Source organism: Coptis chinensis, chromosome 4 (assembly GCF_015680905.1).
Source record: "Coptis chinensis isolate HL-2020 chromosome 4, ASM1568090v1, whole genome shotgun sequence".
In the NCBI taxonomy this organism is placed as follows: domain Eukaryota; kingdom Viridiplantae; phylum Streptophyta; class Magnoliopsida; order Ranunculales; family Ranunculaceae; genus Coptis; species Coptis chinensis.
In genome coordinates this window covers 39,656,128-39,728,216 of record NC_141459.1, presented here as the reverse complement: position 1 = coordinate 39,728,216, position 72,089 = coordinate 39,656,128, and the positions used below count along the sequence as shown (strand labels likewise).

Here is a 72,089-nt window from a genome sequence, read left to right as displayed (position 1 = left end):
ATGTTGAAAGTTGAAACACATCTATATGGTCGCGAATACAAGTGTGGGGTTTAATGGAAATTCAATGGAAAGAAGACCGAAAGAAGAATGTTTTGTGCCATGCAATCTGATCTAAAAACATCTCCTTATGTCAGATCATAAACTTACTCATAGTCGTATCTCATAAAAGTGCTAAACCAAATTTTAGGAATAGCTCATAACTACTCAAAATGCCTAATAAAAATAGAAAACTGTTGTTTAGTTTGATACGTGGTTAAAAACACAAACTTGCTGTGGGTAGTTTTTCTCTTACCTTGTATTTGTAGTTGAAAGTTGAAGATCTCCTCATTTGTTGTGGGAGATCTCCTAGGTATCTCCTGCATTTCCCGGCCGAGAGAAGTGCCTAGTGACCAGTGAAGTTTTAAAGGTGAGAACATGTCCTTTAACGTTTAGCTGACTTGACGTGTCTTATATATGGGTTTTAAAACCACACAATCTCTGTGTATAGCCGTACACACGTCACGTTCTTTGTCTTGAAATGTCAAACCCACAAAGGCTTTTTGACCCAATTGGCAACCGAGAATCTCCCCTCCTGTAGTGGCTGTCAAATAGAGAAGGTTTTTTTTTTTTTTTTTTTTTTTTTGAAACAACTAGGGGTTAAGGGGACCCCAACCTTTATTAATTCAAACGCGCAAGTACAACTTACTTTCTTTATCCCCTTTGATCAGTTCACTAAGTTTTTGATCCATAGGGGAAATGAAGTACATACATTGATTACAACAAGTATTTCTATGAGTACTACAGTTGCTACTAACTCTAGACAAGTAATCTGCCACCTGATTCACTTACCTGAGGACATGTTGAAAAATGACCTCTTCACATTTTGCTTGCTCAGCCTCAATTTGAGCAACAAGATTTCTAACATACCATGGAGGTGCTTCTTTCTTGTTCAATACCTGAATCGCTCTATATGAGTTAGACTGCACTTGTACTCTTTCAAACTTCTTTGTCCGCCCTTTTAAGCCTTTAAGAATCCTGAGTAACTCTTGATGAATGATTGAGCCTCGTGAAGAGTTCCCACTAAACGCCATGATGATATCACCATTCCGATCCCTTAGTGCTCCTCCATAGCCTGCACTTCCATTTTTTAATGAACCATCTGTGTTAAGAGTCAACATGTCCGCATCACCTGCCTTCCACTTGACCCACTGTTCATCTCGCTGCTGGAAATTCACACTGATTCCTAGCTGTAACAGGACAGTGCGAGTAGCTCTGTCATCCTTTACCTCTTTAAGTGATTTCCCCAAGTAGACTTTCATCCTGTTCAGCGCCTTACAACTGACTGCATCAGTAGTGAAGAATCGCTTCCTCTTCAGCCTCTAATTCCTCTCGGTCCAGATGGCTTGAACAACCTCACAAGTTAGAGCCCTCAACACTTCAGACGCCATAGAATTAGGCCTACATATGCGCATAATGTAGTACCATTCATCATGTGAGTTGCGCACTCTCCCAGGTTGTCCCATTGCTTCTTTGAAACTTCACCACACCAGTTTTGAGAATGAACAGTCAAAGAAAAGGTGTGCCAAACTCTCTTCCTACATATCACATAAATAACATCTCGAGGTTCTGATCACTTTCTTCACTCGTAGTCTGTTCTGGGTCGGTAATGAATTTGAGAACAACTGCCATACAGTGAACGAGTGCTTCGGCACAAACAACGTTCCCCACACAATCTTATACCACTTCACTTTACTTCTTACCTATTTGAGGACATCATATATAGGCTGATAAAACAGAATACTTTCCTGAACTCGATGAGGTCCAAATGACTTGATCTTCTGGTAAATATGAGTTAATCTCCGTGTTCATAATCCACTCCTTCACTTCACATTCAGGAAGATCCATGATACACCTTTCCCAGCACCCATTCTCAATCACTAAACTAACTAGCACCTCAAATGGCACTACCTCCGCAAGGACTGATTTAGCAAGAGAATTCAAAAAAAGGGGACCCGAGCACCAAGGGTCTTGCCAGAAACTAGTACCCCTACCATTGGCTATGATATGTCTGAGATACTTCCATGTGGTTTCTCGGTTCCTCATGATCCCTCTCCACACCCATGAACAGTCATTTGGAGCTTTCATGGTCCATAAGTGCTTTTGTTTGATGTGATTGTCCCAAACCCACTTTACCCACAAACAACCAGCCTTTTGGGCCAATTTCACCACCAATCCACAGTAGGCAGCTTTGTTCCAAACATGTGGATCCACCAATCCAAAGCCTCCCTGTTCTTTATCGAGTCGAAGTGTAAAGTGGCTTGCATGGTGCATTTTCTGTTCCATGCTCGGTCCTGCCCAGATGAACCTGTTGCATATCTTCGCCACTTTGTCAAGAACTGTTCTCGGAAGAACAAATGTAGCTGCCCAATAAGTTTGGAATGAAGAGAGTACCGACTTTACAAGTTGCATTCTACCCGCTCTGTTCAAATCCTTATTCTTCCAGTTTCAGATTCTGCCGGTAATCTTCTCTATGAGTGGCAGACATTCTCTTATCCCAAGTCTAGTAGCTATGAGAGGTAATCCAAGATAAGTTACTGGTGGGGTTACCATAGAGATGTTCATAGCCGCTGCTAGTTCCAGCCCTTCCGCTTCAGTCATACTCCCAGTCAGGAGAGTCGTCTTCGCATTACTGAGATGGAGCCCTGTAGCTTTAGAGAACGATAGCAGGATGTCCTTGATAGCCATAATGGATTCCATGTTACTTTTACAAAATAGGAGTACATCATCTGCAAAGCAGAGGTGAGATATGGCCATCTTCTTACACTTTGAGTGGGCTGAAATTCTTTTCGACTGTAGTCCCTGAAGCAAAAGAGCACTCAGGATTTCCATAACTAGCACAAAGAGGTATGGTGACACAGGGTCCCCCTGTCTAAGCCCTTTCTTCCCTTTAAAGTATCCTTCTGGCGACCCATTCACCATCACCGAGTAGAAAGGAGAAGCATAGCACATCTGGAGCCATTCAATGAATAATTTAGGGAACTTGAACTTGTAAAGGATAGCTTCAAGTGCTTGCCAAGAAACTGAATCATAGGCTTTCTGGATGTCTAGCTTTATCGTGCATCTTTTCTACCCATTCTTTCTTGAGTACCCTCTCAGAAGCTCATGCGCCAAGAGAAGGTTATCCTGAATAGATCTTCTAGGAACAAATGCAGATTGGGAGCATGAAACCAACGATGAAATACAGCTCTTCATCCTGTTTGTTAGTACTTTGGAGATGTATTTATACACAATGTTACAACATGCAATAGGCCTAAAGGAAGAAACATGAGAGGAATTTTTCATTTTAGGAATAATACTAAAAAATGTAGAGTTTATACCTCCTGTAATCTGCTTATGGCTAAAGATGTACTTTATAGCTTTGATGAAATCCTCTCCAACGGTATCCCAACTTTTCTTGAAAAAACAAGCACTAAAACTATCCGGACCTGGGGCCTTATTATCCTCCATATCAAAGAGTGCTTCCTTGATCTCCGTATCACTAATCGGGGCAACTAAGAACTGGCTAGTACCAAGATTTACCTCAGCCACTTGTACACCATTCAGAAATTCAGTATCACAGTATGCCGATGAAGTCACCCCAAGCAAATCTTTATAATATTCTATGAAAGCTTCTGCCATTGGATTCTTTCCTTCTCTACTAGTACCTTGCACATTAGTGATACTCCATACATCGTTTCTGGTCTGTTTCTCCTTTAGAGTATTGAAGAAAAATGCACTACACTTATCCCCAAAGCTTAGCCAGTTAATATCAGTTTTATGGTACAACTCTGCTTCCTCTAGTTTAATTAAGAGGCACAACTTCTCCCTTAAACTGTACTCCTGTGCACTAAGAGAAATATTTAGAGGGCTTTGGTTAAGCCTTTCTTGAATCTCTCTCAATTCTGTACTTATTTCCACCACTAGCCTCTGAGTGTCATTTCGAAAAGATTGTGCCCAACCCTTCAATAAACCTTTTAAACTTTTGAGTTTTCGTGATAACATGAAAGGAGGGCTCCCATGATCAGCTATATCCCAGCTTATTTTAACAGTAGGCACAAAATCCTGGTGCAAAGTCCAAACATTATAGAATCGAAAAGGAGGATGCCTTCTATCTACCGCCAAAAAGGTCATAACCACAGGACAATGATCAGAAAGACCTTGAGTGAGAAACTCAACCTTTGTTTCTAATATAAAGGAATAGAAGTCCAAGTAGAATTAATCAGACATCTATCAATCTTTGACCACTTCCTGTTGCTATCGCCACCACTATTCCATGTATAAAAGCTACCAGAAGTTGCATGATCAAACAGACCTGCTACATTTAGGCAGTTTGCAAAAGGCAGAGTTTCCCTCGGGTGAATAGCTCTGTCGCCTGCCCTCTCAAAGGAAAAGAGAACATTATTAAAGTCTCCCATGACACACCAAGGTCCTTGGATACCCACACTTATCGCCTTCAACTCTTCCCACAAAAGAAGCCTATCTTGACTCTTGTTACTAGCATAGATAACAGTTAAGGAGAAACAAAACCCATGCTGTAAACTAGTGACCTTGCAGTGGATGAACTGTGCTCCTTCCACTTCTCACTGTACATTCAAAATACTAGTATCCCATGTAAGCCATACTATTCCATGTTCATCACTCGAGTAATTATGTACAACTGCCTAAGATGGGCAAACCAGACCGACAATATTTATATACTTCTCCATCTTTACCTTCGTTTCCAAAAGACCCATGCAACTGATCCTATTATCTGTAAGGAACCTATTCAAATTCCTCGCTTTAGTGGTATCATTTAACCCCCTTACATTCCAACTACACACTCTTATCATTGGAAACAAAAAACTGTTTAGTGACCTCGTCGTTTACCACAACCTTTTGCCCTGCCCCTACCACTCTTCCCAGAGGCTGTTTGCTATTCAATGTTCTTTTTCTTTAGTGCTCTAGTTTGGACTGATAAATTTTCGATAATCTTACTCAGCGGATTCGACGTGGGCTGGCTGTCACTGAACAACTTAGGTTCTGCATCTGATAAGTCATCATCTTCAATGCCAGCTAACTCCTCAAAGATATTTCTCGCAGCTATAAACTCACTAGCTGCCGGATGTTCATTTCTGCAAAAAGGGAGAGGGGGAGTTTGCACTACAACAAGTGCTTGTTCCTCTGGGTTTGTAATATTCTTTTGGAAGGAGCATTCGACTCTTCCAGGTGATACAAGTTGTATGCTAGTACTTCCATGGTTACCCACCCCTTCATGATCCTGTTCCTCTGATGCTCGCTGTGATTGCTCACTCCTACTTGACCTTGATACCTCGAGTTCACTACATGTCCCAACACTAATTGCTTGATGCTCGTGTGAATCAACTACACTGACACTTGGTAATACTCTTTCTACAGCCCCCTGTTCACTGGTGTTCCCATTTTGTGGGCCAGTAACTGTGCCGGTTGTGACCCTCTGTGTAGGCTCTTCTCTACTAGCTCTTGTAGCATTAGTTTTCCCAGTTTGCCTTCGTGTCCACACCCTCGTGGTCCTTACTCCACACTGATTTGTGACATGCCCAAAACAGTTACATTTTTCACAGGATAACGGCTTCCATGGGTACTCTAGAGGGATGACAATTTCTCGAGCTCCAACTTTTATCTTGATAGGTTCTTTGTAACTGTGATTGATAGGGAATTCAATGCAAAATATAGGAAAGGATAATCTTTTGCATTTAGTAGTCGTATCATCCATGAACTTTGGAGTCCCTCCAATCAAACTCGCAAGATATGATAGACCTTCAAAGGTCCACATCTCCTTTGGTACGTCCAACAACTTTGCCCACACCGGGATAGTGGGGATAGTGGCCACCTCGTTTCTAAAGTTATCTGCCTCCACTGACCATGGCTTTATAACAAACACCCTACCTGCAATGAACACTGGTCCACTTTCCAATACCATTTGCCGATCTTCAGAACTCGTAAAACTCATGTAAAACATATCTTTATCAATAGTAGTATCAATCGACCCTTTCAGTTTCCACCGTTTCTCTAGCACATCCTTTACCGTGAGGAAAGACAACCTTTTATCCAGAAAATACCCCACCAGGTGCTCATCCCAGTACTTAATTCCTTGTTCAACTAGTTCAACAGGAACTTGGGCTACTCCATCAATGATTATGGGGGAGAAAGCCTTAAAAACTACATTAGACTCCTAGGCGCCCATTCTACCAAACAGAGAACTCCACGAGTTCACACGAGCACTCTCCTGGTTTGGATTGCTAGAGCTTAGTCTAGTATTGACATTTGAAGCCACAGCTCGATTTCTACTTTCTCCTTGCCTAGATGATTCCACACCACTACGTACAGGAAAACTCGCTTGGTGTCTTCCAAAATCAAAGCCAAAAGGAACCGAAGCCATACGGTTTGTGTTTCCAGGGTTGCTGGAAGAAGCCATAAAAAACCGAAAACTACTTCCTTATGAGAACTCTCACTGTAAGCAATGGAGGATTTTACCATATAAGGAAGCAAGCTTGAGTTTAGAGAAAGGAGGAGAGATTAAATTGGATTGTTTACTCAGTTGAGAATGAAGAGGATGAGTTCTTTACCTTTTTCTGAAAAAACTGGAGGGAAACTAAAGATAAGAAAACTCACCTACTTAAGTTTACTATTTACGGGAAGCTTTGGTGCACTGGATCAAGGAAATAGAAAACTCACCTACTTAAGTGCCCCCAATCGCCCACTTAAGGTCCCCATTAACACCAAAAAAAAAATTAGACTTCATTGAGGTTAGTTCTGAAAATAGAAAAGGGTAATCTTAAATACACTCTCCATTTCTAAGAGGCACTCTCCGACCAGAAATTTATTATTACATTTGTGTCCCAACTTAATAGACGGACGGCAGAAACTCTGTCGTCTGTACCTGGCAGACGCAAAAACTGAGAAATCTTGTTTTTTTTTTCATATACAAATTCCCTGAAAATTCATATCTATTCCACTCCATTCATTCCATTCCACTCACTCCACAATCCATTACCATTTATTCCACAACTTAACAATCCACACATCCATTCAACTAACCAAAATGCATTCATTAAACAAACATAATTCAATCCATACAAATATAATCCATACAAACATCAATCAATAAATAAACTAACTTCGACTCGAACCCTCGCCAGGTTGCCTCTTCTTTGATTTACTCCCTCATCGTGATTCTCGCAATGTCATTTCTTGAATCTGCACTTCTAACTCTACGACTCTATCATGTGACTTTTGCTTCTCTTCTCACGCGGCCACCAAATAATGATAGTATTCATCGCTTGTAGTCATAAACGAATCGCGCATCCCATGCATCATTAGTTGCGACTCAACATATTGCGCTCTAAGTGTAGCCTACAAAAAAAATCAATAACTTTTAAAAAAATCATCACTATAAACCAAATATAATGTAAGTTTCAAAACTAATTTAAATATAATGTAAATATAATGCCGAGGACTCGGGTCACTCGAGTGGAAACCCCACTCCCCGACGAGGCATCCCACCACCTACAGCCCCACTTCCTGCTGAGGACATGGTAGGGGAAACGCGACCCCTCACTGAGGCTGAACCCCCTGTCATCGAGGCACTTCCACCCCCTTCTCGGTGAAGGGGCTCCGCCCATTTTTAAAACGACCTTACTTGAACAGGATATGTTCTATAGGGAAGTATGATAAGAGCCCAAAACAGTAGTTTTAACCCCTTAATAATCATACTTTTAGACCAATTATGTGAGTAATAATTAAGAGTTAACACTGATTACGTGTTTTTATGCATTTCAGGCTTCAAAGTCCATTATGTGCAGAAATGTGTCACTTTAGCGAGATAAAAGAGCAAAGGTCGGTTACTAAGGAGTTCCGTGATTAAAGGCCAAGAAGATAAAGCCTTTCTAAAGCCCGGTCAAAAGCTGAAAAGTCGACGCGGGCAGAAACAGCACACAAGTCAGCAGAACTTCTGAAGGCCGTATCTTTGGACTCAGACTTCGGAATGGGGCCTACCTTATGTCAAAACGACCGGCTCGGAAAGAGCTTTCCAATGGTTCAAGCCTTGACTTAATCAGAGGAGTAAAAGTAGACGAAAAGTCTGTTGAAGCCAACTGCAGCTGAAGAGGCCTTTCTGGACTGAAAGAATTGGGTTTTGGGCCTGATTCTCTGGCCCAAAACATGGCTCCAAGCCCATGCACGATTTTTGGATCTGAAAGTATAAAAACAAAAGCTTAGCTCTTTGTTAATGGTAGATAGTTAGACCTAGATTAGAAATTAGATTAGTAGCCTCCATTAATTAGTTTTAGAGCTCAGTTTTAGAATTTCATTCCCTGTTTTAGATTAAAACTTTAAATCATTGTTCTTTATTGATTAGATAAATAAAATAGTTATTCTTGTCAATTTCGATTTTTGTCATTTACAATTTATTAGATCTAATTTCAATTCTTGTTATCATTCAATTCTTAGTTATTAATTAGATTTCGATTATTGTTTAGTTAAATTTCATAAAGTTAGAATCTTTGTAATATGTTGTATTCAATTTCAATGGGAAATGATGGTTTGATGAATCAAGGCTAAAACCTCCATTAGAAGGGTTGATGAAGCCTTGATGAAAACTTAGTTGTATAGTGTAGAAGCGTTGTAGAGTCTATTCCATTTTAGAAGGTCGTGTTTCGCCATGAGAATGGGTGGACGACCTCACATGCTAGTTATAATTGGTAGAAATGCCATGTTAATTAGGGATTAGAACGAGCAATTCTTATCATAAGAACGTAAGAATTGGATTACAACAGTCTATTCTAGGTGATTAAGTTGGATTCGAGGTGGATTCAATTCCCCTCTAATTTTTTATCTAGATTCAAGAACATTAGTATTTCCATATATTTCGTAGTGACATTCAATATATTGCTTTTCATATTGTATCGTAGTATAATTCCCCTTCATAAAGCTCTCATTACACTTAAGACCGACTAATTAGATTAGAAAACATTCCATGCTAGAGCACTAGGAGTGGAACGAATTTGTTAATCCACTCTATTTCTGTAGATTCGAGAGTAGAAACTTTGATAAACATAGACACGTAAATTAGTTTTAGTTTACTTACGTTTAGAGTTTCATCGCTTTATTTCATAGGTAAACTAATCAATTTTATGTTTTATCAAATGGCGCCGCTGCCATCTTAGTTTCACTTTAGCATTGTTTTCATAGTATAATTAGTCATTTTTAAGTCCCATTAAACCCACCCACCCTTGTTTGATTCATACTGTGGTTATCCGTTTCAGCGTCGAAAAAATCCGCGACAAAATTACACTGAAGCGATCGACGGCTTATAAGGAGCGCACTGCGCTATAGTGCTATACACAACACGACCACCAGCCCTAAGTTCTTGGACCCGCGGCGACCATGCTAAGTTCTTGGACCACCCGCGCAGCGACCATACTAAGTTCATGGACCATCGGCGCGACCCGCTAAAGTCATTGGAACAAGGAGGAGCGACCGGCGCGCTATCTTGGCGCACTCGCCCTAAGCCAAAAATCCCGGATTTCAACGGGTTTGTTTCAAACTTCGATTTTTAAGTTTTTCGTTGTTCTAACTTGTTATTTACACTGAACACGCGATGCATACAAGACGCTATTCATAAGCGAAGCAAGGACGCTATCGGTATTCCTTTCTTCCATACCTCGCATCTCCGCTAGAGGTTCATACTAATATATCAAGATTGTTTGGATTGTTGTCGTGTTTAGACTTAGACTTGCATGAGATTAAGGTCCGCAGTGGGAGAAAAAACACCGAACGTAATTAACCGTCAACAACGTCAACAAACAAATCTATTGAGTATACCAATCACTACACCTCTAACTACTATTCCACCAACCACACCGACCTGATGGCTGAAAAGAGAGACTCCTCTCGACTTTTACAAAGCCTTAAAAATAGCCCTAAATCTTGCATCGTTCTAGCGGACCCGGTGGGGATTTTTCGAATTCCCCAAACATATTTAATTTGTTACCCGTTTTTCATGGTTTAGACCATGAAAAACCTTATCAGCTTTACGCGTAGGATTGAACAAGTCCTTACAACATTCTACCATCCTACGGTTGGTGCGAAACAAATTAAATTGAGGGTATTCCCTTTCACCTTAGGCGATAAAGGCGTCTTGGTTAATCGCCCAAAGCCTAATTACGTGGACTCGTGGGCCAAACTTGTTCAAATTGTTTATGGAACATTTTACCCACCTCTTAAGATGGATGAAATGCTTTCCAAGATTCACTTCTTTCGTGAGAATCCTCATGAATCATTTTCAGAGGCTTGGAATCGTTCACCGATCTCCTTATAGAGTGTCCACACCATCACCTAGCAAAGACACGTTAGTTCGTGCCTTTTTCAAAGGACTTCTACACCACCATAAAGAAGTCCTAGACATAATGAATGGGGGTAGTTTCCTAAGTAAAGGAGCCTCGAGGGCATATAAATTTTTGGAAGATCGGACTAAAGCGTAATAATAATTGGGGGTAGTGGACGATTACTCCCGCTCGCTAGTTCTTCTTCAACGATTAAGGCTACCAAGTATGTTTGAGGTTAAATCAGATCCCGAGCTTAAAACTCTAATTGAATCCCTCACAAAAAAGGTAGAGGCCATTTCTGTACAACAAAAGCCTATCCCCGTAATGAATGTAAATTCAAATCCATGTAGTTTTTGTTGGAGTCCTGAGCATCCCGACTCCCACTGTTCTATAGCCTATGAACATTCTTGTTCCATTAATAGTGAACCTAACGCCCCTTGGAGACAAAATCCCAACTTCGGTTGGAGAAATAACCAACAAGTCACACCTACGGTACAATAATCAATATGTTAGGCCAACGACGCGGTTATAACCAAGCTCCACCATAACAAGGACAGGATCAGGGTAATTATAATAATTATAACAACCAAGTGCAACCTCGACAAAGTCAAGCACAAGGTCAATGTAGTTATAATAATTATAATGCTAATAGAGGTATCGTTCCGGTAAATAATAACTATCACAATCCGCCCATAAATAATCAACGAGATAGTTCGAAATCCACACCACCCGTGACTACTACACCCACACAACCGGATCGTCTTGACACCTTCATACAAGTGAGCCAACAACTTTTCCAAACCATGGCTCAATCTAACCAACACATTCTACAATCCGTTAATAATTTAAACCAACAGTTAGCCCAAGAGAAGCCCAACCAAAAGGCGTGTTTCCGGCCAAGCGATACCCAACCCTAGAACAAACCTGGCAGCCTTTGAGGTAGAGGCGGTAATACTAGTACGCGAAAACTACATCCGTGGAGTCGGCTAAATGCCATCACCACTTTCCGCTTGCGGAAGAGTGGTTGATAACAAAGTAACTATGCCTATAGTTACCCCATCAAGATACTCCTACACCGGATATCGAACTAGATACGAAATAGAAACCAAGAACCTACCACCGTAGAGGTACCGGTTAAACCACAACCTAAGAAATAGAAAGCCAAGGTTACACATCAAGTCAAGCCATACGCTAAATATAGAGCGAAACCACCGTTCCCTCAGAAATTAGCCATGCTAACCAGGGATACTAACTTTGAGGAGATTAGGAACGTTTTCAAAAATCTAACGATAAACCTTCCTTTTCTCGAAGCTATAAAAAAGCTACCTAACCACGCTAAGTTTCTTAAGGAGTTGTGCACTACTAGGCGTAAGACCAACATACCTAAAGACGCCTTTCTAACTGAACAGTTCTCAACTTTATCCGAAAATAATGGAATTGTTAAGTACAAGGACCCTGGTCGTCCTACTGTACAATGCACCTTAAGAGATTCTCACATGACGACCGCCCTACTAGACCTGGGGGCTAGTGTTAACTTACTCCCGTTTTATTTGTATAAACAAATAGGTCTAGAGGAGATGCAACCTACTAAAATGACATTGCAATTAGCGGATCGGTCTATTAAGTATCTTAAGGGTGTGGTTGAAAACGTCTTTGGTTAAAGTCCAAAAATTTTTACTACCCGACCTTTTATCCTCGACCGCGTAAGTCACTAACGACTTTGTACCTATCATTTTAGGGCGTCCCTTCTTGGCTCTGCCAACGCTCATAAAGCGCCAGCGATGGTTCGATGTCCTTGTCCTTTGGCCATCTTTACGTTGAGGTAAATGTTTTCAAAACGAGGACACAAGATATCTCGATTCATCTACAAATGGCGAGGTTAGCAAGATCGAGAGCTTAGCTCAAGATTACTTCAAAAACATGTTTCCGGAGAAACAAATTAACAAATTCCTTTCCTTCGAAATTCGACTTTAACAATGACTCCACGGTAGTAGAGGCGAAATCGAAGAAGAATTCCTCGCAACTCTTTTGCACCCGCTTTTTACCTTCACGAGTCCCCCTTGCCAACAACCATTCATTCCTTGATGCTATGACGGAAGATGAATTTTTCAATCTCTATCCCGATTGATCTTTTTGACCCACCTATTGAGGAATGTCTTGCATATATCAAGATTTCGATGATATGGACTTGAGAGCTCTAGGCGAGAATCATTCACCTTCCATCACCAATATTCCCCACCCTCCACCTTTTCAAAGGAACCTCGAGTTTGCACTCGATCCTTTAGTTTCTTCTGTGCTTCATGATTTTTTAAATCCACCTAGTAAACAAATACTTCCCAAGGATAAACCACTTGACACCTTCATTTTCAGACTTGAGATAGTCCCTAACTACACCATGAATGAGTTTTGTGCTAAACCCACATCCTCATTTTTTCCATGCTTTCCCTCTAAAACTTATCCCAATCCACCATATTTTCCACAACCATTCACTTTTCCACACTTATTCACTAGGACACCCTCTCGTTCAAAGATGAAACATAAGGTGCATGCTTTCGGTTATGTTATAGGTCTATCCGACTTCGCTTTCATTCCACTAGGTCACTGCGTCGGGAAATCTTGGTGCTTGATTGTGTTTAGATATGTTTTCTGTGATATTTATTTATGGAACGATCCACAACTATTTCGGTTGTTGATATATGATAAACTGCATATTCATACATATATTTAGATAAAGTCTCGAGTATCTGACTATAAACGACTCAATTTTTGTGTTTGGTGCATTTCCTTTCATTTCCATATATTGGTGAATGCACCATTCAGGTAACCGGGCCCTCCCTATGGAGTGTGTGGTTGTAAGTACCGGATCCTAAGTCCACGGTTCACATAATTCACGTTTTCCACTCTTGCATGTTTTCTTGGTTTTTGAGTCATGTTTCTCTATGGTGTGAATTATGTCTTTACTGCTTATTGTTTTCCTTTATATTAAACCTAATTCCATAAAAGTAAAAAAGTTTAAAGCTATAAAAATAGTAATCTAGCAAGTCTCGAATCGACCTTAAAAAGACCCAAGTTTTTAAATGACAATACCAACTTTCTGGAGTATAGGCCAAACAAAAATTTCAAACTTAAAAAGAGTTTTCCAATTTTGTTTGGGGGTGGCGTATTTTGGTATTCATTTCAAATCTTGTTGCCACCCTAAGCCTGTCATGTTTACTCCAGTAGAGTTTGTGTTAGTTAGTACGTAACAGTTTAATTGTGCTTCATATTATCATATCATCTTTACAATATTTCTGTTACAGGTACTGCCAATTTTTGCCACGTTTCTATGGTAAATTCTTTCCTTATCTCTTTACACTTTGAGGACAAAGCGTTCGATTGTTTGGGGGTGGGATAGAAACATTTGCAAAAATTAGACACTTTTAGGATGTAAATTACGCACTTTTATTTATAAAATGTTAAAAATTATAAAAATTAGTTAGTTACATAATTTAATTGTGCTATTGAATTATTTCATGAACCCCCTTCTCCCAAATTGTTTGGGGGTGGTATAGAAACACGATGTAAATGTTAAGTACATATTATGTTGTATATTACGTATTATTCGTCTTAAAAATAATAAATAAATAAATAAAAAGTTTATGCTATACAGTTAGGAATATTGGTATTGTTTCTTTCTCTATGCTCTTAATAATCTAGAAGTCTCACGTAGCTTTTGCATTATAATAGTTTTTAGAAACTTAGGTTAATATGTAGGTAATAATCTTTGCATCTATCTATAAATATATTACATGAGTATCTATGATTGTTTGGCAGTAAGTTTTTGAAATCTAGGCTAGAGTACTTATTCTACAAATCCTGTGAGAATATAGCCTAAAGCCTTATATGAGTGAAACATTTGAGAAATGACACAAGGGGAGAAGTATATTCGAATAGAAAATCACACGTCCACTTGCTTGACCACTATACCATGTCCTAAGAGAGAATTTAGGCCCTTTTTGGATTGATATAGCTAGAAATTCCGACCTAAGTATATTTTCCGCTAGTCACCCCAATCGAGCCTTTCATTAGCCCTTTCATAAACCACAAATCCTTTACCCCTGTTAAACAAAACAAAACAAAAAAAAAAAAAATTCAACCTACCCAATTTAGATAAGTCCGAGAATAGAATAAGGAAGAAAGAAGAAGAGAAAAACACATTGTAAACAAAAGTTAGTTAATTGCTTTAAAAAATAAAGAAAAAGAAGTTTCCATCCAAAGAAAAGAAAAATAAAAATAGAAATAAAATAAAAACTCCAAAAAAAAAAAGAATAAAAGGAGTCAAAAGCCAAAGAAAAAAGAAAAAAAAAAAAAATGGCTAAGGATGGAAACCAAGTGTAGAAAAAGTAAATAACAAGGTTTTCTCTAGTTACATAATATGAAGACTCTATTATCTCGGACTTGTCCCTTTTCGAATATCCATTTCCTTCCTTCTTAAACCATCTCCTAATCCCATGACACCTAATAAAGACCTCTAGCTTAATTAGGAATAGGTTAGTGGGATAGTAAGTGGCAGATGTGTTTGATCAACTTCGGCTTCCTTATGTGTCATTGAGATTGTAAGGTAAAGTATGCCCACTGCACACTGGAGTAGCAAAGCTTGAGTGGAAAAATCAGAGTGATTTTTGTCTTGACTTTTATGTGAGAACCTACTTAAGGACGCTATTCCAAAGTTTCAGAAACGGACCTGTTACTACATTTCATAGCATTACTCATTGTATATATGTTTATTTGTAGATGATTGATTATTATGCATATATTAGCTTAAGTTTCGACATGATTATTCTGTATTCATTGCTAGTGAGATGTATAGATAATTGAGACATAAATAAGGAAACAATAGTTTTATTTCTTAGTCGTTGTAGTATAGATGAAGTTTGTGAGTACCTTCACTAGAAAACTCTCACGAGACTATAACTTGTCCACTAGGCAATTCCTAGTGGTTTAAGACCTTGTTGCATATGGTCAATGCAATCGCACTCAGCGAAACGAGAGTAGATAGAACTCCATTTTTGGTCAGTTATTCTAATTTCTCATCTTTGCTTGAGGACAAGCAAAATGCTGTTTGGGGGTGGTTTGATAAGAGCCCAAAACTGTAGTTTTAACCCCTTAATAATCATACTTTTAGACCAATTATGTGAGTAATAATTAAGAGTTAACACTGATTACGTATTTTTATGCATTTCAGGCTTCAAAGTCCATTATGTGCAGAAATGTGCCACTTTAGCGAGATAAAAGAGCAAAGGTCGGTTACTAAGGAGTTCCGTGATTAAAGGCCAAGAAGATAAAGCCTTTCTAAAGCCCGGTCAAAAGCTGAAAAGTCGACGCGGGCAGAAACAGCACACAAGTCAGCAGAACTTCCGAAGGCCGTATCTTTGGACTTAGACCTCGGAATGGGGCCTACCTTATGTCAAAACGACCGGCTCGGAAAGAGCTTTCCAATAGTCCAAGCCTTGACCCAATCAGAGGAGCAAAAGTAGACGAAAAGTCTGTTGAAGCCAATTGCAGCTGAAGAGGCTTTTTTGGACTGAAAGAATTGGGTTTTGGGCCAGAGAATCTGGCCCAAAACATGGCTCCAAGCCCATGCACGATTTTTGGATCTGAAAGTATAAAAACAAAAGCTTAGCTCTTTGTTAATGGTAGATAGTTAGACCTAGATTAGAAATTAGATTAGTAGCCTCCATTAATTAGTTTTAGATCTCAGTTTTAGAATTTCATTCCCTGTTTTAGATTAAAACTTTAAATCATTGTTCTTTATTGATTAGATAAATAAAATAGTTATTCTTGTCAATTTCGATTTTTGTCATTTACAATTTATTAGATCTAATTTCAATTCTTGTTATCATTCAATTCTTAGTTATTAATTAGATTTCGATTATTGTTTAGTTAAATTTCATAAAGTTAGAATCTTTGTAATATGTTGTATTCAATTTCAATGGGAAATGATGGTTTGATGAATCAAGGCTAAAACCTCCATTAGAGGGGTTGATGAAGCTTTGATGAAAACTTAGTTGTATAGTGTAGAAGCGTTGTAGAGTCTATTCCATTCTAGAAGGTCGTGTTTCGCCATGAGAATGGGTGGACGACCTCACATGCTAGTTATAATTGGCAGAAATGCCATGTTAATTAGGGATTAGAACGAACAATTCTTACCGTAAGAACGTAAGAATTGGATTACAACAGTCTATTCTAGGTGATTAAGTTGGATTCGAGGTGGATTCAATTCCCCTCTAATTCTTTATCTAGATTCAAGAACATTAGTATTTCCATATATTTCGTAGTGACATTCAACATATTGCTTTTCATATTGCATCGTAGTATAATTCCCCTTTGTAAAGCTCTCATTAGGCTTAAGACCGACTAATTAGATTAGAAAACAATTCCATGCTAGAGCACTAGGAGTGGAACGAATTTGTTACTCCACTCTATTTCGATAGAATTGAGAGTAGAAACTTTGATAAAATATAGACACGTAAATAGTTTTAGTTTACTTACGTTTTGAGTTCATCGTTCATTTTGTAGGTAAACTATTCGTTTTACGTTTATCAAAGTACCTCTGTTTCCTTGAGAAATCAAGAGATAGTGACCAAAGCTTGGTAGATGAACCAGGACCGGGTGACCAGAGCGTGATTAATGGCTGGTGATCCAGATGGGTTCACTTCGCTGTAGAGGATTGTTCTCAGTAGCCTTCGGGCTTTTGGGGTGGTTGTGCGGTTGTCTGACAAGCTGTCACACCCCGAATTTCGATAGAATTCGGAAAAACAATATTTGTTCCCGACTCTTCGATTTTCGAGGTGATGCACTCTCAACTCCCAAAACCCATAATCAGTTTAAATACGCGGATAATTAAAAACTAATAAAAATTTAAGATAAACAAAAGTCCTCTTCATTTCAAAAATTCACAAATCTGATTAACTTACAAATCTCCTTTCAACAACTCTTTAATTATAATTACAACTGAAAATACAAATTACGTTTGTCTCAACAAAAATCTATTACACCTTAAGGGAAAACAAAACATATCCTGAATGCGACGCTAATGCAAACAACAAGCAACAACCAACTTTCTTCAACACTAAACCAGTCAAGACTTATCAACTATGTTCATTTAATGAACACACCTGATAAGCAAACAAGCAAATCGGGTCAGCATTATAAACAATGCTGGTGTGAGTAGCCCTAAAAATACAACATATACTTATACATATATTTACACAATAAATAAGGCAGTTAGTTCCTCCACCGAGGCGCTTTAACCTCAAACGAATAATACAACATCCTTAAGTACCATAATTAAAGCAGGTAGTTCCTCCACTGAGGCGCCTTAACTTCCAATAATACAAACAATCATATCGATATGTACATATCACATGTAAGGCAGTTAGTTCCTCCACTGAGATGCCTTAACTTCCCACTAACCACACAACAAACCATACGCATAATAAAAAGGCATTTAGTTCCTCTACCGAGGCGCCTTAGGTTCTAACTAAACTAATAACCAGCAAAACATATTCAATACTTACCGTATTTCATGCTCAATTACAGAGTGGGTCATCTCTGCACAAGTCATTAGTTTGATCCACCCTTATGCAAAACCAAATACAATCATATATTTAAAGATATATCATTAACCAACATATTACCATAATTATATTATTTAAGGCTTTCTTTGCGTGTCCCTAAAATCACGTCGTATCTATGTTTTACCTAGTTTCCCTGGCTACCACAATCGCTACCCAACGCCGAACATGTACATCCATATGCCTCCCCTCACATAATGAACCACTTCATGCGTAGCTACCCTGAGTGGGATGCCACACACCAGGTAGCCCTCACACGAAAACCATTATGTAAGTACAGCCACTATTCAGCATAAAATATCGCGCGTCTCGTTCTAAATTTTGAGAACGGAATAATCAAGCCATTATTCGGCTACGCCAGAAGGGCCATTCAGATTTACTAAAACGCCAGAAGGGCCAATCAAATTACTTTCGCCCAAAGGGCCATTCAGATTCACTGAAACGCTAGAAGGGCCAATCATATCACATACGCCAATCACTAGGGCCAAATCACATGAGTTGTGGTAGCTAGGTTTTAGGATTTTCGTTACGTAATTTATTCAGGTGTCATACCTTAGTATCTCATAACCATTTCACTCTATCACGTGCCAAATAAATTATTGCACTAAGCCACCATATTTGGAAAATCTCAATAATAATTCTTGTTCTATCTCATGCCAGTATACTTAATTGTACTGAAGCTCAACGTTTCTCGTTATAATAAAAATCCACGTTATCACGTGCCAATACTATTTATTGCACGATATCCAAGCATCTCTATATCAAATCTCAAAACTTTTTATTTCACGTGCCGAACATATATTGCACTACGCCATATGAAATATATCAAGCCTTCATAAATACTACAATTCATTTAAGTAGCAACTCATAATAGTAATCAATCATGTAATGTATTCTCAATATAATTATGTGAACCCAATATTTATATGCTTTACACACTACTCACGTCAAATCTTAATTAGATAATGACAAACAAATTTATACAAGCTTTCATAGTATTTTAGCATTTGATTTGTCCATACAATTTACAACATAAAACGTAGCACAATTATACAGTCAAAAGTCCAAAATCAAAGCCCGAAACCAAAACCCAAAAGTCTAAATATTTAAAGACTCCATTGGATCTATTTTAATTTATATAGACTGGCCCAACATAATAATAGAACTGGCCCAAACAACTAATGAAACTGGCCCAAAGAAACACAACTTAGTTCCGCCCCACAGGTCCACAAAAATTACTTAAGCCCACAACAAAACTTAGAAACTGGCCCAAGAAAACTAATTAGTTTTTGGCCCAAACAACTTAACCTAAATCGGGCCCAAACTAAACAAAAGAAACTGGCCCATAGACTAAACCAAACTGGTCCGGCCCAAACAAAACAACCCAAGCCCAAGCGAAACCAACAGGTCGTCTTCCTCACCTGTTGAGCAGCTCATCTCCACCACCAGCCCCCGCTCGCCCGGCACTCCAAACCAACCGAAACAGTTCGGTTTTGAACCCCCAAAAAAACCCAACATTTCGATACCCACAAAACTCGATTCCCTCAGACTTCGAAAACTCAACCCCGACCGCCATTGACGAGTCTTCAAGCTCCCAATAGCCCCCATTCGACAGCCCTCACACACACTACACCACCCCATTACAACCAATCCTAAAACAACCAACACAATCAACAGAAATAACAGTTCAACATATTTTACAGGATTATGTTTGGGCGAGCCGCCATTAACACGTCCTTCAAGCTTCGACCTCACTCAAATCAACGTCAATACCACCTACCCAACACTTCACCACAACCACCTAACATCATTCAATCATAACCACCTCAGTAAGGGTTCAAAACCACAACCAGGACAGTTCAAATACTAGACATGACCGATTCTTTCTTTTGGGCTTGGCGAGGCCATTAACGGCCCATCAAGCTTTCGACAGTTCAACGTCGATTTCCGAGTTTTCAACATAGTTAAACAATTCAACAGAGTTTAACAATACAATAGGGGGGCCAAATAAAAACAGGATAATGAGCAGTAACAATCGGCAGAAACCATAGACAGAGAAATATGTCTGTATACCCCGATACATGGAAACTATCACTACAAGAAAAAATGTTTTATATCACTGTTACAAACAGTTACAAAAAGTCTTTTGTCACTGTTTTTTTTTTCCAAAACCGTGACGGAGTGAGAGTTATTTATTTTTTTTCCAAAACCGTCACAAATATTTGTTCCAAACTAGCCTCCCTCTACCATAAAAAACCGTAACAACTGCTCAAAAACCGTCACAACAAATCATATCATTTGTGACGGTTTTAAATAAATGGTTATGCATTCATCCTTTTTAACGGTCATAAAACCATAAAAAAAACGGTAACAACTGCTCAAAAACCGTCACAACAAATCATATATTTTGTGACAGTTTTAAATAAAATGTTATGCATTCATCCTTTTTAACGGTCATAAAAAATACCATTACTCATGACGATTTAGGTAAAACAGTGATATGTATATATTACTATTTTTTATTAAAAAAAGAATAAAAAAATGTGACTATATATAAAAACCCCTAAAATTAGGGACCTACAATAAACTACACACTTGAATAAATTACATATCTGAATATGATCCATTAAATTTCAAATAACACTTATATATATATTGCTAATTTCATTGAAACATTCCAATCCCATTGGATAACCAATATATATTTGTACTTAATCGTAAAACATAATTAAATAAATAACACATTTCCAATCTAATTTATATAAATATAATCAGCCTAATCCAAATCCAAATGAAAAAATAACCTAATCTCATCAAATTCAATCACCCACATATATGTCTTCAGCCTTATGGTTCATCTTCATCTTGAGGATAGTTCATAATACATTCTTGGATGAACATAACAAAATCCATTCGAACTTTCTGTAGAGCATAACTCTTGACTCCGATATCCAAATGCAACAAAACAAGATTCATTAGAAAATAGACACAGAGAACTAACTATTCTGTAGAGGTCATTGAAGCTAAATGTGACTCTAACCTTGTCAAAACACAGCTGGAAAGCAGTCCAAAGGTTTGTAGCCATGGCGGCGACCTTTGCTATAACACAATATTCTCAAATTCTGACTAATTGACAATGGCTATGAATAAATATGGTTGCTACTTACTTCCCCTTGCACATCCACTATACGGGGCTACCAAAATGTATTCACCAAGCTTTTGTCCCTTGCGCCCAAATTGCATGAGTGATAGGTCTTACGTGTAAAGGTCCGTACCCATGACTCAAAATTTCCTTGCCAAGCTACATGAAACAGATTTCGAAAGTCCACAGAAATATATTATGGAAACAAGTGGTAGGAGATTTAAGAATAAGGTTTAACCTGCAACTTATATGTTGTCCAATTGGAAGTCCCAATACTGAAGAACTCGTAGGAAGAGCAAACTTAAACTTAGCGACATTGTGGCTGAGCTGAATATATTCAACAAGTTTGAACTACTTGAACTTTTCAAGATCTAAGCAACCTGAAAACACCAATCACCACTAAATGCACCTTCGTTCTTAGGAACTGTATAATCTAACGTAAGGAACATGTTGAGACATTCTAAAGTATTTTGCGTATATATGAACTGTTCTTATCCAGGAGGAAAAGAAGTATGCACCGTGCTACAAGTTGGGTCATCAAAATATAGTATGAGTGTATGATTGCAGCAGTGTAATAAAGAGAAAATAGATATTTTTTTATCAATCACATCGATGCAACCTTGCTTCTTAAAATCAATAGTTCATTTGAAACAAGTTTATTCAACAGTGTTCCATAGGCATAATAGCAATACACGGTTTCATGGGAAAATGAGTGCAACATCATGACAACTTCTAGAGTTCAAAAGATATGGGAACAGCAAACAACAGAAACATCCAAGGGCATACTGAGTGGAAAAGAAACAGTATAATTAACAACTTAAGCTGAAGCAAAGAGCATTACAAAAAGAGAAATGGATGTCCCACCATAGAAGCAGTTGTCCCAACTGCAAAAAGCTTGGCACCATTTTGCTGCAGAATGAATTCAACCACAATAATGTCAAATGAAACAATATCTCATTTACTACAATATATACGAGGATCAGTGCAATTGATGTTAACTTACAGCTATTGCACCTATTCTCTGTAATAGTGAGTAAGAAGCTCCACCCAAAGCAACCTGCAAACACGCACAAAGAAGAAATAATTGTAAGTAATTCATATATATATATAGTAAGTAAAACATTTTGGAGAAATATACAATCTTATGTTTAGTTGATAGGTTCAAATAGTAAACACTAACCTGAAAAGCATTATCCGGATAGCTGAAGAAGAACTTCGCAATGGGTCCAACACTACCGACAAGTGGTGGTCAAAGAGAAACAGTTGGAGCAGGAAGCCAGACAAGCATAAAATCAGCAACTATGGCCATTACCTAGAAAAAAATGGCTATAAATGTTAATGTTCTAAATAACTGAATAAATTCATAATGAATAAAAAAATGAACAACATTGCCAATATATGGGGAAAAACCATGCATCTTATATCATCTTTCCCATTATTTGGGGAATGGTCAATGAAGATAGATTTTATAAGCTTTTAGTAACAATGTCTATACTGACCTCCAAACCGATGTGGTAATAACTGGTTAAGGAATGGTCCTCAAGAATGCTATATCTTTCATACAAGATTGACCAACACAAACATGAACAAAAACATTTTCATAGACAAAACTACACAAGAACCACATGATTCAAAAGTGCATCATGTTTAGTGTGAAGAGTCATACCACATCGGCTATAACAAAATCCAGTTCCTTCATAAAATTTTCTTTTGCTTTTTCATACTCTGCGCAGATGCGGAAAAAGTACCAATAAGGAATAAGATTTCATGCATTTGATAAATGCTTTATTCTAAAGAAAATACACTATACAAGAAGTTACTCTATCAGCATAAAAGAAAGACACTCAATAAGATCAGGACTTCATCTGTTCATATACAAGTAATAGTCCAAATTTTGCATTAAGGGGCCAAAACAAAACACAGAAAAAATACACTTTCGAGAGAAAATGCGGTCTTCATTCTTGTAAGAAATCAAGTAGAGCCCAAAGTGGATATAATTGAAGGGGCAGAGTGCATTATGCAAGTAGATTATATATATATAATTCATGCTTGCAAACATTAAACACTAAGCAACCTAGCACAGTTAATCACTTGAACAATGAAAGAAGTATATGATCTAACTAACTAAACAAAACATACTAGCAATACAAAAATAAAATAATAACAGAAAAAATGCAAACAAATTCAGCTTTTCGGGTTTTCTTTAATAAAATTCCCAATTTGTTTTGATGAAAGAGAGAATATCCAATTAATTGACGATATCCAAGCTTTGAAGCTTACCTCTAACTAAATTCTCACTTGTCATGGTGGGCATGCCCCAAATGAAAGAAGAGAGAGCGAGAGAGTAAGCGTTGAGCCCAATGGAATGACACGAGATCCAAATCAAAGAGCTTTAATCGATCGTCAACTTCAAAATTAATGAACCAGGTTAAAGAGAAACGAGCGAGAGAGTTTCTGGATCGAACATCACTGAGGTGGAACTAAAGCTTTCGGGGAGAGAGAGAGTGAAGAGTTTTGAGAAAGTGTAGATCGTGGGGTATGGTGTACTATTTAAACTTTAAGAACCAACTTATAATTTCTCAGTTTCTCATGGGCCGTGAGCAACTAGGGCTGTCAATGGATCGGTTTGGGTCGGATTCTGGAAAATCCGAACCCGAACCGATAAGAAAATTGGGAACCTGAAACCGAACCGATAAGATATATTGTGAACCGAAACCTAACCAAACCGAATCGATATATTGCAAACCGAAACCGAACCTACCAGAGCCCAAAACTATAAAAATCAATTAAATCCTAAATTAAATTAATTAATTTCAGTCACACAATTGATAAATATATACAAAACTAATCATAAATATTACTAAAATAACATCGTATCGGTTCGGATTCAAATTGGTTCGGTAGAGGGCAAACCCAAAACCAAACCAATATCTTATCGGTTCGGTTCGGTTTCGGGTCGGTAGAGGGCAAACCAAATTACTAAAACCCAAACCGTTTTTTATCGATTTGGTTCGGATCGGTTATCGGGTTATCGAAACCCATTGACAGCCCTAGCCGTGACAAGAAATTAGAATATTAGAGTTTAAAGAAAGCGGGAAATAGAGGGAGGTGAGAGTGAACGTGGGCAGTAGTATTATGTTTTGAATTACTTATTTATAGTGGAGTTGGGGCGCGCTAGACCAAAACCTAGTCGGGTCAAATAATGGGTCAAACTGTCACTTAAGGGTCGGATAATATGTAACTATTTTAGTGAAAAAGTTACAAATAGTTCTCCACACATATATACTTCCGAAAAAAACTATTTGTGACCATTTCGAAAACACACGTCACCAAAAACTTTTTAAAACAGTCACAAAAACTATTTTCTTCCATTTGTGATTCTTCCGAACTGAACAGATCACAAATAACATTTTAAAACAGTCACAAAAACTCTTTTTTCTACTAGTGTATAGATTCGGTGAAATAGCAAAAATAACTACTCACCTTAATTAAAAGCTCCAGGAATTCATCATTGTCCGAATCATCGCGCTCCAACACTCTAGCAAGCGAGCTTTTATCTCCGCCTCCATTTTTATTTTATTTTTATCTAAAAAAACCCTATTCTCTAGAAAAATATGAATATATACCTGGGTTTGAAACCTAAGCCCAACACAGACTCGGGCCCATAAATCAGGCCCACATATCCCAAATCCAGTCCAACAAATTTTAAATAAATAAATAAATACGTTTTTTAAATATGGGCGTTACAGCTATACACATCTCAAAAGAATCTCATCCCGAGATTCGTAAGTAAATCTATACGAACAAATAACGCTAGTTATTAACTTAGAACCTACACAAGAATGTACAGAGATTAAACTTAAGCAAGATAACGTTGATATTAATTATTTTTAAATAATTTCATAATATATGTCCTCATGCCATTACAAAATCTATTATAGTTTAACTGTCTATATTAAAACAAATTATTACTGTCACCTAAACAGCATATAAATATATCATTTCTCATAGCATGTAGTTTCTTGACACGTAGCAACCTCTACGAAAAAAAAAATATTATACTTAAACAAATCAATAATGTGAGGTAAGCTCATCCCTGCATAAAACATTAGGGAGTTTTTCATTATCATGCACCAAAGAAAAATCAGTGCCCTAATATACTTAAAACAAAAATCACTCATGTCATTGAAACTACAAAAAATCTCAAACATTTTAATTAAGCGTACTCCCGTATAATATGAGTCAATTCGAAAGGGAAACATCTAATTAAAAATACAAATAATAATATGAATCAATAAAGTATTAAAACACTCTTATCCAATTTTTATATCAATTTCTTCTCATGCATATATCAAAATTTATTTTCTTTTACGAGTAAACTATTTTTTTTCTTACTAAATAAACAAATCAAGTTCTCTTATTATCATGGATGACAATTTAAGCAACGGACATACTACGTATTTCATAAGACAATTGAAACAACAAAATGCATATAATTTATAGTTTATTTCATGACTACTCACTATGATAAACCATGGATCAAAAAATGTAAGAAAACTTCAACACACAAATACATTTTAATCACACAAGAATAAAATTAATTAGTCGACAAAAGTTATAGAGAACGGATAAATTGCACTAATTATTATGCATGTAAAATCTATTGAAATGCCACATGCCACAGGATAATAATCACCTCAAACAATAAAACTTTATATTTACTTTATTATGCTATCAGAAACCTTTTTATTCCATTATTTTATTGTATCTACAAACATTATTTCTTTGAATTGTTAAACAAACTATTAAGGAACTCTAACTCAAGCTTATGCAATTATAATTCATCAACATGAGAGGAAGATAAACAATCAAGCATATACTACTCTTATTTAAGCAAGCGAAAATGAATAATTTAGAACTATATAAATCATAAATATGAAAACAACCATCGAATCCTAATTCAGGAATGCAACTGGATAAAATATAACAAGTATTCAAAAATAATTTTTCATATTCATCTATCAAAATCATATAGGCTGAAACAAAACAATTAAGAGAAAATACTCGACGTTCATTGCTATTATTATTATTTCTAATTATTTTAAACGGTGAAAAGATTCAAAAATTAATCTCCATATACAATGACAATTAAAATAAGATTTGCTACCGTATAACACGATTTTTTAAAAAAATTCTTTAGGATAATATAAATCCACTTCTAATACTTCAGCAACAACAATTTATATCGGCATGAACAAAGTTCAATGTATTAATTAAGAACAATTAATCCAATTATGGTTTATGACTACCAATTATCACGACTAGTTTAATTAATCATTAATAACGCAACATTAAGAAAACAACCTAGACATACATGTCTTATTGGTGAAACAATATTATCATCACAAACGCACGGTAATACTCCATCTATATACATTAATATAAGAAAGCGTGTATACGCAAGTATACACATCTCAAAAGGAATACACGTACATTTAATTTATTTTTCTTTCTATTTCTAACTAATAACATCTAACAAATTAATCTCTTATACTTTAAAATATTATTCATCTATTAAAGTGTACGAGTGAGGCGAGATAGTTTCTCCAACACAGAGGCAATTAGTTCCTTACTTAGTACGTAACAAAGTCATCAGTTAATGCAGCACATTCAATATAGATTAAAATATTTCCTTGTTTCTTGAATAATAACATAACACTCAAATACAAAGTTCACAGACATGTTGTCGTACTTAATCCATACTCTATGTGAAAATGAACACCAACAATAAAACAATATTATAGCAGCACACATCATTTGATCAATTCCGTTAATAATTAACATATTACACATATAACCACTCCTCATAAGACAAGGAAAATGAAAAGCATTTTATATGCTCCCCACAAAAGTAACTAATATAAATATACACATTACACATACAAACAAATCAAGAAATATATTGACTCGCTTTATTTCTGTATCACTTTTATTTTTTTTGTAAAAGTAAAACGACTAGCGGAAATAGTTTTGAAAATAATACTTCCTAAACACTACCCATAAACCACGATCCGAGAATCACTTAAACTCACCCAAGTCTAAGCTAACCAAATACTCTGATACCAAACTGTCATACCCCGAATTTCGACAGAATTCGGAAAAATAATATTTGTTTCCGACTCTTCGATTTTCGAGGTGTGATGCATTCTCAACTCCCAAAAACCCATAATCAGTTTAAATACGCGGATAATTAAATACCAATAAATATTTAAGATAAACAAAAGTCCTATTCATTTTAAAAATTCACAAATCTGATTAACTTACAAATCTCCTTTCAACAACTCTTTAATTATAATTACAACTAAAAATACAAATTACGTTTGTCTCAACTAAAATCTATTACTCCTTAAGGGAAAACAAAACATATCCTAAATGCGACACTAATGCAAACCACAAGCAGCAACCAACCTTCTTCAACACTAAACTTGTCAAGACTTATCAACTATGTTCATTTAATGAACACACCCGATAAGCAAACATGAAAATCGGGTCAGCATTATAAACAATGCTGGTGTGAGTAGCCCTAAAAATATAATATATACTTATACATATATTTATACAATAAATAAGGCAGCTACTTCCTCCATCGAGGCGCCTTAACCTCCAACGAAGAATACAACATCTTTAAGTACCATAATTAAGGCAGGTAGTTCCTCCACTGAGGTACCTTAGCTTCCAATAATACAAACAATCATATCGATATGTACATACCACATGTAAAACAGTTTGTTCCTCCACTGAGGCACCTTAACTTCCCACTAACCACACAACAAACCATATGCATAATAAAAAGGCATATAGTTTCTCCACCAAGGCACCTTAGGTTCTAATTAAACTAATAACCAGCAAAACATATTCTATACTTACCGCATTTCATGCTCAATTACAGAGTGGGTCGTCTTTGCACAACTCATTAGTTTGACCCACCCTTCTGCAAAACCATATACAATCATATATTTAAAGATATATCATTAACCAACATATTACCATAATTATATTATTTAAGGCTTTCTTTGCGTGTCCATAAAATCATGTCGTATCTATGTCTTACCTAGTTTCCCTGGCTATCACAATCGCTACCCAACGCCGAACATGTACATCCACATGCCTCCCCTCACATAATGACCCACTCCGTGTGTAGCTACCCTAAGCGGGATGCCGCACACCAGGTAACCCTCACACGAAAGCCATTATGTAAGTACTGCCACTATTCGACATAAAATATCGCTCATCTCGTTCTAAATTTGGAGAACGGAATAATCAAGTCACTATTCTACTACGCCAGAAGGGCCATTCAGATTTACTGAAATGCCAGAAGGGCCAATCAAATTATTTTCGCTCAAAGGGCCATTCAGATTCAGGAAAACGCCAGAAAGGCCAATCATATCACATACGCCCATCACTAGGGCCAAATTACATGAGTTGTGGTAGCTAGGTTTTAGGATTTTCGTTACGTAATTTATTCAGGTGTCATACCTTAGTATCTCATAACCATTTCACTCTATCACGTGCCAAATAAATTATTGCACTAAGCCACCATATTTGGAAAATCTCAATAATAATTCTTGTTCTATCTCATGCCAGTATACTTAATTGTACTGAAGCTCAACGTTTCTCGTTATAATAAAAATCTACGTTATCACGTGCCAATACTATTCATTGCACGATATCCAAGCATCTTTATATCAAATCTCAAAACTTATTATTTCACGTGCCGATCATATATTGCACTACGCCATATGGAATATATCAAGCCTTCATAAATACTACAATTCATTTAAATAGCAACTCATAATAGTAATCAATTATGTAATGTATTCTCAATATAATTATGTGAACCTAATATTTATATGATTTACACAGTACTCACGTCAAATCTTAATTAGATAATGACAAACAAATTTATGCAAGCTTCCATATTATTTTATCATTTGATTTGTCCATACAATTTACAACATAAAACATAGCACAATTATACAGTCAAAAGTCCACAATCAAAGCCCAAAACCAAAACCCAAAAGTCTAAATATTTATAGACCCCATTGGATCTATTTTAATTTATATGGACTGGCCCAACATAACAATAGAACTGGCCCAAACAACTAATGAAACTGGCCCAAAGAAACACAACTTAGTTCCGGTCCACAGGTCCACAAAAATTACTTAAGCCCACAACAAAACTTAGAAACCGGCCCAAGAAAACTAATTAGTTTTTGGCCCAAACAACTTAACCTAAACCGGGCCCAAACTAAACAAAAGAAACTGGCCCATAGACTAAACCAAACTGGTCCGGCCCAAACAAAACAACCCAAGCCCAAGCGAAACCAATAAGTCGTCTTCCTCACCTGTTCAGCAGCTCATCTCCACCACCAGCCACCACCAGTCCCCGCTCACCCGGCACTCCAAACCAACCGAAACAATTCGGTTTTGGACCCCCAAATAAACCCAACATTTTGATACCCACAAAACTCGATTCCCTCACACTTCAAAAACTCAACCCCGACCGCCATTGACGAGTCTTAAAGCTCCCAACAGCCCCCATTCGACAGCCCTCGCACACACTACACCACCCCATTACAACCAATCCTAAAACAACCAACACAATCAATGCGAAATAATAGTTTCAACATATTTTACAGATTATGTTTGGGCGAGCCGCCATTAACACGTCCTTCAAGCTTCGACCTCACTCAAATCAGTGTCAATACCAGCTAGCCAACACTTCACCACAACCACCTAACATCATTCAATCATAACCACCTCAGTAAGGGTTCAAAACCACAACCAGGAGTGTTCAAATACTAGACATGACCGATTCTTTCTTTTGGGCTTGGCGACGCCATTAACGGCCCATCAAGCTTTCGACAGTTCAACGTCGATTTCCGAGTTTTCAACATAGTTAAACAATTCAACAGAGTTTAACAATACAACAGGATGCCAAATAAAAACAGGATAATGAGCAGTAACAATAGGCATAAACCTTAGACAGAGAAATATGTCTGTATACCCCGATACATGGAAACTATAGATTCGGTGAAATAGGAAAAATAACTACTCACCTTAATTAAAAGCTCCAGGAATTCATCATTGTCCGAATCGTCGCGCTCCAACACTCTAGCAAGCGAGCTTTTATCTCCGCCTCCATTTTTATTTTATTTTTATCTAAAAAAATCCTATTCTCTGAAAAAATATGAATATATACCTGGGTTTGAAACCTAAGGCCAACACAGATTCGATCCCATAAATCAGGCCCACATATCCCAAAATCCAGTCCAACAAATTTTAAATAAATAAATAAATAAATAAATAAATAAATAAATAAATATGTATTTTAAATACGGGCGTTACAACTATACATATCTCAAAAGAATCTCATCCCGAGATTCGGAAGTAAATCTATACGAACAAATAACGTTGGTTATTAACTTAGAACCTACACAAGAATGTACAGAGATTAAACTTAAGCAAGGTAACATTGATATTAATTATTTTTAAATAATTCCATAATATATGTCCTCATGCCATTACAAAATCTATTATAGTTTAACTGTCTATATTAAAATAAATTATTATTATTTTTTAACTTTAAGCTAGGGTTAGGCTGGACCCTCACCTGTATACATCATCCAATTCTTACATAAATGTTGCCTCTTGCATACTCCTCAATGAGATTATACAACTCTCTACATATTGGAGGAGCAACATTCACGAAATTAAATCCATGGGCAATAGATAGGCTAGCCAGGTGGTCGGCAACTCTATTAGACTCCCTAAAAACATGTGAAAAGGTACAACTTAACAACTATGGCGCTGTACCTATAATATGGTTGAGCACATCTTGACAGTTCCATGGCGGCTTGGCTAGCTTGTTACACATTTGTACTGCTTGTAGTGAGTCCGATGCCACATCCACTTTTACACAGCCTAGTTCCAAACATATACACAACCCAATCTCAATTGCCTTCAGTTCTTGAAAGAGTACTGACCTCTCTCCTCCACTACCAGAGAATGCTGTCAATAACTCACCCTTACTGTTACGGATTGCTCCCCCATGACCCATACCATTTCCTGCAACAGCCCCATCTGTGTTCAATTTTACTCTGTCCTGTTCAGGTGGATCCCAAGTGCAGATCTATTGTGTGGCACTTTTAAAATTCACTTGGATCTTGAGATCCTGAGCTAGCCTACGGGCATCGTCAGAGTCCTCCACTTCCGATACCTTCACCTGTATATATCTTCTCATCTTCCTCAGAATGCTTTTCAACACCACTGATGCTGGCCTGCTATGATTAGAGAACCTTCGTGCATTGCGCTCCTTCCAAATCCCATTAACTATTGCACATATGTAACTCTTATAGATTTCCACCACCTGGCTAGACCCTCTGCAAAGTTTCAAAAGTGAAGACCATTCTCTATTTGAGCTTCTGCAATATGTTGCAATACCCAAGACTATCTTAATGCCATTGATCACCTCTCGAGAGAAGGAGCAGTAAAAAAAGAGATGATTTGAGAATTCCCGACTTTGCTGACACAGGCAACAAGATGAATGTGTTAGAATCTTTTAATGTACTAGCCTATCTTGAGTGGAGAGACTGTTTGAGAATAATTGCCAGGCAATAAAGGAATGACTAGGTATCACCAGTCGGCCCCATACCAGGCATTGCCATCTAACCTTACCCCCATGTCTTCTCAAAGCATGGTACGCACTGTTCATTGTGAATGACCTGCTATGATGCGGTGTCCATACTACTAGATCTCTCTCTATGTGCCGATTAATTTTGGTGCTCAAAATATCTTCTCTGAGGGTACTGCACTGTAGATTACTGACCATGTCATTCCAGCCTCCATTGGTCAATAGCTCCTTCACTGTAGCATTGAGGGGAAGCTTGATTTCAGCTACCACTTGTGGATTATGTAAGAGAGGACTGCTGCTGCACCAAATGTCGTGTCATAAGAGAGTATCTTCACCATTTGCGATAGAATAACAGATTAGCTCTCTTGCTTCCTTTCTACACTTCAAGATGTTACGCCAAGACCAAGAACAATCTCTGGGAATCGGCATAGTCCACAAGAATTTATTCTCCAGCTGGTTTTTCCAAACCCAATTGACCCAGACACTACTCTGTTTACTTGCGATCTTGTACAACAGCCCACAATGAGCGCCCTTGTTCCATGTTGCCATATTCATCATCCCTAGACCGCCCTCCTCTTTTGTTTTGCATATGGTGTTCAAGCTTGCTTGATGCACACAACTTTTGGAATCAGTTCCTCTCCATAGGAAATTGACACATATTTTCTCAATCTGTTCTAGAACAGCTAAAGGAAGTATGAATGTTCTGGCCCAAAAGATGTTTAGAGAGCTCAAGACCGCGAGGATCAACTGTAGTCTGCCTGCATGAGATAGTAATTTAGCTTTCCAGTCCTTTATTCGGCCTATGACCTTTTCAACCAAAGGCTGACATTCTTTGATTCCAAGGCAAGCAGAAATGAGTGGGAAACCGAGATATCTTACTGGAGGTTTCACAACTTCCAATCCTAGGATCTGGGCCAAGGCTCGTGCATCATCATGAATCATAGCTCCCGTCATGATAGTAGTCTTATGAGGGTTGATGCAGAGTCCAGTAGCTTCACTGAATATCTGTAAACATTCCTTGAGGGCTTCTATAGAGGTTACTTCCCCTTTGCAGAATATGAGAACGTCATCAACAAAGGCCAAATGCGTCAATAGATTCCTCTTGCATTTAGAGTGGTATCGCATGTTTCTGGATTCAATGCTTTCCCTGATCACCATTCCCAAAATTTCCATGACTAGCACAAAAAGATACGGGGACATGGGGTCGCCCTGACGCAAACCTCTTCCCCCAGCAAAAAACCCTTCCGGAGACCCATTCACCAGGACAGAGAAGTAAGGTGTACTAATACACATATGAATCCATCGTCGCATCTTCTGAGGGAATTCAAATTTCTCCAACAAAAGGAGGATCGTTTGCAAGCTAACCATATCATATGCCTTTCTAATATCCAGTTTAACTGAGCATCTGGGTGTGCCATGACGTCTATCATATCTTCTTAGCACTTCATGAGCCATGAGAATATTATCTTGAATAGATCTTCCTGGGATAAAAGCAGACTGGTTCTCATGTACAAGTTCAGATATCACCATTTGTATTCTATTGGTGATTACTTTCGATATGCACTTATATATCGTGTTACACAGTGCTATTGGTCGAAACTCTTCCACTCTTGAAGGGTTACTCACCTTAGGGATAAGGCAAAGGAAGGTAGCATTGATACCCCTCGGCATCTTGAAACATCTGAACACATTTTTAACAACACTTATGACATCATCACCCACTGTCTCCTAACAATATTTGAAGAAGAAAGGATTAAACCCATCCGGACCAGACACTTTATTATTCTCCATGTCAAAGATAGCCTGCCTAATCTCTGTTCCCGTAACCTCTGCATCAAGTACCTCCCTCATGTTCGGCTCGATGACATTCTGGACTTTCAAATCCATGAAAAACTCTCTCTCTAATTGGCGGTGCCTCAGTACCCATCATCTTTCTGAAATACTCAATACTGATTTACTCAAACATCCGAAACATCCGCTCGAATCAGAAACCCCGATCATTTGCAATTGCCCAAATACCTTTTTTGGCAGCTTTTTCCTTCAATGAATAGAAAAAAAAACTGGTGCATCTATCACCATCTATCATCCATTTCTCCTCTACTTTCTGTCTCATATATTCCGCTTCAGCTCGTGCAAGACTGATATACTTCTGCATTGCAACCTTTTCCAGTGCTCCCAACATAGCATCATTAGACTAATTTTGAAACAACACTTGCGCATCATGTAGATTTTGCCTAGCAACAATTACTCTCTCATGTAAATTGGAGAAATTCCTTCTTGCCCATGGTCTAAGCCTTTCCTTTAATAACTTGAGTTTCTGCATCAGGATATACATCGGGTTATTGTAGATTTTAGTAGCCCAAACTTCCTCTAGCATGGTCTTAAACTCAGCTTCATAAACCTAAAAGTTGCAGAATCTGAACGGTGTTGGGCTTTCTTTTAAAATCATTCCATGTGATGAGAATAGGGGAGTGATCAGAAACACCCTGTGGCAGAAAATCAGCTATAGTTTGCGGGTATCGAGATAGCCACAGACTATTAACCAAACATCTATCAATCCTCGACATTATTCTGGCTGACCCGATAGATTTATTCCACCAAGTGTAAAAGAACCCAGTGGATTTGATATCTGAGAGTCCCGCATTCTGTATACTTAGACTAAAATTAGTCGCTTCATTCGGATGCATAGGATCTCCACCTAACCTTTCATTTGCGGACAAAATGTTATTGAAGTCGCCTACTACGCACCATGGTATCTGGATCGATCTGTGGATGCCCAGCAAATCCTTCCACAACACTAGCCTTTCCCGTGGAGCATTACTAGCATATATTACTGTAAGCAAGAACTCTTCTGGAGCTGGAAGATATGTAACTCTACAATGTATATACTGGTCTGAAGCATCTGTTCGATGAACTCTGACTATAGTCGGATCCCAGCATATCTAGATACGTCCAGAGTGACTCCTATCATAGTTATTAGTATGTTCCCATGCAGGGCAACATATTTGTCTTATGAGGTCATACTTGGCTTGCTTAACTTTCGTTTCTAGCCGACCAAAGATACACAACTTCTTATTTTGTCTCACCTTGTTTATTTCCACTGCTTTCAACAGGTCATTAGCTCCCCTTACATTCCAAATACAAATTGGACCTATCATTTAGAGATTGGGGGTTTTTGTTTTTTGATCCCCTGGGGCTTCCCCTGCTCTTCTTTCCTTTGCTTTTCTTACCACTTGACTGATTAGTTTTTTGACCTTTACTCCTCGTCATCACACCAGCTTTTGGAGAAGCAGGTGGTTCCGATACAGACAGGGGGATAGTATTCATATCCTTGAAATAGATGGTTTCCTCCTCCAAAGACTCCTCATCAGACAAGTCCCCATTTCTGGTTGCAACAAGGAGATTATTGTATTCATTCTACTCAACTTCATAATGCATCAGCGGATCTAGATTTGTCTGCATTTCATCAGTCTGAGTGTTCTCAAAAGGAACTAAGGCCGCAAACATATTACTCTGGCATACGTCTGATTCACTGTACGTCGCTTTCATTTTCCTGCCTCTTTGCCGATTCTTCTGGTACTTCTGCTGCTGTTGCTAAGACTATAGCCATCACTTCATTCTCTACCATTTCTATTATTGTATTCATCTCTTCCTATCCCACTGTTGGATCCTCTTCATATATCATTGTTTCCTCTCTTTCATCCACTCTCGTTTCATTGTCTTCACCCATGGTGTTCTCTCGACTGTTCAAATCTACCCCAGGTACATTTAAACCTCCAGTTCTCAGATTCATGTCATTCATAGTGCCCTCAGTAGCACACTCCACAATATGCACACCTCTCTCTTCCCGATCTATCTCAGTTTGTGAGGTTGTGACTGGTACCTCATTGTGCTCTGTGTTCTCTGCCCCTGAGTTGTTTCTTATGCTACTGGTCACACTTGGAATCTTAGTTGTGTGCACCCTAGTTTCCACACGAGTATCAACCCTATGCATATTCCCTATACTGCTACAGTCATCAGTCTTGTGTCCAAACCTTTTGCAATAGTCATACTTTTTTGGAACCCACCCATATTCTATAGAGATTTTCCTAACATCTTCACCACCCATATTTATTTCAAATGAGTCTGGCAACTCTGCAGTAATTTCAACTAGGACACAAACCCTCGCATACAATAATCTCTTTCTTAATGTTGTGGCTTCATCCATCCTCTGTGGTTCTCCTATTCGGCTGGCTAGAAAAACCAACCCTTCTCCAGTCCATAGCTCCTTAGGTACATTATATAAATTTACCCATATTGGTATAGCCTTAACAACATCCTTTCTCCTCTCAATATCCTGAGTCCATTGAGTAACTATGAAGCATTTCCCTGCCATGAATATCTGGGGATTTTCTAACACTTTCCTCTTATCTTCGTCATTAGAAAATTTAAAGTAAAACAGATCAGAATCAGCAACCATCTCATATACACCTTTTGTTTTCCATTTTTTCTTCAAGAACTCCTTCACCACCGGATATGGAAGCCTCTGTTCCAGAAAAAAAACCCACAACATATTCTCTCCACTCATTGAGACCTTTCCAGCTCAAATCCATCAGCACTTGTGTTACTCCCTCAATCATATCAAGCTCAAACCTTTGGAGAGAGGTATCCGTTATAGAGACGTTTCCTCTCTAGAAGAGAGAGCTCCAATTCGACGCCTGATTTCCTATGGAATTCATATTATTATTCTGCACCTGATTGTTAACCAAGGATGGCTCACATCCCTGCTCGCGAGAAGCTGTGAGCGGAGGAAAACTCTGAAGATTATCTAGCTGAGAATCCATCTATAGAAGCTAGTTCAACTACGATAATAAAGAGGTAAGGCGCTATCTTCCTCCTCTGAACTCACAATGTCAACACTGGAGGATTTACCAGAGGAGGCAACCACCAAGGAAGAGAAGCAAAAATTACCAATAGAGTAACTAAGCTTGGAAGCTAGAACCCTAGAAGCCCTCCTTAACAGAACTCACACTGTCGACAGTTAAGGATTTTACCGGAAAAGGAAAGGAACTAGAAAGCAAGAAGGATAAGATTAGCTCACCTAAACTAGTTTTAACTAAAAGCGGGCAAGAAGGATAAGATTAAAACAAATTATTACTGTCACCTAAACACCAGATAAATATATCATTTCTCATAGCATGTAGTTTCTTGACACGTAGTAACCTCTACGAAAAAAAATAATATTATACTTAAACAAATCAATAATGTGAGGTAAGCTCATCCCTGCATAAAACATTAGGGAGTTTTTCATTATCATGCACCAAAGAAAAATCAGTGCCCTAATACACTTAAAACAAAAATCACTCATGTCATTGAAACTACAAAAAATCTCAAACATTTTAATTAAGCGTACTCCCTTATAATATGAGTCAATTCGAAAGAGAAACATCTAATTAAAAATATAAACAATAATATGAATCAATAACGAATTAAAACACTCTTATCCAATTTTTATATCAATTTCTTCTCATGCATATATCAAAATTTATTTTTCTTTTACTAGTAAACTATTTTTTTTTCTTACTAAATAAACAAATCAAGTTCTCTTATTATCATGGATGACAATCTAAGCATCGGACATACTACATATTTCATAAGAAAATTGAAACAACAAAATGCACATAATTTATAGTTTATTTCATGACTACTCACTATGATAAACCATGGATCTAAAAGTATAAGAAAACTTCGACACACTAACACATTTTAATTACACAAGAATAAAATTAATTAGTCGACAAAAGTTATAGAGAACGGATGAATTACACTAATTATTATGCATGTGAAATCTATTGAAATGCCACATACCACAAGATAATAATCACCTCAAACAATAAAACTTTATATTTACTTTATCATGCTATCAGAAACCCTTTTATTCCATTATTTTATTGTATCTACAATCGTTATTTCTTTGCATTGTTAAACAAACTATTAAGGAACTCTAACTCAAGCTTATGCAATTATAATTCATCGACATGAGAGGAAGATAAACAATCAAGCATATACTACTCTTATTTAAGCAAGCGAAAATGAATCATTTAAAACTATATAAATCATAAATATGAAAACAACCATCGAATCCTAATTCAGGAATGCAACTGGATCAAATATAACACGTATTCAAAAATAATTTTTCAGATTCATCTATCAAAATCATATAGACTGAAACAAAACAATTAAGAGAAAATACTCGACGTTCATTGCTATTATTATTATTACTAATTATTTTAAACGGTGAAATGATTAAAAAATTAATCTCCATATACAATGACAATTAAAATAAGATTTGCTACCGTATAACACGATTTTTTTTTAAAAATTCTTTAGGATAATATAAACCCACTTCTAATATTTCAGCAACAACAATTTATATCGGCATGAACAAAGTTCAATATATTAATTAAAAACAATTAATCCAATTATGGTTTATGACTACCAATTATCACGACTAGTTTAATTAATCATTAATAACGCAACATTAAGAAAACAACCTACACATACATGTCTTATTGGTGAAACAATATTATCATCACATACGCACGGTAATAGTCTATCTATATACAATAATATAAGAAAGCGTGTATACGCAAATATACACATCTTAAAAGGAATACACTTACATTTAATTTATTTTTCTTTCTATTTCTAACAAATAACATCTAACAAATTAATCTCTTATACTTTAAAATATTATTCATCCATTAAAGTGTACGAGTGAGGCGAGATAGTTCCTCCAACACAGAGGCAATTAGTTCCTTACTTAGTACGTCACAAAGTCATCAATTAATGCAGTACATTCAATATAGATTAAAATATCTCTTTGTTTCTTGAATAATAACATAACACTCAAATACAAAGTTCACAGACATGTTGTCGAACTTAATCCATACTCCATGTGAAAATGAACACCAATAATAAAACAATATTATAGCAGCACACATCATTTTGATAAATTCCGTTAATAATTAACATATTACACATATAACCACTCCTCATATGACAAGGAAAATGAAAAACATTTTATATGCACCCCACAAAAGTAACTAATCTAAATATACATATTACACATACAAACAAATCAAGAAAAATATTGACTCGCTTTATTTCTGTATCACTTTTATTTTCTTTGTAAAAATAAAACGACTATCGGAAATAATTTTGAAAATAATACTTCCTAAACACTACCCATAAACCACGATTTGAGAATCATTTAGACTCACCCAAGTCTAAGCTAACCAAATGCCCTGATACCAAACTATCACACCCCGAATTTCGACAGAATTTGGAAAAACAATATTTGTTCCCAACTCTTCGATTTTCGAGGTGTGATGCACTCTCAACTCAAAAAAACCCATAATCAGTTTAAATACGCGGATAATAAAAACCAATAAAAATTTAAGATAAACAAAAGTCCTCTTCATTTCAAAAATTCACAAATCTGATTAACTTACAAATCTCCTTTCAACAACTCTTTAATTATAATTACAACTGAAAATACAAATTACGTTTGTCTTAACTAAAATCTATTACACCTTAAGGGAAAACAAAACATATCTTGAATGCAACGCTAATGCAAACCACAAGAAGCAACCAACCTTCTTCAACACTAAACCTATCAAGACTTATCAACTATGTTCATTTAATGAACACACCCAATAAGCAAACATGCAAATCGGGTCAGCATTATAAACAATGCTGGTGTGAGTAGCCCTAAAAATACAACATATACTTACACATATATTTACACAATAAATAAGGCAGTTAGTTCCTCCACCGAGGCGCCTTAACCTCCAACGAATAATACAACATCCTTAAGTACCATAATTAAGGCAGGTAGTTCCTCCACTGAGGTGCCTTAGCTTCCAATAATACAAACAATCATATTGATATGTACATACCACATGTAAGGTAGTTAGTTCCTCCACTGAGGCGCCTTAACTTCCCACTAACCACATAACAAACCATACGCATAATAAAAAGGCATTTAGTTCCTCCACTGAGGCGCCTTAGGTTCTAACTAAACTAATAACCAGCCAAGCATATTCTATACTTACCGCATTTCATGCTCAATTACAGAGTGGGTCGTCTCTGCACAAGTCATTAGTTTGATCCACCCTTCTGCAAAACTATATACAATCATATATTTAAAGATATATCATTCACCAACATATTACCATAATTATATTATTTAATGCTTTCTTTGCGTGTCCCTAAAATCACGTCGTATCTGTGTCTTACCTAGTTTCCCTGGCTACCACAATCACTACCCAACGCCGAACATGTACATCCACATGCCTCCGCTCACATAATGAACCACTTCGTGCGTAGCTATCCTGAGCGGGATGCTGCACACTAGGTAACCCTAACACGAAAGCCATTATGTAAGTACTGCCACTATTCGGCATAAAATATCGTGCGTCTCGTTCTAAAGTTTGCGAACGGATTAATCAAGCCACTATTCGGCTATGCCAGATGGGCCATTCAGATTTACTGAAACACTAGAAGGCCCAATCAAATTACTTTCTCCCAAAAGGCCATTCAGATTCACTGAAACGGCAGAAGGGCCAATCATATCACATACGCCCATCACTAGGGCCAAATCACATGAGTTGTGGTTGCTAGGTTCTAGGATTTTCGTTACGTAATTTATTCAGGTGTCATACCTTAGTATCTCATAACCATTTCACTCTATCACGTGCCAAATAAATTATTGCACTAAGCCACCATATTTGGAAAATCTAAATAATAATTCTTGTTCTATCTCATGCCAGTATACTTAATTGTACTGAAGCTCAATGTTTCTCGTTATAATAAAAATCCACGTTATCACGTGCCAATACTATTCATTGCACGATATCCAAGCATCTCTATATCAAATCTCAAAAATTATTATTTCACGTGCCGATCATATATTGCACTACGCTATATGGAATATATCAAGCCTTCATAAATACTACAATTCATTTAAGTAGCAACTCATAATAGTAATCAATCATGTAATGTATTCTCAATATAATTATGTGAACCCAATATTTATATGCTTTACACACTACTCACAACAAATCTTAATTAGATAATGACAAACAAATTTATACAAGCTTCCATAGTATTTTAGCATTCGATTTGTCCATACAATTTACAATATAAAACGTAGCACACTTATGCAGTCAAAAGTCCACAATCAAAGCCCAAAACCAAAACCCAAAAGTCTAAATATTTAAAGACCCCATTGGATCTATTTTAATTTATATGGACTAGCCCAACATAACAATAGAACAGGCCCAAACAACTAATGAAACTGGCCCAAAGAAACACAACTTAGTTCCGGCCCACAAGTCCACAAAAATTACTTAAGCCCACAACAAAACTTAGAAATCGGCCCAAGAAAACTAATTAGTTTTTGGCCCAAATAACTTAACCTAAACCGGGCCCAAACTAAACAAAAGAAACTGGCCCATAGACTAAACCAAACTGGTCCGGCCCAAACAAAACAACCCAAGCCCAAGCGAAACCAACAAGTCGTCTTCCTCACCTGTTGAGCAGCTCTTCTCCACCACCAGTCCCCGCTCGCCCGGCACTCCAAACCAATTGAAACAGTTCAGTTTTGGACCCCCAGAGAAACCCAACATTTCGATACCCACAAAACTCGATTCCCTTACACTTCGAAAACTCAACCCCGACTGCCATTGACGAGTTTTCAAGCTCCCAACAGCCCCCATTCGACAACCCTCACACACACTACACCACCCCACTACAACCAATCCTAAAACAACCAACACAATGAACAGAAATAACAGTTTAACATATTTTACAGGATTATGTTTGGGCGAGCCGCCATTAACACGTCCTTCAAGCTTCGAACTCACTCAAATCAGCGTCAATACCACCTACCCAACGCTTCACCACAACCACCTAACATCATTCAATCATAACCACCTCAGTAAGGGTTCAAAACCACAACCAAGAGAGTTCAAATACTAGACATGACCAATTCTTTCTTTTGGGCTTGGCGACGCCATTAACGGCCCATCAAGCTTTCGACAGTTCAACGTCGATTTCCGAGTTTTTAACATAGTTAAACAATTCAACAGAGTTTAACAATACAACAGGACGCCAAATAAAAACAGAATAATGAGCAGTAACAATAGGCATAAACCTTAGACAGAGAAATATGTCTGTATACCCCGATACATGGAAACTATAGATTCGGTGAAATAGCAAAAATAACTACTCACCTTAATTAAAAGCTCCAGGAATTCATCATTGTCCGAATCGTCGCGCTCCAACACTCTAGCAAGCGAGCTTTTATCTCCGCCTCCATTTTTATTTTATTTTTATCTAAAAAACCATATTCTCTGGAAAAATATGAATATATACCTGGGTTTGAAACCTAAGTCCAACATAGACTCGGGCCCATAAATCAGGCCCACATATCCCAAATCAAGTCCAACAAATTTTAAATAAATAAATAAATAAATTAATAAATAAATAAATACGAATTTTAAATACGGGCGTTACACAAGCCATTAATAGAAAGGAAGCTAAATATGTAGGAAAAATAAAAAATCAGGATGCTTCTTCACATGGACCAACTACGGAGATGGTGTAAATAGGAAATGGTCCAAAATTGATCAAATCTTAGTGAACACCAGCTGGTCTATCCTCTTCTCAAACTCTTCTGCTGAATTTCTCACTCAAGGCATTTCGGACCACTCTCCTATGCTCATCCACCTGCTTGACCATGAGAGAGGGTGCTACCCTTTAGATTTTCAAATTATTGGTCTCTCCATAAATACTTCAAAGTAGTGGTACAACAAGTCTGGGAAGTTGAAGTAGTGGGTTGCCCCCTCTTTGTTCTAGTATACAAGCTCAAGATTCTCAAATCTAAATTAAGGGGTAGGGATAGAGCATACTTATCAGATATCCATATCAAAACAGAAGCAGCAAGAGAAAACCTTGTCAGAATCCAAAAAGAAATGCAACGCAATCCACGGAACCCGCTCCTATGTAGTGAAGAAAAAATAGCAAGAGAAGAACTATGCAACTTCATAAAGATGGAATACATGGACTTGAAGAAAAGATCTGATAATGATTGGCTCGATTATAGTGACAAGGGAAATGCCTTCTTTCACCATGCCATTAGAGAGAAGAAGAACAGAAACATCATTTGGTCTGTTCACGATCAAAATGGAACAAAAAAGGAGGGGCAAACTGAAGTGGCAGACACTTTCATCAAGTACTATAAAGATCTGATAGGCTCTTCCTCCCCTATCACCTACCAAGAAGAACTGTTAGATGAGCTACCAATGCGTAGTGTAGTGGACAACCTTACAGCTGCAAAATTGATCGAGGAAGTCACATCATTAGAAATCAAAGAGGCATTATTTTCTATGGAGGACTCAAAAGCACCAGCACTAGATGGATATAATGCTTTCTTCTTCAAAACAACCTGGAACACAGTGGGAGGTGATTTTATTAGAGCAATTAAATCTGTTTTTGCTTTTAATAAGATTCATAAAGGAACTAACTTTACCTTTCTATGCTTAATCCCTAAAAAACCTGTTGTTTCAAGAATCGATGAATATAGGCCTATAACATGCTGTAATGTGACTTACAAATGTATTGCCAAGATTCTTGAAAACATGTTAAAGCCCCACATTGCACAATGGATAAGCATGAACCAGTCAACATTCATCCCTGGAAGAAGCATTCAAGACAACCTTTTACTGGCCCATGAGATACTCAGAGGATATACAAGAAAGCATGGAGCTCAGAGATGCACTATAAAAGTTGATCTTCAGAAAGCTTTTGATACTGTGAGTTGGGATACACTGGTCAAGGTGCTCAGAAGATTCAAGTTTCCACCAAGATTCATTACATGGATATCTATGTGCTACACCACTCCATCCTTCTCAATCCTTATTAATGGAACTCCACAAGGGTACTTTGAAGGTAAAAGGGGGTTGAGGCAAGGAGATCCACTGTCCCCTTATCTTTTTGTGCTTGTTATGGAAATCTTGGGAGGACTTCTTAAGCAAGGGTTCAGTAACAATCATTTCTCACCTCACTCAAAGTGCAGCAGGCTAAAGATTGCCCATCTTAGCTTTGCAGATGATGTTCTCCTCTTTTGTAAAGGAGAAACAAGGTCCATTTTGGCAATCAAGGAAGTATTAAAATCTTTCACTTCTCTCACTGGCCTGCAAGTTAACACCATGAAAACATCTATGCTCACAGGCAGCATGTCACAAGATGATAGTCAAGCCCTTGCTCATACTCTGGATGTCAGTCTTGTAACCCTACCAATAAAATACTTGGGGCTGCCTCTCTCCTCTTCAAGAATTGGTACCAAGGACTACTTGCCTCTTCTTGAGATGATCATCAATAGAATGACTAATTGGAAGACTAGATCACACTACGACAGAAAGGTTCATTTGCAGTGCCATACCTCGTCGCTAAATGTACTAAAAAGCGTCGCAATTTATCTATTGCAACGCCAAATGTGGCGTCTCAAAGGCGCTGCAAAAAAGTGGGTCACAAAATATCAATTGCATTGCAAACAATGGCGTCGCAAAAATGTCCAATCTTTTGCAACGCCTTACTTCATTGTTAATAGTTTATATGCGTTGCTACTTCATTTTCGGAAATTAAATTGGATTTAAAATTATTTGAAACTATTTGCAACGGCTAGCGTCGCAAAAACAAATTTTTAACAACACTATTTGGCGTCACAAATAGTTTATTTTTATCAGCACTTTCGGTGTTGCTAACAGCTCTACTTCATTGCAAAATCTTCAACTCTATTGCTACATACAAAGCGTTGCAAAAGGGGTGTATTGAAATATCCTACGTCAACAAATCTATTTGACGCAATATTTTGATTCTTTTGAATATGCAAAATTCTTCACAACTCAATTTATGTAGATAACAATAACAACCCCATTTCATTACACCATGAATCGTAACAAAATATACTTTATTAACTAAAATCATCCATTACAAAAAAAAAAAGTATATGAAAAATCTACACAATTTCATTCTCTATACCAATACATCGCATCACATATTTTTCAAAACACGTTTTTCAAAACTAGAATTTCCATAGTTGTCATTTGAGCATCGTCCGTCCAAGTTTTCTTCATTAATCTATCGACAACCCATTAGCTAATCTGCTAATACAATGAATAGAAAAAAGAAATAAGTACACTTTTCCGAAATATTAACAAAGTTAAAATGCACTCTAGTGATAAGTAATGCATGTGAAAATATTTTTACCAAGTTAAACCAAATGACCTAGCATGTAAAAATAGCACTACAGCTTGCCACAATTGGTGAAGTTCCATAATACAATTACAACAATACATGGGTCTCCTAGTATCAAAAGAATGAATGTTGAGTGTCAATATCATACCTAAAGCATAACTTATATTTGGTTACAATTATAAACTTGTAATTTCAACAAAAACAGTAAAAAAAATGTTACTTATGGTTCTTACCCTCTACAAAGAAACCATACTTGTTTTTTAGAATTGGGCCCTCCTACTAAATTTTAAAGATTATCAAAACAAATATATGAGCAATTTAAAATTTGATACAACGCACCTTGAATGAGAGGTTGAGATCGCGATGTGGTGCACTAGCCATTTCGTCATACTCAACTGCATACAATTCCCACTAGTGTTTTGGGTGAAACAACTTCAGAAATAGCAAAATTAACCCCGCAACAATCACTCAAACTCATTTTTGGATGGCAAATGAACTAATCAATTTCTCAAAAGAAAGTATTTGTAGGTTAGAGTCTACAAAAAATATAGACAGAGATCACATAACCAAAAACGTAACGAATATCAAATAAACAAGTCACATTAGTACTACACAAAGATAGAAATTTTTGGTTGGATAGCAGACCAAACATCACAAACTTTAGAATAGAATATATTAAAAGATGAAATCAATGTCGGCCTATGAAAGAAATCAAAGGGAACATCCAGAGAACATGTGGCCCTACATGGGAACACAAGCATTACTTAAATATGCACTCATAAAAAAAATTCACTATTTTTTACAGAGATTACTATTTTTTTTCCCCTTCACTGATAGCTTTTCTCTTTCTTAGTTCAAGATTTCATAAATAGTTCCTTTACCCCTAGTCCACAACAATGTATCGTGATATGCAATAAACCAATCTAATCAATGCTTATTCAGCACATCGATAATTACTAAACAAAAAAACCCCACAAGGAGGGGAGGCCCATAATTACTAACCAATACTTACTCCATATTGTCATACATCTCAACCTAAACCACAACTTTCCTACTTTATTTAGAGACAGACAACTCATTCACAACATCGCCACACAACCATTTCTTTCATACTATATGTATACATAATAAAGACTAAAATGCCAAAACAAAATCAAGAAAATAGTACCTTCTAGTTTGCCTAAGCAAATCAAGCATCTTAGTATGAAAAAACAGCTTCATCACTAACACTAGTATCACTTTGATGGTGCAAGAATTCAGCACATCAAGCATTATAATTAGAATAGTACACTATAAATGGCTCTAGTGCTATTAATAGCTCTCCTATAGTCCGTGTTGCTAACAAATACTTATCTGCATCACTTGGGTCCCTAAAAATTAAACAAGAAAGACCATAAAATGACATCGTCTTTTACTTCCATGCATAATGATTTTTCGCTACTTGTGTATTTGAGCTAGTATTACGGTATCGTAGCTACAAATTTAGGAAAACAAAAATTCGAATACCGTACCATGGGAACATTAAATTGAAGAATTTAGTGAGATCGAAAGCTCACAATTTTGACTTCTGGAGATGCAAGTGAATTGAAGTTGATGAAGTAGAAGCCCTCTGTTGATAAATTCTTCAAAGCTTCAAACTAAAATTCCAAAAATAAACCAGAGCCCATTAAATCATCATTTAGAACTCAATAAATAAATAAAACTTAATACCAAATCTTGTTCAAAACCAAACCTTGGCTTTGACGTCGTTGTAAATGGTTTCACTAAGAAGTGCATGATGAGAACCAAATATGTTTAGACCAGACCTAAGAAGAAAATGCAGCTAAGTAAAACTTAATATAAAGTTATTAAAGATACAAACTTAATTGAATTTGGGTTGGTCTGTTACGTATGCCTTATATTACCCATGCTATGTGACAATATGATTATAATAGCATAAATTTTATAACATGGTACTGCCACTTAAAATTTCATTAAATCCAAGTGATTGCATTCATGTACCACATGCCCAAACATAAAAGCAAAACCAGTGATAGATTGAACCACCAGAAAAATGATGATTGTAAAAAAATACAAATATAGTCAGACAATCTACATTACCACCCCTAGCATGAAAAATCCCAACGATATCTATTCACCACTCAAAATTTGATAGACAATATGATGTACATCAAACCAACTATTACAACCATTTCACAAAATTCAAAACTGATATAAATTTCTTGATCCAATAATTAATTCACAGCGAGAAACCTCATAAAGTAAGCTCAAGAATCTCAAAATGCAATTCAAATCCCACCAACACAAAAACCAAAAATCTAAGTATAGTATTAACATAAATATCCACTGTTATCATAAAAGTTTTTTTTTTTTTAACAAAACCCATTTATATTTCACTGTACCGGTACGAAGAGAAGACCCTTTGTTTCAACGTTGATTGAGCCACTACCCGTCGTTGCCATCACTGTAAACACAGAGAGAATTAGTTAGCTTTGGAATGAGAAGATCAATTAAACTTTGAAATGACAGAAAAAGGATTAATGGGGATGATGGTGGATTATACAAAAGTTGAAGCTTACATCAGCTTTGGCGGTGGTGGCGAATTATGCAAAAGTCAAGGTTTTGACATGGTGGAGGATACCCCGAATTCTAATCTGAAACTTAAGTGAAGTGGGAACAAACCAAAAGTTTTTTTTTCTCTGATAATAAACCAAAAGTCGAAGCAAATTTCAATCAAAAGAGAGAAGAGCGAGAGAGAAGCATACCTTTTATTTTACCACGCTGGAGGAAACAGAGGAAGAAGATTCGATGGTAGTAAAATGGGTTTTCCAATATTTAGGGTTTTCCATTTTTTAGTTTGAGTGGATAATGAAAAATGGGGGCCCGCCGAAATAAATTTGTTAAAAAAGAATATCCCGCTCCCATAAAAAGTACTTCAGCAACCGCAGTGTCGTCGCAGCAGAGGTGGAGCAAATAAAATCTAAATTCACATAAAAACTTCTTACAACGATAGAGGTGTTGCAACTGATTAATCTCTGCAGTAGCAGCGTTAATGGCGTCCTAAAAATGAATTTCCTCAAAAAAATTATTTATTATCTTACCAAATATTTAATTACATGTAATTGCCGTGTAAGAGGCATTGCAATAAGTAACTGGAAGTTAGATGGGGACAAAAAGAACAGCAAACTATTAGGGACGTGCATTGGCGTGGCAATAGATAACTTTTACCAACGATTTTTGGGTGTGGCAAAAGAGTGCGTTGCAAAAGAACCCTTTTGTTGTAGTGTCACTAACTTATGCAGGAAGGTTACAGCTCATCCAATCTATTCTATCCTCTTTTCATATTTATTGGGCCATAACTTTCATCCTCCCAGTTGGCATCCTAGATAAAGTTGTGAAACTCAGTAATAGATTCCTATGGACTGGAGCAACTATGGAAAGGAAGATGCACAAGGCAAGCCATGAGACTCTTAGACTGAGTAAAGAGGAAGGTGGCTTGTCGATCATTGACCCAAAAGTAGGGAACAAAGTAGCATACTGTGGCTTGATTTTCAAAGTCGCAAGTAAAGAAGATACTCTGTGGACCAAATGGATCTGGGAATACCAAATCAAGAATAAAAATTTCTGGACCATGAAGATACCCAGTGACAACTCATGGGTTTGGAGAAATATTCTCAAGGCCAGAAAGAATGCCAGAAAATTCATCAAGCACTTGATTGTCAACGGTGAAGCAACAAAGCTTTGGCATGACCCTTGGTTACAGGACCAACCCCTTCTCTTAAATGTGCAAGCTCAAGCTTCCCTACATCTACCTGATGATGCTACAGTAAGTCACCTTATCACTAATGGGAGATGGAATGCACTAGTTCACAACTTACCTGATGGATCCCTGAAGGAGAGCATTTTAAACACTGAAATCAGAACCAATCTCGATCAAGACTTGGTAGTGTGGACTAAAACCAGTTCTGGCAAATTCACCACCAAGTCAGCATATGTAGCATTAAGGAGGATGAGGGAAAAAGTCAAATGGTACAAGTTAGTCTGGGGAAAGCTAAACATACCAAAGCACTCCTTTGTCACATGGCAGTTATTTGCAGGTTGTCTCTCCACTCAAGATAGACTCATGCAAAGGAAAATTCTTAATCATTCAAAGTGTTGCCTCTGCAATTCTAGCCCGAAAAACTCTAAGCACTTATTCTTCAACTGCCCCTATTCAAAAGAGGTATGGTCATATATCAAGAAAGCACTAGGTTTTTGCCCCTCTGTTTAAGCATCCACAAGTGAATGGTATATGATCCTGCACAGAACGAGAATCAACACAACTGCTAGTGACATTACCAGAGCCATGACTTGTGCAGCCATATATGGATTATGGAATGAGAGGAACAGTTGAAGATTCAAGCAGAAAGCACACTCAGTTTTAGCAGTGGGAAATGATATCAGGAAGAGAATGTTACTCTATTTTCTAAGACAGATAAAGAAAGCTGATGATTCCCCAAAAACCAATCATATGATTACTACTCTAGGTATGCAAATACAAATCTAGCAATGCTCCTATCATTTGCAAGTGGACCACCCCACCTAAAGGTACGGTTAAGGTAAATGCAGATGGCTCAGTTACACTAGAAGGTGAAGGGTATGGAGGTACCTTAAGAAATCATGAAGGTACAGTAATCCTAATCTTTACAGGAACTGTAAAAAGTAGATCTGTTATTGTGCATGAATTGAAAGGTATTGAGTCTGGCCTGATGGCAGGGCATTTTATGAACTGTACAAAAATGATGGTGGAATCAGACTCCCTTAAAGCAGTCCAAATCATAAGCGAAAAGGTATGTTGCCTATGGTTTGCCCTTGACATCCTCAGCTCCATTAAGAAATTGATGGCTCAGTTTGACCTCATCAAAATATCCCATGTCTTCAGAGAAATGAATAGGGGGCAGACCTTCTAGCAAGATTGGGATCTAGGAAGAAACATAAAGTTCTATCAAATGTAACTAGTTCTCACTCTACTTTCTTTAGCACTCCACCTCTTATGAAAGATTTGAATGTAATAGTAGAGGAAGATGTTAAAGGCACCTTGTATCAAAGAGTTAAATTAATGTATGAATGCAGGTTGGGGTCAGCCTAACGCCTAAATGTTTCAAAAAAAAAAGTTTCAAAATATAAACCAAATACTAACCTCATCTAGAGTATCAAAACTCAGGACAAGGTTCGGAACATAACTTTGATCAATATGAGGTATAGGTATGGCGACATGCATTCCCTGAGATGGGTTATCCGGATCGGAAGGAGCTGGAGCAAAAGCCTCGTAAGGACCTTGAGATGAAAAGTAGGGCTCAATAAGGTGTGATATACACAAATCACTTCTAATAGCCTTATGTCCCACAAAGTACATGTTAGCAGGCAATATAGGACCCCTTGAGACGTGATCCTAGTAACTATCGTAGTCACCATTCACATCTAAATATAGAGAAGCTTGTGGCCACAAGTCTTCATTCATTCTAAGATAGGACCTCCACTGACTAGCTCTTCCCAATGGGCACATATTCTCCGGAGGAGGTGGGATGAAAGGTGTCCCAACAATTTGGTGCCAACACCTGGTAGCTAGGCGATTATACGAACGACATACACGGTGAATCACCTCACATGACCAAATATCATCTATGGTATCTCCCTCCACATCATCAACATTTAATTGCATATATCGAGTATGAAACCATGGTGTCCATTGTATCGCCAATGCCGACCTAGTCTCGAGTTTGTTACGGTCTAAGTGAATGTTGTGGCGTCCTTGACCACTTCGGCAATCTTTAAAGTCATTCATCCATGCTCTAATCCGTGGCATGATATCACGGTTCATGTTCGGTCTCAGAAAAGGAGTCATGGTAGGTACGTACTCATACCACCAATACTATCATAAAAACAAATATCAAAATCAAACTTGTTCGTAATTTAATATAAAGTTATAATACTACAAATTTAAAACTTAAATGTAAAAGAGGGGTGAAGTCACCACATTGACCATCCCCAACATTTGTTATGACTCGACACGCTTGATCCAACACGTAAATCAAAGCTCCAAACATAGCACCACCCCAATCATACTAATGCATGTATTCTAACCAAACCAAATACTCTATCCAACCTAATCTCAGTGAACTATCACTCGTGGGGAAGAAACACTGCGTGATTAAGTAAAAATAGAATGCTCAGAAATATCCATCCCGATCTGTACCCGTCGAGCACCAACCTTCGTCACTCTATTTTGTCTTCTCCATGAACTCATTCACAAAAAAGGAGGGTTTGATACCCCTTTTAGCCCAATGCTTCGGCCTTATATTTGGCCAACTTTGTTGTGCATAATCAAAAGTTGCGAACCGACCTTCTCCAAATGTAACGGCCTTTCCCTTCTTACGCTCATTCTCGTGAGCATAATAACATCCATTGGAGTAATGCCTATCTTGCCTTGTGGAAAGTGTGAGTTGTGTCCCACTACCGTTCGATCAAAGCGTATATCAAACCACGGTCGGAGTTTTGATAACCACATCGAAACAATGACCCAAACGGAGATTGTAAAAATTCATTTATTATGCTTTCAAAACAATCTCATTTGTCAAGCACTATCTTCCACCAATGATTTACGGATGCCCAACAACACCGCAATTTCATCTCCCCCCCCCCCCCCCCACCTCCCTAAACATTTATTCAAAACACTTCATTAAAATTAAAGAAAATACAAATTATGATGTTAAAGATTAATCAAATTTAACGATCAAATGCTTACCATATTTACACGATGAGAGATGTGAGTTTCCGGGTTTCTAGCCAATATAGCATGTGTTTGTGGATCGACTGGGTCTAAAAATTAAATTATTGGAGGGTTTTGCAAATTATAGACTTGGTTTTCATCCTCATCGGCGTTTAGTGTTGGCATCGACTCATTTGTCAATCTAGTAATTGATTTTTGACCGAAAAATTATTTACCCTTGTTACTCATTTTGCATGGCACCTGCACTTCAATCAACAATATCCTCTTTATAACTTCAATTTAAACAAAACACACAATTTCAAACTAACATTCTAACATCAATTCCAACATTCTAATTCCAACATTTTAATTCAACAAACATTAAACCAATCCCTTTAACCTCACAATTCCAACATTCTAATTCAACAAACAATTCGACATTCAATTCAATTCAATTATAACATTCAAACATTCAATTCAATTAACATTTAAACATTCAAACTATTTCTAAAATTGAATTTCAATAGGAGAGAGTAAAACTTATGAGTATTGAGCACAAAAACGGGGATTGAGGAATAAAGGAGTAAGGAGAGAGGAGGAGTTTCTCGAGTTTGTTTTTGGTAGTGAGGGGAGATTGAGAAGAGATTTGTGCGTTATAGCGTCTGGAGTATACAGATGGCATAGTTTATGCCGTCTGTTACAATTTAACGTACAGATGGCAGAAACTCTGTAGTCCGTATCCCGAACTTAACAACTACTAAAAGTGCCCATTGGACTGGTTTTTCAAATTTTGGCTGCCAAATTTAGTTGGGGCTGCTAAAAGGCCTATGTGGCACCTTTTAGCAGCCCATTATAGCTGCTCTCCATTGGACTTGCTCTTAACTAACTAATTTGCAGTATGCAACTCTATACACTATCAAAATACACTCTCCTTATCTAATTATCTACATCCAACTCAATTTTCCTTTACTCAACTCAATTTTCCTCCACTTTTCAATTCTCAATACCTATACATTTTAACTCTCAAATGAAGTATGTATCATTACCCAACTCTCAAATGAGCGATCTATCGCAATATAACTACCCATATCTCAATGTCGAATAAATTGAAGATTATATAATGTTAGAAGAACCAATTAAACATGAAAAAGAAGAAATTGGAGATTAATGTAATTGAAACTAAATCGATTATGATAGTTTGAATCCTAAATTTCAAAATAAATTTTGTGTAATCTTTTATGTATGTGCTATTTTGAGGAACGGTAGCACATTGCCGTAAAATACCATAAACCACGGTAACGGATTGCCGAAACATAACTGTAAATTACAGCATCGGGGTATCATTTACCAAGTAAATATACAACAAATAGACACTGAAAAATCTTAAACCATTCGGTATCTTGTTGTTGTGTTGTCAAATTCTAATATTTAAATATTTTATCATCTATTTGATAATAATTTGATTAATAATTAGCATATTATATTTTAACTTATTTGTAGTTGTTTTAGGTGATAACTTAGTTCCAACAAGTAGAAAACATTTAGGCTATAATTTTTTTATTTTCGAATTGGTAGTAATTGTACATGTCTCTACGGTTTAGGGTTTGAATAAATACAGTTCTAACTAGACTTTCAATCGAACATCTAAATTTTTACCAACAAATTAAAATTGGATTATAAGATATAATTTAAACCCGTTCTCCAATCTATAATAAAACATTTAGGTTATACTTTTTTATTTCGGAATTAGTAGCAATTGTACTTATGTCTAGGGTTTAGGGTTTGAAGTAGTATAATTCTAACTACACTTTGAATCTAATAACTAAATTTTTACCAACATATTAAAATTGGATTAGACAATATAATTATATAAATTAACCCGTTCTCCAATCTATAATAAAACGTTTGGGTTATAATTTTTTTATTTCAGAATTAGCAGCAACTTTACTTATGTCTAGGGATGCTTGAAACAATACAGTTTTAGCTAGATTTTATTTGAATCTAACATCTAAATTTTTACCAATAAATTAAAGTTTGATTAGATGATATAATTTAAACCCATTTTCCATTATATAATAAAACATTTTGGTTATTATTTATTATTTCAGAATTGATATGTAGTAACTATACATATGTTTATGGTTTAGATCAATACAGTTCTAACTAAATTTTGAATCTAGCATCTAACATCTAGCACATTTGGAAGTTAATATTCATTATCTAATCTAACACCTATTTTATTATATGTTTTATTATTATTATTATTATTATTATTATTAATTATTATTATTTAATTTGTAATGGATGGTATCAAATTTTGAGATTCCTCGATATTCCTAATTTAGGGTTTAGGGTTAGACATCTCAATATTTCAATATTTCACCCAATTATTTCAATATAAATTCAATATTTCACCCAATTATTTTAATAAAAATTCAATATTTCGCCCTATTGTCCTTAACTAATATACACTATCAAAATACATAATCTTAAAATACAACTACACACCATCAAAATACAAACCCAAAATACAACTACACTCTCCTCCTTCTCCAATCATCTACATCCATACTCTTAACTCAACTCAACTTTCTTCTACTTCTCAACTCTCAATACATTCACCTCTTACCTCATCTCAAATGGAAGATCCATCATTACCCAACTCTCATATGGGTGATTCATCACAATATAACAACCCATATCTCAATGTTGAAGCAACTATGTACCAAGTTTTTATTGCATTTTCAGCAACGGGATACCTAGTTTAAGTTCTCATTTCGGTGATTGGTTACCACTTTACAAAAAAAAAAAAAAAAAAAAAAAAAAGAGAGACTAACTAACAACTTTCATCAATTAAGCACCAAATGTTTGAGCAATTTTCAGCAACTAGATCCATTCATCAAAATAGCAACGGGATACCGAATTTGAGTTTTCATTTCGACCAATTATTTCAATATTTCAAAATAATTTTGATATTTCGACCAATTATTCAATAATTCAATACTATTTCAATATTTTGCCCAATTGTTTTTCTAAAATTTTGAAATCAATTTATTTCCTTTTTAGGTTGATTTGAATTTCCCTCTCAAAATCAAACTCAAAACTCATTTTTAACTTTTTGGCTTACCCCTAAAATTCAAACCCAAATTTTAGCCCTTTTTCTACTCTCTTTCTTTCCCCACCCTTTTTCTACTCTTTTTCTTTTCCCACCCTCAAATCTACTTCTCTTCAAACACTTCTTCTCCATTCCTAATATAGAAACTTACCAAAACTCAAAACTATAGGAGGTGGTGAGCATGGAAACTCACCCAATCTACACACTTGTAAGGTAATTTGTTTGAATTATCTTCTCCACTTCAATTGCTTTCTTTAAGTTGGGTATATGTCTAACTATTTTCTTTTTGTTGAATTTAAGTCTAATTTAAGCACATCAAATAAAGGTGGGTGTTTTTGTTGTGGTCACATGGATCATTGGGTTGATAATTGCCCATTGAAAGTTTCTCCTTACAAGGTAATTTGATTCAAACACTTATTTTCTCCACTTGCTTTGTTTTCTTTGGCTTGGGTATGTCTAAAAGAGGAATCGTAGAATGTTATAATCTTCTCAATCTTATGTTAGTTTATGTGTTTTAACAATGTTGTAATCTTCTCAATCGTTTTAACATATGTCATTTGATTTTTACATATTATGATTATGCGATAATTCACCTAACATAATATAGTTCAGTAACTGAATACTTAATTTTTGAGCAATTTTCAGCAACTTGCCATCGAATGTTTAAGCAGTTTTCAACAACTAGATACCATTTATCAAATTAGCAACTAGATACCGAAATTGAGTTTTAATTTCGGCAACTGGTTATTGCTTTACAAATATAATTTTCAGTAACTGAACACCAAAATTTTGAGCAATTTTCAGCAACTAGATACCATTTATCAAATTAGCAACTGGATACCGAAATTGAGTTTTAATTTTGGTAACTGGTTACCACTTTACAAATATAATTTTCAGCAATTGAATACCAAAATTTTGAGCAAGTTTCAGCAACTAGATACCATTTATCAAATTAGCAACTGGATACCAAAATTGAGTTTAAATTTCAGTAACTAGTTACCACTTTACTATGCTTGCAATCACCTTCTGTAGAGATATTCTGTGTGTTTTTCCTATTTCAAGGCGTGAGTGATAGAGATATTCAACCAAACGCAGCAAAAATGTGCACCCCATATTTTCATCCTCTGTCATGTTCCTAACTTATTCTGGCCTCCATGTTTCTCTCTGGTTTCATCAACACTTATATATTCTAGCATGAATAACACATTTATCTCCAATTTCTAACTTATCCCTAATGCTAGTTTTGATTTTTCGGAAGAAGATTAGCAGAAGGGATAAGTTATATTAGTCCCATTTACAATGTTATTTAGTTCCTGTTTTTACAAAGTTTGTAAGTTTTAACCATAGTTGCAACTAAAACCTAACAACCAAAGCACAGTGCTAAACACCAGGAAATACCTTGCTTTGCACACGAGATCAGCAGTCTCAAAATGCAAAACATGAAGATTTTGAGGTAGTTTAAAGGTTCAAGTACCTATAATGAAACAAATCTTGATGCCGGAGGCAGTTGGTATATCCCAGCTAGAGGCAAAACGACTAAAGATGGTTCATAAAACAAAGGGAGCCATCTCTGGATAAACATGACTGTAGGCTCAAAAAGTTCATCAAACTTGTCACTGCAGGTGGAATAACTAAATCAAGAATAATTATAACCGATAATACACTGAACATCGCAAAAAGTGCACTTGGGAAATTTATTCCAGCAGCAACAAAAGCCTGTTTCAGAAACATATCCATATATTTTCTAAACTAGGCTACAAAACATATCCATTTTCTAAACTTAGATCCAACAAAAAGAAACTACAAAAAAAGTTTCATAAGACAACTTTGAAATAGCACAAAGTCCTATAAGCTACACTTCTCTGATAAATGTAGAAGAGTTGTACCAATCTTTCCTTCAGCACACAAGTCTATTGTTCAAGGCTTTTGTTATGCACTTGGAGATACTTCAATGCAGGGTCGAGAGATTCGAACTGGGTTTTTGAAGGATGGCAAGCATGTTAGTCTCAAGCAAGGTCAGGAGATCACCATTTCCACTGACTAATTGATGCTTAAAAGGAGCTCATCTAGCTGAAAAGCGAGAAGATCGTCCAGCCATGTGAAGAAAGTATGATTATAAGAATAAAAAACAACTAGCATTCTTGGTTCCACCACGCCAAAATACCTTTCTCATTCATCTGCAAAGATTTTCTCATAGAAACTCTGATAAGGTTATCATCATCATGTCATTATAAACTTTTTTTTCTCTCAATAAACAAATTTATAGCTGATGAAAAATTGAAATGACTATCCCACCAAGATTTCTAACAACTGTATACACTTAAAATGAAACTGAATTATAGTTGATGACAAAAAAGCTTTAAAGAAACGGAAACATTGCATCACCATCACTCCAACAAAAGAAAGAATCCCCAAAACATTCTTGAATAACTTATATACAATACATCACACCCTAGAATGCACTTGAAGAAATAACAATCTATACACATTGATAACTACATGACTGTCACACCCCAAATTTCCAGAAAATTAAAATAGGGAATTATCCAAGATATATTTATCTCAATCGTCACTCTATTCCATTTTCTGAAAACCCATGATAAAACAAAGCCCTAATACCCATTATCAAACACGATATAGAAAAATGAATCAAATTAAATTCGAAAGAACAACTCTTCAATCACGAATTCAAGAATTACTAACCAACTCTATTACATCTGTCTCAAAACAAAACTTTGCACTTAATAAAACTTAAACCAGTAAGACTCCAAGAGCGAATCCAAATTAAGCATCGTCATCCATTGCATTCTACTATCTATGTTTCCAAGCAACACACCCACGTTGCAAAACAAAGCAAACATGGGTCAGCAAATTGAATTTACTGGTATAAGTAAGACTACATATAAAAATAATATGCTCAATATTTCAAATAAAGGAATATACTATTACAATCATTTCAACTTGGAAGACAAGTTAGTTCCGTTTTCTCAAAACGACTTTTCTTTCCAAGTAAGATTTCACCCCCAATATACAATTCCAAGAATCTCATATAACAATATTCATCATTCCCACTTTCCAAAATAACTCACAACATAATTACCATTTACATTCCACTTATTAAAATTACATATGATAACCTAATTAAATATGAGTTTGATACACCTTACCTTTAAGCCAACACGTCGTCTTAGGGTAGGATATTTACGTCCCTGCATAAAAAATTAATATATCCTACCCTCCTGCAAAACAGAGTTAGACATCACAATAAAATGATTTATCTCATCCAGTCAAATTTTCATTCATAATCAAACCTCATTTAAGACATTTAAGTCTAATTGATACAACCTGGTTCGTCCAGCATATTCGGGAAATACCACTTATTATAATACCTATATCAAGGGTAGTCATTCACATGACATCATTACATCATAAAGTTTCTGCGTACATTACCATAGATCTCAGACTATCACAAGTCATTAATATTTTCGTAATAACATATCAAGTTATAGTCATTTCACAATCACATAAAAGATCACAAGCATTCACTAATATTATTCACAGTCACACTTCACATCCATAACATCACACAAATTCACATACTTTTAGTTCTTTCAATTCCACAATGTATTTTTTTTATTAATCACTTATTTACTGACCTCACCTTTAGTTCTTACTCCACGATTTGCACTTCACATATTTGCCAAATCACACATACATGTGTGCCTCTCTCACACCGAGTACCACTACAAGACATATGTCCCAAGCGGGGATATCGCCTCCAGGAACATATTTACATCTTGCAAACTTGTAACTTGTGAGTCACAGCCATCTTTGGGCTTTCTATGCGCATAATCATAGCCTCTTTTGGGCATTCAATATCTTAGGTCATTCATGGCACATTCAATGAATACCTTGGGTCATTCCTGCCACATTCAAGGATTACCCATCATACACTAACAGATCATTCATGACACATTCAATGAATAACTTGGGTCATTCCTGCCACATTCAAGAAATACCCATCATAACACTAACAGGTCATTCATGGCACATTCAATGAATACCTTCCTACCGCATGACATCTCAAGTCATAATATATCATTACCAAATCTTGAGGCGTGGAGAGTTCTAAAGGTGTGGTCGACTAGTTGAAAATATTATTCTCAGCTCACTTATCATTGTACTAGCATTAATCATGCACAACAATTAATCACACGTGCATAAAGTTATTTTCACGCACTAATACAAATCAATCACGCATTTAGATATCATTGAACGCAACACAAATGATCATCAATCAAATACAATTCAAACAGTCACAATCATGCACACAATTAAATACTAACATTATACATATATAGTTGTCACAAAAACTAATATATAATATATAGTATAGTGGTTTCACTTGTACATAAAGCTGCCGACGTATCCAATCTTTCAAGATTAGAATCAAGTCTTACGTAGCTCTTAACCAATAAATATCAACATCCTTGTATGTACCTTAAAGGAAAACAACAATTTATTCTATATAGAATCACATACAATAAGTTTTAAATACTCCCACAATCATATATGTAAAGTTTCATACACAGAGATACACTATAAACTTTTAAATCCAAAAACTCATAAATAGATATTTCTCTACTTTTGATTCTAAAAAAAAAACAATCTTATAAACCATGTTGGTTCCAAATAAAACCACAATCTAAAAGTAGGCTACAAACACTATATAAAACACCCAAGAAGAGTTGAAGAGACTCTTAGTTCATTATGAGACATATTTCCCAAAATAGGTTCATGCACATAAAGGATAACACGGTAGGTTTTCTAACCAACTTGTCAATCCTATAGTTTTTTCCTACATTTATCCAAATGATACACTACTTGATTATTTGACAACTAGGATATATACACTTAAATTTCCATGTAGAACTCGAAGTCCCAATCTCAACCCATCTAGAAGAAAACTTAGGTAAAAAACGGTAAAATTCATAATCTTCAGCAAACTAGATTTTTGACGGACTATCTTCCGAATGACACAACTCTTTCCACAGGTATCTAAATGCATTGAGGCTTTTTGTGTTGAAAAGCTAACACACAGAACTTACTTTCTTATATTTTACAAAAACTACTCAATCTCATTCTAAAAGTGCGAAAATTAGGCTCAAACACAGTGCACAGAAATTGATTTCTGACACACTATTTTCTACCAGTCAAACTTTCAAATGTTATAATTAATTCCACGAGCCTCAGAATGCAATGAGACCAATTGGAATAGAAATCAAACTTCTAGATATTACTTTCTTATGTTTTCATAAAAATCTAGTCCAAACTCTAACTAAATTAAAACTGGACTTGAACACAGTGCGCAGAAACTGATTTCTGACGCATTGTTGTCTATCAACCAAACTTCTAGACATCATATCTACCTCCACAGACCTTGAAATGCAACAAGGCCAATTAGGTTGGAAATAAGACTCAGAAAACTCACTTTTTCATGTTTTGGTGAGAGTTTGAATCTGACCCTAACTAGGTCAAAACTCGATTCCAAACCAGGCACAGACCGTATTTCTGTAGTCAGAAAATTCTGACGTGCCAAATTTCGAAAGGGTGTGTAACTCCTTCTACATAAACCAAAATTCTATGGGGCTTTTTGAGTTTGAAAAAGGGCGGATAACACTTACTTAACATGCTTTTCAATGAAAACCAATATCAATCTCTAAACACACTGAAATTCGTCTCCAAAATAAAATAAAATTCCTTACTTGGATAAGAACAAAACAACACCAACATTGGAACAAAGTGTATGCCCATTTGAATACTTATCAAATTTAATAGAAGGGTTCGTGTTCATTTAGTATCCTTATACACCAAGAAAATGGTTCAAAACTAATAGATAGGCGTAAAGGTTATATTTGGTTTTACCTTACAGATACAAAAAAGTGGGGGAGATGATGTATAAATATGGTATTGACCGAGTTCGTATGGACGAACTGCCTACGTATCAAGTTCTCTCTCTAGGGGGGGAACTTGAATCAGGTAATACATAGTTCCTTATCCTTTTTATATAGGTAAGAGGTTCGCACCTCTGGCTTTTGCGTATCAGGTCAGATCTAGGTCTTCAGGTCACTTGCGCGCCATGATAACGAGTTAAGGACATTTATGGTGAAGCGTGCCTAAAGCTCCGGTCTTGATGATGGTATTTAAGACTTACGTTACTGTCCATTGGTGTAAGCGAGAATCTTGGAGATCGTTGTTTGATCGAGGTCATTCGTGTGTAGCGAGTCAGACTTCAAGTCGGTTGATTACTGTTTAGTTAGATCGATTTCCATAGTTGAGTCGCTATGAAGCTAGCTATGAAGACGAGGATCGAGGGTCTATCTATATTCATGTCTATGCTGGACACGTGGTTGATATTCATTGGATGTGAATATTACTCCCTCACACAGCCCCATCTCAGTAGGTCGTTAAGTTCATGTAAACGATTTGCTGAGAGTATAGAGTTTGCACATGTGCAGCACGTGGTACGTGTGATTTGAAAGGTTGCAGCTGAGACACCTCGTTTTACGGGAACACATGGCACGCAAGGTTTAAATAAAATGATTGTGTTTTTTTCGAAAAATAAACCGGTGGGTAGCTTGTGATATACACCTGGAGAGGTGAAGAGTCCTCATTTGCTTCCCTTGAGAACGAGAGCTAAGGTTAGTTTTCACCATTTTCGTTTCTTGCACTTTTTTTCTGTTCGCTTTGCTTTTGCTTGGTATCTGGTTTTGGTTTTGGTTTAGTAGTTGTTGTGATTTTGAAGATAGGAAGAATAATGTCTGATTCTGATGATACCCGTTTTGAGGAGGTTAAGGAGGTTGAGTTGAGTGAGGAGATAGAGGATGTTGGTTCTAAAACTGTGGTCGTGGTGACTAGCAGTTCTGGTGCATCATCCTTTAGTGGGTTGCCTCCTAGGGTAGTAGATAAGTGCGCTTTGAAAAGTTTTGGTGATTTGAGGCGTGCTTACGGTATTCTTTGTAACAATCTAGAGATTCACGAGCTGGGTGAAGACTCTAACATTTTTAGTAGCGCGTTCGTCCCTCGTGATCATGGTGTGGTTATCTACAATGGGCAACTGAGAGCGGGGTTGAGGTTACCATTTTCTCGATTGACCTGTGAGTTTTTAAATTTTTGTGAGAAAGCGCCCTGCCAGTTCGTTGGGAACACGTGGCATTTGCTTATGGTGTTCGATCTTTTGAATGAGAGTGGATAATACAACATTGGTGTTGTGGATATTACTGAGCACTTTGTTGTGAAATGATTTAATGCTAACAACTTCAGCTTACAGACTTAGCGTTCTGGATGGAGTTAGTAACGAGCCTTGGGAGAAGAGGCCATTTCTGATAGTTGAGAATTTTTGCGCCCCTGGGTTTAGTGTGGAGACTAGGGTGTATAATTTCATTGGTACGTGCTAGGTTGTATGGTTTAGCCATGCCTTTGTTTTGTATGTTGATGAATTTGTGCTATAACGAACTAACCTTTGACTTTCTTTTGTGCAGATGTCGCTATTGCCAGAAAGAAAGGGCATAGTGTGATAGAGAGGTTTACTTGTTTGACTCGTGCTGAGAAGCGAGAGAAGTTACCTGAAGTGGCCAACTACTTTTTTGAAAGAGGCGGTTGTGGGATCAGGGCAAAGAGGAGGGAACATAAGAAGAGGTCCAAGGGTGAAGACGTTGTGAGGATTTCTAGTGATCAAAGTATGAATCGTGAAGATAGTGGGATAGCAAGTAGGGAGTAGAGGAAAAAGAATGGTGGTGGGTCAGTGCGACCTGGTGGAGGTGCTAGTGGAAGCGGTAAGCGACCTGAGGTGGATAGGTCTGCTGCTGGTGGAAGGGGGAAGGAACAGGAGAGCTTCCCTGTTGATGCTGAGGACATCTCTTTCATTCCTCGTGAGCGAAAGAGTTCCCTGAAGAGGAAGGCTGACGAGCCTGTTTCTAGGGCTGGGAAGGTCACTAGAGCGGCTAAGGTCATCCTTGGTGGTCGTTCTGGTGCTACTAGTGGGGAACAAAGTGGTGGGAAGACAACTCAGTCTAGGATAGACTTTAGCATTCTGCGTCACAGGGATGCTGGTACTGCTACTGAGAAGGTGAGGGAGAAGGCTCCAATTATGAAGGGTGGGAAAGTTCATCTTAGTACTGGTGGAGACGAACTTGAGCGTAACCTTATTTATGTAAATGAGCACACTGGCCGGGAGGTGATTGTGAAGAGGTCGGACTGTAGTTATAAGTCTGCATCTGTAGCGTCGTGCTTGCTGGAAGGGATTACTCTAGATGGTGATCTGTAAGATCTGGATTTGAAACATCTGGCTGAGAACCTGTGAGCGTTGGACCAGGCTCACTGCTTGGTAAGTGCCTAACCGCGACCTGAAGTTGATGCCTTGTTTGTATGAGCTTTGTTCGTGTTCATGCTTCTTACTGTGTTTATTTGGCTGCAGATTATAGCTGGGTATCAAAAGATGAAGACTGCAGTTCAGTTTGCTAAAATGGAGAAAAGCGACTGGAGAAGCTGAGGGACGAGCTCACCGGTGTTCGGGCGGTGCAGGAAGCTGAACATGCCGAGTTGGACGACCTCAAGGCCCAAGTCATTAACCTTTCCTTGCAGAGAACGATTGCAGAGAACTGAGCGACCGAGCTGGAAGGGAAGTTGACGACAGTGAATGACTTTGCTGATAAGTGCAAGAGAGTGGCGGTAGAGGCTAAGGAGGCGTATGAGCAAAATTTCACCGAACTAGAGGAGCTGGAGGAAATGCATGAGCAGTTGGGGGTAGAGCATGAACAACTCAAGGAGGAATATGCTCGTGTGGTTACGAGCCAGAAGGAGGTCGCTCCCCCCCATAGATGCTAATGTCGCTCTTGCTACGGTACCCGCTGTTATTGCTCCTGTTGCTGATTTGCTTGGGGAGACTGAGGTAGGAACGACCTCTGAAGTCCCTCCTGTCTTGCCCTCGCTCTAGGTCGCCTCTGGCTATTCACTGGACCCGCTTCAAGTTGATGAGTTAATCCATTCTTTGTAAGAGTTTATGTTTCTTTGATTGGCCGTGGGCCTGATACATTAGAACTGATAACCTGGGGAAACCTGGGCAGTTCGCTTCTCCAAGAATGAACGAACTGGTTTCCCAGATTATTCTGGGCAGTTCATTGTGTGATGAATGCTTGTTAGTGAGTTGATTTTTTGGGACGTACCAGCGATTCGGCTAGTCGACGAACTAGTTTCCTGAGTCTGTTCAGGCAGTTCGTTTCTTTACCTTTATGAAATGCATGCTTTTTCTTGTTGCTCTTTTCTTGGTGCCTTGAATGTATATTGCCTGATGTTGTTGCATTGTATTGCGTTGCATGCTCCAATTGGTGAGAAGTTCTAAGGCTATGTAGCCTGTTAGTTCGAGTGAGCATCCTGCTTTTAGAGAGCGTTCTGCATTGAGTCGCTTCTAGTGTTGTAGGTTAAGACTAATGAGAAGTGTTGAGGCTATGTAGCCTGTGAGCTCAAGTGAGCGTCTTGCTCTTAGAGAGCATTCTGCATTGAGTCGCTTCTAGTGTTGTAGGCTAAGACTAGTGAGAAGTGCTGATGCTATGTACCCTGTGAACTCAAGTGAGAGTCCTGCTCTTAGAGAGCGTTCTGCATTGAGTCGTTTCTAGTGATGTAGGCTATGACTAGTGATAAGTGCTGAGGCTATGTAGCCTATGAGCTCGAGTGAGCATCCTGCTCTTAGAGAGCGTTCTGCATTGAGTCGCTTCTAGTGTTATAGGCTAAGACTAGTGAGAAGTGCTGAGGCTATGTAGCCTGTGAGCTTGAGTGAGCATCCTGGTTGTGGAGAACATTGTCCTTCTAGAGCGTGCCCGGTTAAAGAGGACCTTAACATGTGTGTGGCCCGTGTGAGGGTGTGAACCGTTTATGAGCCAGAAAAGGTAACCTCGCTGTTTTTTGGAATTTTCAAAAAATGGCGGTTCTTTCGGCACGTCGGTTAGGGTTTTGGTATATTTATGGTATGTCTGGGGAAGTGGAACGATTTGCCTTAAATACCTTTTATGTGAGGTTTAGGGGTGCTGGTTCATCACTTTCTTCAAGGTTTTTGCTAAAGGTCTTGTCAAAGTGTTGCTAAAGTTCTTGCCAAAGTATTCTCGAAGCTCTCTCCAAAGTTCTTTAGTGTTTCAGGTTCGTTTCCGACCTCCGTTCATTGTTCTACTTTGTGATGTGTAGGCTTTGTATGGTTCTTTTGCTGAAGCTCATGTTTGTAGAATGCCTCGTGCAGATGGTGATGACTTTGAATATTTGGTCCCTCCAATGGGAGGGGTAAGGGAGACTTCTCCGCTCGTCTTGGAGGAGATTGAATTCTTGCCACGCCGTTCGTGCGATCTGGGTAAACGGAAAGCAGTTGCTTTTGACCGGAGGGCCAAGAAGCGCTTTAAAAGTGTCCGTGATCCCGAAGTTCTAGGGCGGTCGACACGCCACGCCGCCGTCTTTGTGGTGGGGAAAGGAAAAGCATTCTTGGAGAAAGCTATGTGACTGGTACATTGGGGTTGCAGGATGGCGATCTAGGAAGACAGTTCGTCTACGCTGGGAAGACGGGGAAGAGGCGTGCAATAAAATGATCTAACTGCATCCTCGGGTCGGCACCCATATCTAACTGTCTTCTGGAAGGTATTGTCTTGGAGGGTAACAAAGAGATGCTAGAAGATCAAGATTTGGATAAGACTATTGAGACCCATGGACATGGCTTGTTGTTTGGTAAGCTTTTACTATTCTCTGGTCCCTTTTTCTTTTATTGGCGAGAATAACATGTATGTTTTTGTTGTAGTTTCTGACTGGGTATCATAAGTTGATGCATGCGGCCCGAGTTATGGGAAATATGGAAAATGATGTGGGAAAGATAAAGGCGGACCTGCTGAGTTTGCAACTCACTCAAGATGTTGAGAACAAGGAACTGAAAGCTTTGAGGAAAATGCATCAGGACGCTGTAACTGAGAGATTGTTGATGATCAATTCGATGATCGACTTGTATGAAAAATTGGGTGCAGTAACTGAGCACGCCAAGAATTGCAAGTCGGTTGCTCAGCAGGCTCAGTGGGCCTATGACCAAGTGTGCGAAGATTACGCGTTGCTGGAGGAGACGTACTTTGAACTGAGAGAAGAGCGTGAACGTGGGGCTCAAGACGCAGGTGTGCTTGTTGTAATTGGAGATGCTAGTAATGCTCCATCTACCAGCACTGTCCCTGCTGATCTAATTTTCATGCTTGTTGAAGATAAACATGTTACCCCTGATGCGTGATCATTGCTGCTGCATTTCTTCTTCTTTGATGAGGTTTGTTTTGATGTTTCTCTAATTCCAGAATTTTCAGTAATTGTAAAATAATAGAACTGGTTTCCTGGGCTTGCCTGGGCAGTTCGCTTCTTGAAATGGTTGGGGTGTGGCCCAGATACATTAAGAGCTGGTACCCTGGGGAAACCTGGGCAGTTCGCTTTATTTATCATTTTATTTGTGAGATCTGGACGAACTGGTTTCCATGTGAGTGGCAGTTCGGTAGTTTTAAAGAACTGGTTTCCAGAGTGTGTTCAGGCAGTTCGTATTTGCACTTATGAAATGCCTGTGTACTTTGAAGTATGATCTTACTTTTGTCTGAATGCTTGTTGCATATACATTCATAGGAATTTGACCTAGAAATGTATGCCTTATTGTCGAGGAAGACATAGGATACTATGAAGCGTTTGAGCTCGTTTGAGCGTTTTTAGCTTAAGCATGTGTGTTGCTCTGAGCTTAGTGAGAGTTGTGTAAGCTATGTAGGTTTTGAACTTAGTGAGAGTTGTGTAAGCTATGTTGCCCTGAGCTCGGGTGAGTGTTTTAGTCATTTTAGAACGTTTGAGCTTCGGAGAGCGTTTAAGTTCGTTTGAATGTTTTGCCCTTAGAGAGCGTTCTGCGCTTAGTTGACCCTAGAAGTATAGGTCTCCAACTAGCGAGAAGTGTTAAGGCTAAGTAGCATGTGAGCTATGTAGATCTGAGCTCAAGTGGGCGTTTAAATGTGGAGAACGTTTAAGCTCTGTAGAGTGTTTTAGTTCGAGTGCGTGTTCTGCTCCTAGAGAGCGAGTTGTGCGTCGATTTGACAAGATTGCGAGATTGCAGTGCATTGATGCAAAAAATAAAAAGTATGAGTATTAATACTAAGAGTAAGAATTCATGAAATGGAATTGTTTATTGATAAAATTTCTTTAACAAGAAAGTATTCCAAGAACGTGGAAGTGCCTGTCCCTCTTGGGTTTTGATCCAATATGCTCCATTGCCAACGACCCGTTCCACTATATAAGGGCCTTCCCAAGTTGGTGCTAGTTTCGAGTCATCCTTAGTCTTTTTCAAGACTAGGTCGCTAGGTTGGAAGCTTCGAGGATTAACCCTCTTGTTGTACGTCTTCTTCAGGGTTTGCTGGTAGGATGCCACTCGGATAGCTGCTAAGTCGCGCCGTTCTTCAAGTAGGTCGACCTCTCAAGCTAGGATGGAATCGTTCTGGCCAGACTTGACGATCTCATAACGAGTCATTGTAATGGTCAGCTCAGTAATGATTACGGCCTCAGTACCGTAGCATAGTGAGAATGGTGACTCGCCTGTACTAGAACGAGCTGTCGTTCTATGAGCCCATAGAATGTTTTCTAGTTGCATTGGCCACTAGCTTTTGTTCTTCTCTATCTTATTTTTCAAGTTTTCCAGAATTGCCTTGTTACTAGCCTCCGCTTTACCATTGCTCTGAGCGTATTGGGGAGTGGAAAATAAGTGAACGATCTTCCACTTAGCCAAGAATTCTTTAATTGTTTTTCCTTTCAATTAAGAGCCATTGTCCATCACCAATGTGTGGGGGAGGCCAAATCTTGTAATGATGTTGGTCTAAATGAAATTTCTGACATTAACCTCTTTGACATGTGCCAAAGGAATCACCTCCACCCATTTGGTGAAGTAGTTTGTTGCCACTAGGATGAATCGAAAGCCTGTGCTTTTCTGTGGAATGAATGGACCAAAATGTCCAAGCCCCATATGTGAAATGGCCAAAGGCTAGCAATGTTGATCAGTTCACGAGCTGGCTGAATAATGTTGTAGCCAAATGTTTGACACTAAATGCATCTGAGTACATATTTCTTCGCATCGATCTGCATTCGTGGCTAGAAGTATCCTTGTGAGATCGCCTTATGAGCCAAAAAGCGATCTCCTGCGTGGTTTCCGCATTCTCCTTCGTGGATTTCTGTGAAAATTGTCTGACCTTGTTCTGGGTTTATGCACCTCAAATGGGGCCTTCTAGCAAATTTTCTAAAAATCTTGTCGTTTACTAGGCAGTAGCAACTAGACTGGTATTGAACCTGTCTAGCCTTTGTTCGATCTTATGGAGTTTTGCCTAGCTGAATGTAATCTATGATCGGTTGATCCATGTTTGACTCATCTGAGTGTCAGAGAGTGGGCATAGGTCGGTAAGTTCTAGAACGTGCTCATTCTGATAAGCAGGTCGGTCGACCACTTCGATAAGTAGTTTCCTAGGGTCACAGTTCGGTGTTTGGGCTGCGAGGTATGCTAAGCTGTCAGCGTAGCGATTCTCGTCCCATAGAAAATATTGTATGGTGACTCTTTTAAAAGATGGTAATAATTTATATACAACTTGAAGGTATTTAGAAATGTTACCTTCATTGGTGGTATATTCTTGAGCGACCTGGCTAATGACCAGTTGTGAATTGCTAAAGACCTTGAGCTCCTAAACATCGAGCTTTAGTGCCATACGGAGTCCCATGATCAGGGCTTCGTACTCCGCTTCATTGTTGGAGGACACGAAATCGATGCGAACTGACTTTTCCACCATGGATCCATCTGGTGATACGAGGACTATGCCGACTCCACTGCCCCATGGATTGCTAGCTCCATCCACAAATAGTGACCATACCGATGGGCCTAGTTGTTTAGAAGTCGGGGCGTTCTCTTCTGGTTCCCAGTTCAGGTCATCAACTGGGAAATTTGCTAAGAAATCAACAATGACTTGTCCTTTCTGAGATGTTCTTGGGGCGAACTCAATGTGGTGCTCCTTAAGTTCTTCTGCCTATATTGCCATGTGAGTTATCTTATTTGCTTTAAGAGGGATCTTCTTAAGTAGCAGGTCAGTGAGCACCTTGATTGGATATACTTGGAAGTAGGGCCTGAACTTTCTTGTTGAATAAAGCAGTGCCAGTACTACCTTTTCAATGTGGGAGTAGTTTTTCTCAACTGGCAACAAAGTTTTGCTTGTGAAGTAGATCGGTTTCTCTACGTTCTGGTCCTCTTTGAAGAAAACTAAACTGATAGCAAAGTCAGAAACATCTAGGTACAGCCCTAGTGTTTCATTATCAACCGATTTTGCCATCACAGGTGGTGTCGCCAAATATTCCTTGAGGGTAAAGAACGCTCGGTGACATTGATTAGTCCAGGAGAATTGTTCACCTTTATTGAGGATTTGTAGAAAAGGTCGGCACTTGTCTGACGCTCTCGATATGAATCGGTTTAGGGCGGCCACCATTCCTGACAATTTCTGTATTTGTTGTTTTGTTTTTGGATCGGGCATATCCAAGAATGCTCGGATCTAGTCTGGGTTTGCTTCTATCCCTCGTTGGGGTACTTGATACCCCAGAAATTTCTCGGAGGACATGCCGAAGACGCATTTTTTTGGGTTGAGCTTCATCTGAGTTTGTTTGAGTCTGGAGAACGCTTTTTCAAGATGGTCGAAGTGATCTCCAGATTTCTTGATTTTTACAACCATGTCGTCTATGTAGACTTCCATAGTGTCTCCTAACATGTCCTGGAATTTGTCGGTGACCAATCTTTGGTAGGTCGCTCCAGCGTTCTTTAGGCCGAACGGGAGGACGTTGTAACAGTAGATGCCCTGTTCTGTTACGAATGATGTTTTCTCTTGGTTTTCTTCGGCTAGTGGAATTTGGTTGTAGCCACTGTAGGTGTCCATGAATGACATGAGTTCGTGGCCAGCAGTTTGGTCTACGAGCTGGTCGATTCTTAGTAAGGGGAAACTGTCCTTAGGGGTTTCTTGGTTGACATTGGTGAAGTCGGCACATAGGCGAACTGTGCCATTCTTTTTTGGGACTGCTACTATGTTAGCAATCCATTCGGGATATTCCACCTCTCTAATGAAGCCTACCTTTTTTAGATTGTCGATCTCATCATTTATTGCTTTTCTGAACCTAAGAGATAGTTTCCTAGGTCGTTGGCGAACTAGTTTAGCATTGGGGTTCACATTTAACTTATGACATGCAATATTAGGATCGATTCCGGGAACATCAATATATGACCAAGAAAAAACATCTTTATTCAATGATAAAAAGCTTACAAGTTGTGCCTTGAGAGTAGGATCAAGGTTGGCTCCTACATAGACAAACTTGGGGTCATCCTCATTTCCTAGGTTGACCTTTTCCTTTATCTCGGTCTGGCTAACCGCTTCGGTGGGATGGGCGACCTCTGGTGTCTTGGTCCCTTGCGACGCCTCCTCTCCTTGTATGGGTGGAGCGACTTCTGGGGGCTAGAGTCCTGGAGGGACGTTTCCTGTGGAGCCCCCAGTGTTTTCTTTAGCGACCTCGCTACAGGGGGTATTGATCAATGTCTTGACCTCAGAGATGAAGTCTTTTGCCAGCTTGGTTTTGCCGATCTCTCCCTTGTTGCTGAGGGAAGCCCCAGTGGGTTTGCTAACTGAGTGGATCTGATTACAGTTATGAGCGCCGAGCTAGTTGCTTTGGAGCTCCATCATGCCTCTAGGGCCAGGGAAATGCAACACTTGATGAAATGTTGATGGGATGGTTTGTATCTTGTGGATCCAACGGCGTCCTAGTATAGCCGTGTAGGACGAGTTGACATCCAGGACGCTGAAGCGTGTGTTGATGCTGACCTTGTCTTCATGCGATCCCACTGAGATAGGTAGAATGATATCACCTATTGGATCAGCTCGTGATCCGTTAAAGCCATAAAGGGGGGGTATTAGATCGACCATGACTGATTTGGGCATGTTCATCTCCTTCAGAGTTCGATAGAATAGAATATCGCACGAACTGCCTGGATCGATCAGGACGCGTTTGACAGTCCAGTCGCTGATTTTGACATGGCTACCAAGGCATCATCATGAGGGAGGCACACCTTGTTGAGGTCAGCCTCAGTGAAGGTGATGTCTCCTGAGTTGCTGAGAAGAACTGGTAGACTTCCTGAAAGGCGCCAACTCATCTCTTTTTTTCTCTGGAGGATGTGACAAAGTCGTCTTGGAAGGTGATCATGTTGATTGTTCTATCGGTGTCTCTTTCAGAGGAGTACTGGCGACTCTCGTGACGCGATCACTCATTTGAACGTCTTCTAGCATGAGAGCGAGCTCTGTTGGTTGGTCGTGGTGGAATTTGGTTTTGCTCCCTGTGAGCCATGAGTTTGTGGGGTAGGTCGCCATCAAGTATATCAGTGTAGTGTTTGATATGTCCTGCCTCTATGAGGTCTTGAAGGTAGTTCTTGAGCCTCCGGCATTCATTAATCTCGTGACACTTTGCTTTATGAAAAACACAGTACGACTTTCCTAGTGTGTCTTCTGGGCGTTTTACCTCAGGTCGGTAATAAGCCAAGTTTTTTATCTTCTCCAGTATGTAACTTGGAGATCTTGTAAGCACAGCGAACTCTATTTTGCTTTGGTTCTTGGTGCTGGTCTGTTGGCCCTGTTGCTTGGGTCGCTTGTTGGAGGATGGGACGTTATCCGAGATCGCAGTGACCTTGCCTGTTGTCTTTAGCCTTTCTTTTTCGAGGCCTTCGGCAAGCTTGATGTATTTCTCCAATCGCGCATACAGCTTGGCAAGTGTTTCAGGGTGCTCTTTCATGAGCAACTTGGATAAATCAATGTTTTTCCTGATCACATTGGAGAAAGCTACTGTGGCGAACGACTCCTTGAGGCCGCTTTCCATGGATAGTAGCTCTATCTTGAAACGTCCGAGGAAGGTGCGAATTGGCTCGTCACTCTTCTGAGATAGTTGGAAAAGTAAATTCAGGTCGGCAGTTTTACGTCTGTTGTGGACGTATTGGCTGGCGAACTTGTCAATGAGCTT

At 37.8% G+C, this 72,089-nt stretch overlaps 1 protein-coding gene, 1 long non-coding RNA gene and 1 pseudogene across 3 annotated transcripts; 2 read left to right on the top strand and 1 right to left on the bottom strand.

Annotated features, from left to right (window-relative positions):
- Positions 1-16,923: 16,923 nt before the first annotated feature.
- LOC147503475 (small nucleolar RNA U3) lies at positions 16,924-17,125 on the top strand (annotated as a pseudogene).
- Positions 17,126-44,806: 27,681 nt separating this feature from the next.
- On the bottom strand, positions 44,807-47,211 carry LOC147503474 (uncharacterized). 2 transcript variants are annotated; one of them, XR_015220195.1, is made up of 4 exons: positions 46,847-47,211; positions 46,671-46,751; positions 45,454-45,610; positions 44,807-45,023 (listed from the first exon to the last, which is right to left on the bottom strand). It is a non-coding gene; the product is annotated as an uncharacterized LOC147503474 (long non-coding RNA). The 2 variants fall into 2 exon arrangements; XR_015220194.1 differs by lacking the exons at positions 46,671-46,751; positions 46,847-47,211 and having other exon boundaries at positions 45,454-45,702.
- Positions 47,212-48,547: 1,336 nt separating this feature from the next.
- On the top strand, positions 48,548-50,457 carry LOC147503473 (uncharacterized). The gene is made up of 3 exons (XM_086604855.1): positions 48,548-49,211; positions 49,804-49,943; positions 50,359-50,457. The coding sequence occupies exons 1-3, from the start codon at positions 48,548-48,550 to the stop codon at positions 50,455-50,457; spliced, it is 903 nt and encodes a 300-aa protein (XP_086460981.1).
- The last annotated feature ends 21,632 nt before the right edge of the window (positions 50,458-72,089 follow it).

What these genes read in the sequence shown, in the direction of transcription:
- LOC147503473 (XM_086604855.1), top strand. Translation starts at nt 48,548, where the DNA reads ATGGAAAGGAAGATGCACAAGGCAAGCCATGAGACTCTTAGACTGAGT. An exon ending in CACATGGCAGTTATTTGCAG is followed by an intron (nt 49,212 to 49,803) that starts GTTGTCTCTCCA and finishes TAATCTTTACAG; the next exon opens with GAACTGTAAAAAGTAGATCT. An exon ending in TCCAAATCATAAGCGAAAAG is followed by an intron (nt 49,944 to 50,358) that starts GTATGTTGCCTA and finishes TATGAGGTATAG; the next exon opens with GTATGGCGACATGCATTCCC.